At 36.0% G+C, this 72,089-nt stretch overlaps 2 protein-coding genes across 6 annotated transcripts; both read right to left on the bottom strand.

The window, feature by feature from the left end:
- Positions 1-23,301: 23,301 nt before the first annotated feature.
- On the bottom strand, positions 23,302-36,211 carry LOC132267108 (uncharacterized). 5 transcript variants are annotated; one of them, XR_009468863.1, is made up of 14 exons: positions 35,774-36,211; positions 34,805-34,886; positions 30,755-30,815; positions 30,037-30,097; positions 27,638-28,267; positions 27,271-27,555; positions 26,465-27,185; positions 25,994-26,077; positions 25,436-25,895; positions 25,077-25,283; positions 24,905-24,997; positions 24,235-24,342; positions 23,899-24,156; positions 23,302-23,767 (listed from the first exon to the last, which is right to left on the bottom strand). XR_009468863.1 is itself a non-coding variant. In XM_059768163.1 (7 exons), exon 1 carries the CDS (start codon positions 29,787-29,789, stop codon positions 28,668-28,670), a length of 1,122 nt encoding a protein of 373 aa, XP_059624146.1. In that variant the 5' UTR covers positions 29,790-30,023; the 3' UTR covers positions 24,905-24,997; positions 25,077-25,283; positions 25,436-25,895; positions 25,994-26,077; positions 26,465-27,185; positions 27,271-27,555; positions 27,638-28,667. The 5 variants fall into 5 exon arrangements, 1 of the variants encoding a protein (XP_059624146.1); XR_009468864.1 differs by lacking the exon at positions 30,037-30,097; XR_009468865.1 differs by lacking the exons at positions 27,638-28,267; positions 30,037-30,097 and having other exon boundaries at positions 35,774-36,209.
- A 1,185-nt stretch (positions 36,212-37,396) lies between these two features.
- Positions 37,397-39,094, bottom strand: LOC132316623 (G-type lectin S-receptor-like serine/threonine-protein kinase LECRK3). Its single transcript, XM_059815097.1, has 2 exons — positions 38,186-39,094; positions 37,397-38,041 (listed from the first exon to the last, which is right to left on the bottom strand). Exons 1-2 carry the CDS (start codon positions 39,092-39,094, stop codon positions 37,397-37,399), a joined length of 1,554 nt encoding a protein of 517 aa, XP_059671080.1.
- Positions 39,095-72,089: the final 32,995 nt, after the last annotated feature.

The raw sequence follows: 72,089 nt of genomic DNA, 5'->3' as shown, positions 1-72,089 counted from the left end.
CGTGTCAGGTCAATGAAATAGTTGGATGACATTTTATTAAAATAATAATTGGATAGTTTATTTTTGATGGTTAGATTAAGACGAATTTTTACATATATAATTATGCGCCATGATATGAGCTTGAGTCTCAGGATCAGTGGTTAGGGTGCGTATATTTTCCAGGGATGTGTAGCTAGATATAGTGTAGTTGTGTACCCTAGTAGGTCTAGGTACTCATGCCCACTATATGTGCGTTTTTGCATGTTGCCAACTATTCAGGTTGAGACAACTCTATAGTCTAGTGAGGTTCCTTTAATGTGTATATATCTATATATGGACTATTTTGTTATTGTTGAATTAATTAGGATGTGTATGTGTATCGGGTCTTTGTTTGGGATGTAGTAGATTAGAACTTGTATGTGGGCCTGACCCACCATTATTTTTCAGGTGTTCGTCAGTTCCAGTCTTAGAGATTGTTCGTGCCGATCAGAGACAGTCATTCACTCTTCCGACTCTACGTAGGACTCTTCTACATGGTTTAGTTATTAGTTTTTTTTTTCAGTTCAGTTATGTCAGTTGGGATATTATTAGGGGTCCACATTATTGATTCCCGAGTTATAGCTTAATTAACTATTGGTATCAGAGGATTGAAGGGTTCGATTATGGGATTTTTAATTATTATTTATTTGACGATATATAAAATAGGGATTTATTATTTAGTTTCATTCAGCTTATTATTTATTTATTTCTTTATTATTCTTTTTGTATTCAAATGCTTATTTAAATATTAATTGTTTGATATCCCTTGTATTCTGTGCTCGAACTTGATCACCCGAGGCTCTAGAATCGAGGGGTATCACAGTTGGTATCAGAGCACTCTAGGTTTAAGTGTCTCTAGGGATCTATCGTTTTAAGACTTCCGCGTAGCGTATTATTTTATTTAGAGCCTAAGATTAGGATTCATTGTATTCTTTGTGGTTCGGTTAAATCGTACTAATGTCTGTCTTTCTATGTTAACAGAATGGTTAACGCTAGAAGAAGACGGGACAATCAGAGAAACAGGCAACGAAGGGAGGCGGCTCGTAGGCAGCGTCAGGAGGATGAGGGTCAGTTCTATGAGGAGCATGAGGAAGTTCAGCAGACTCGGGATCAGGGAGGAGATCCAGAGTTTCCTCCTCACATCAATGACCTTATTGCTCGGGCTATAGAAGCAGGGGTAACCGCTGCACTTCGGAATCAGCCTCAAGTACAGCCGGCACCGTTACCAGCACCGGAAGTTCGGATTGATACTTGGGAGAAGGCTAGGAGTTCTTTCACAAAGGGAAGCCCACCTGAGTTCACAGGCTCCACCGATGCGAGAGCAGCTCATCAGTGGAAACAGGACATCGAGCGACATCTTCGCTTGGTTCAGTGCACGGAGGTTCAGAAGCAGATGCTTGCTACCTTCAAGCTAGTTGGGGATGCACTACAGTGGTGGGAGTCAGTTACCACCGCAGAGGAGAGGATAGCATTGACTTACGATCAGTTCAGTGCACGCTTTAATGAAAAGTATTTCCCTTATGCAATCAGGGCAGCCATGAAGACTGAGTTTCTTAATCTGCAGTAGGGGAACATGACAGTAACGGAGTATGAGCAGTAGTTCACACGCTTGTCTCTCTTTGCACCGGAGGAGGTGGATACAGAGGAGAAGAAGCGCAACAGTTTCGTCAAGGGACTGATGTGGTTTATCAAGAGAGCTATTACGGGTTGTTTAGCCTATACTACCTATGCTCAGGTGGTAGACGCAGCTCTACAGCAGTATCAGTTGACCGTGGATTTCAGACAGGCTAAGGGTGAGAAGCGGGGTGACAGAGACTCTGCTAATCAGTCAGCTGATAAAGGGAATGGGAACGAACACCGACAGAATGACAAGGGCAAGTTCCAAGGACAGTAGCCTTGGAAGAAGCATAAGGGTGGTTCAGATGCTCCCAGGGATGTGGCACCTGTTCAGCGACAGAAGAATGGGGGACCACAGGCAGGACAGGGTCAGCCACAGGCTAACCGACAGAGGAGGCCATTTGGTACTTTCTAGGGTAGTTGCTATACTTATGGAGAGTATGGTCACACTTCCAGGCAGTGTCCTACAGTAAGACAGGGACAGAGACAGGGACAACAGGTGCAACAGGGGCAGAGGGCACCAGTGCCTTTACCAGCTCCACAGGTTCCACGGATTCAAAGACAGACATATCCGGTTTTACCAGCGCCGCCGCAGCCTCAGGGACAGGCACTGCAGCAGTTGCACTATGGCAGGGTGTACAACCCCATGCCACAGGATGTTCGGGCACCTTAAGCTGTTGAGGGTAAGTTTCCTATTTATGGTTTACTTGGACGTGTTTTATTTGATATAGGTGCTACATACTCATTTGTAGCTAGGTCATTTGTTGCTTTGTCTGGGATGATGACTCGGGTATGCAGTAGACCACATGGAATTTCAACACCGTTAGGCAATACAGCCATTCTTCATGAGAGTGATGGGCCTGTGACATTAGATATTGGTAGACTCAGATTTCTAACCAATCTTTTGGTCCTGGACATGCACACTTATGATGTGATACTTGGGATGGATTGGTTATCGCATTACCATGCCCAAGTTGATTGTTATGTGACCGGTCCTTTACAAGGGTCGCGATACCAAGTCAAGCTTGAAGAGTTGTGAATTTAGGAGGTGGCCAAGTTTTACATTTATAGAAAGCCACTACTACCTTTCTCTATATAAAATATAGATAGGGCGAGTAGGGATCGTCCCAAGGGATTAGATGGTGTATCGAATTGTGAAACTATGGTAATTAGGGTTAGTAGGTCGAGTGATCACACAATTGATTGGTTGGTTGATTAAGCTAAATTGAATTCAACTAAATAAAATAATATGAAGTAAACAAGAGAGAGAGAGGTCTTGGGGTGTAGAGATCACCACCAAGCAATACTTTTCTATACTACTAACAAGTGATCAATTAAGGGTAATGGATGTGTTGCAATATGATAAGGGTGTGTGTGCATTAGGTTGATTCAATTGGCAAGGATGACAAATCAAGCAAGTATTGTCTAAACATCATGTGAAGAGCATAATATATCTAAACAATAGAGCATATATTGTCTAGACAACATGGGGATAGCACAATAGATCAAAACAAGTCATTAATCATTCATTAAGCTCACAATCCACATACAACACAATATTAGAGGAATATGCCATTTGGACTCACAAGCATGGAACATCAAATATCAAGAGTAAATTGTCCTCCCATCTAACATTACACTACCACTACACTACTAGCATGAAAATAAAACTATCTAGACTAGGGGAGAGGCACAAATCATCAAGAATAGGCATAAACCATCAAATGAACTAAAATAGCATTCATTAAGCATATCATCTTGATAATCTCTAGATCTATAGCATCAATACACATAGACATGCATCAAAAACACTAAATCTAGGGATAAACACATGAATATCCTACTCTAACATACATAGACATATGGATAGAATAGAATAGTCAATTGGAAGCATTAAACCATACAAACCATGAAATAATCAAGATTTATATATACATGAATATCAAGATGTATCATACAACACTAATCCCTCAATAATACACAAGATTAGAGTATAGAAAGCATGCTTGGGGCTAACTCTAGCCCCAAGAGGATGTCTAGCCACTTATGGTAGTGATGATCCAACCCTTAAGGGCTAACTCCATGGCTGCTCCTTGTTGGTGAAGATCTCCTCCAATGGTGCTCTAGTTTCCCTCCTTCCTCCTCTCCAAGAATAGCCTCTAAGATCAATTTTCAATGTGTGACAAGAGACTCCCTCAAAAATTGTATCATATTCCTTATATAGGTAGGTCAAATACACCCTATGATGAGCTGTGGTCGTGCAAGGCATATTCTCCAATGATTGGATGAAGGACGGAATAAATGAGCTGGACTTTAACTTTTTCTCGCTGGAGGAAGTTCGATCGATCGAACATTAACTTTGATCGATCGAACCTTAACTTTGATCGATCGAAAATGGGTTCGATCGATCGAACTGCATCTTGGATCGATCGAAGTGGTCTGACTCCTCTGGATAATGACAAGGCTGGGATATTTTCAAGATATTTATGGGGAAAAAGATAAAAGTGGTTGGTAGGCATACAGCTGTGGATAAGATCAATCATTTGAATAGGACAAAATAGGGTTCGATCGATCGAAGGTGATGTTCGATCGATCGAACTTGGAATTTCGACAAAGGCCAAGGTTGGATCTATCGAGAAGTACTGTGACCGATCATAGACGTTTGATCGATCGAACTCTAAGTTAGATCGATCGAACTTTTCAGCTGCACAACTTGATTCCTTTTTGCTCCTTTGTTTCTCCACTTTGTTCCCTCCTTTGGTTTATCTCAGGATTGCTTCAATTAAGCTCTTATTTGGCTGAGTTAGCTAAATTTTGGGATTAGTGCCTGAAAATATAAATAACACATAATAAATCTAAAACGGCAAAGTAAGATAGATAAAGGTACTAGAATGCTTAAGCTTAACGGGTTTAAATGCGCACTTTTCAGTGCTCATCACACCCCCAAACTTAAATATTGCTAGTCCCTAGCAATGAACTAAGAAGTAAATGAATGAAATAAACAACTATACAAGTATGAACTGGAAAGCAAGTAAAATGATAACACCATTTTCGTAGGGAACACGATTGCATTTAGCATATGCAACAAGCCTTTTAAACCCCTAGGTTACCCCTAGTGGACGAGTAAAGTCTCGTGAGGGTTTCCAGAAATGGTACCCACAAACATTAAGCTCATTCTTTCAAAAGAGGCACCAATATTGCAAACAAGCATTGGGAGAAAACCACCTCAAGTATGTAATTTTTCAACCGTTTCTAAGCAATCTCCCAAAATTTCAATATCAAGCAAGCAAGTATGGTCCTCCACATATCAAGAAAATGATCATGAAAATCGAAACAAGTCTAGAATCCATATGAGAGGTCCGGCATCAAGTGTGTTGCTATCTTAGCCAACTAGAGAAGTAATCACATCCTTACCCTCAAACTAGCACACAAATCTAGTACCGATCATCAAGATAAGAGAGTGGACCTTTTATTAAAGCTTTATTGTTCTAGGTGCGCTTATTCTTTGCACTCATTTTCTTCTCTTTTTTTTTTAATTTTTTTTATTGAGGATCAAAGATGAAAATATTGTGCAATGTGTTGATCTCTTAAGCTTTCTAGAAGATTCATGTAGTGAGCTTTAGGTCAATGACTCCCAAACCAGATGACTTTAGGGCATTAGGTGTTAAGACACCCCAACGGACTTACAAACTCAAATCAACTAGGTTACAAATCAAGACAACAACCATCTAATCATTTCCCACTTCTCGCCTTTTGGGAGAAGTCCTCACTTTTATTGCTTTTGCAACTTTTTTTTTTTTCAATTATTAACCTAGAGTTTGGGCCCTCCACCTTTTGGCGCGAGAAATTCACTGCTTAATGAGACAAGAATCCCGGCTACTCAATGAAAAGGGGTTGTTATCCACCTTTATCAAGATTGAAAGCTTTCAATGCACTACTAGCCCAATTGGGATATAACCAATTCAATAATCAACAAAGCATGTACCCCACAATTGAATGCTAGCGTGCGCCGGTACTAATGTAGAATCCTAGAATGAATCTCAAAATAATCACAGAATCAAGATGATGTGGACCACAAGTGCAAGCATGATATTAATTTTTTTTTTTTTTTTTTTTTTGAAAAATTTACTCCTAAATGGCATTCAAAAGGTATATAAGGAGTATTGGACTCTCAAGTCAAGCAATTTTTAAATTTTAAGCAATATAGTCCTCAAAAAATCAAAATCATAGCTAGAAATGGACCAAGTACAGAAATATCCCTCAAATACACAAGACATGCTCAAAATTTGAATTTTAAAGTAACACTGAAACATACACCAATACCCCCAAACTTAAACTGCACATTGTCCTCAATGTGTGAAGAGAACAAAGGAAAGAGTATACCAGTGCTTTAGACATGAATGATCGGGATAGAAGTATCCAAAGTGGGTGGCATGGCCCCCCCAAACTTGGGATAAACTGTGGTCCTGAAAATTTTGCACTCGGATAAACTCATTAGATAACAAGATAGGATAATCAGTACACAGTGGACATGCAAGTGTAAAATGGGATAAATAGAGAATAGAGAGAGGTGTAAGAGTGGTTCTGAAAAATTGGGCAGCACTCTCTCACTGAAGTCACTACGGTATACCTGATGGAGTCAAACATACAAATATGAGATACTAAGAGACATCCATAATCAAAAAGCAATATATAGAGAATATAAAGTGCAGGTACATCAATAAAATAATAAAGCCGACAAACCGGCCGCAAAGTATAATACAGTAACAGTGACAGTATAATACAGATCCAGAATAAAAGAAATGAAAGCATAGAACAACTGGAAGTGGTGTCTCTGGAGGCCTGATCGTGAGGATCTGCAGTGGCTGGAGGTGCAGGTGCGGGTGTAGGTGCAGGGAGTCGGCTCGAGAGATCGGCAAAACAAGCCATGACATCCGCCCTGAAAGAGGTGAACTCAGCTCGGTGGGCAGTGATGTCGGCTCGCATGGCTGCTACGTCCTCCTCCAGTGTCTGCAAGCGTGCTCCGAATCCGGGAGTGGGAACTGGAGACTCAGGCAGAGATGCCTCTGAAGAAGACTCCCGAACTCGCTCCTGAGCAGCGGCTCGATCACTGGTATCATCGGCATCAGTATCATCTGCAGCATCGGCATACTCCTCCGCAGGTCGCTCCAGGTCAATGTCCATGCGATCGGCAGCCGGACCTACTGGTGCGTCGTTCGCTGCGATATCTGCTGCTGCTGGAGGTGCCGGCTGTGCCTGGGCTGCCTCCTCCTCCTCTAGTTCAACTGCTGCCTCTACAGCTGGCTCCTGAAGACTCCGAATAAGAGCATTGTAGCTCTTCTTCCAGTCGCTCCTCCCATAGAAGCTGGACCGTGCAAGGGGCTCCTCATCTGGGGGCACTCTGTAGCGCTGGTCAAAAAGGATTTGTGTGATGAGGTGTCCGAAGGGCAGGACCTTGGACCGCTTAGGGTCCTCCCTGGAAATGAAAGAATCATACAGCAACCTCATCACGCTCCAGATGAGGACTGGGATAGATACCCAGCAGCCCGTGTAAAAAGCGTAAAGAGCTGTCAAGTAGTCATGACGCCTCTGGATCTTGTGGCCCGCCATGTAAATGTTTTGGAAGAGAACTGTGTCGATGAACCAGAGGTCGTCAGGCAAGAAGGTCCTGGTGGCGAATGTCTAACCACCGGCATGATGGCCTGTCAAGGAGACAGCCATGTCAGAAAATGAAGGCCTATGCAGCCTCGGGTATGTCTCTGCAAGCTCAGGTGGACACCGGTGCGGGCACCGGCAAGCACGGGCCAGATTGTCAACTGTGATGACAATCTCGTGGCCGTCCACTGTAGTAATCATCTCCGCGGTAGATCGTGGCGAGGGCCAGAGATGCTGAAAGAATAGCCGCACCAGTCGCGGGTATACAAGGCCGGTGACTGGGGCAAGAATAGCTGAGAGGCCCCGCTGCATGATATCCTGATAGCCAGACCGGGTCAGGATAGACTCGGAGAAGTACTCAGTATTGAAGTACGACTCCTGAGCCACGGTCATGGCTGCATATCTCGGCAGCAACTGGTCACGGCGCTGAGCCGGTAGAGGTGGCTGCGGTGATGGCATGGCGGCTGCATCTGCCTGATGGCGCGTGAGAAAAGGTGATGGTGTGAAGGCTGGAGGAGCCTGGGATGTAGATGGCACGTGGTCAGCTCCCTCCTCAGTCTCGTGGGATGGGGACTGAGGGGGAGTAGCCTGTGCGGGCTCCTCCTGAGCATGAGATGGCTCTGCAACCATCTATATCCTGGGCCGTATATATCTGCGGGGTCGCTGTGGCCCCGAAGATCGCCTGGCTACTGTCTTGAACCGCGGAGGCATGATCTGTAAAAAGACAAGAAAATTTCAATATATAAGTCAGTGCCAGATATATAAGAATTTAAATGCATAATAGAAACATGTATGTCAAATAAGATAAACAAAATATGGATGACATGAATCTATGATAATGATGAAATGTGAGTCATGCTAAGCAATGTAGGTATGAAATGCATCCAATGTGGAATATCACAGGCATTGTGCATATAAAGATAGCATGAAGACGACACAAGATTGGATCGATCGAAGGTAGTGAAATGAAGTTCACTACTTCGATCGATCGAAGCACAAGTTCGATCGATCGAACTGTGCGAATGCCGAATTTAAAAAGTCGCAGATCTGTGAGATCTAGAGTACGGGGCCCACACAAACGTGTTTGTGGGCCCATCTACACACCATTCATACAATCAACAACACCCAAACACTCCCCAACTTCAAATCAAATAAAAAACCCCCAATTTTGGTTTGTCCGAATGCATGTGTGTATGTATAGCATGTAATCATGAAATTAAAGCTTCGACAATGAATGATTCATACATATTGAACAGGATTTAACATAAACAATCAATAACATGCATCAATTTAAGCTTGGAATCAAGAAAATTGCATTCGGTTTACCTCTAAATCGAGAGAGATGAGATGAGAGAGAAGGGGCAAAGCCGCGATGAAAATGGAGCTTATCCTTGGCGGAATTGGCTCACCGGAGATGGGGAAGATGATTGGGATGGAGGTTGGCCGGATTGAGCTTGAGATTGAGAGAAAGGGAGACTTAGGGTTAGGGTTTGTTTTGAGGTTGGATCGATCCAAATGTATCGATCCAACTCGGTTTTATTTTAAAAACACGATATGCAGAGTTCGATCGATCGAACATTAAGTTCGATCGATCGAACCTAGGTCTCCACTTTAATTTTTTTTTTTTTGAATTTGAATTTTGAATTTTGAAAAATCAAAGGAAATTAAATTAATGAGATGCAAATTTCGATCGATCGAAGAGGATAAAGAATGTACAAGTTTAAGGGCTCAAGAGTTGACACGTGTTGGAACCTTGGATCGATCGAACTTGGAATTCGATCGACCGAACATGAAAAATTTTGAAAAGTCCCGAGAGCATACATTTTTGAAAAATGGATGAGGTCTGAAAATTTTTCTAAGTGTTGGGACTCATGATCGATCGAACCACATGTTGGATCGATCGAAAGGTAGTTCAATCGATCGAAATGGTTTACGATCGATCGAACTTTTGCAAATTTGGAGATCCCGAGAGCATGCATTTTGGAATTTGGATGCAGGTCCAAAATTTTTCTAAGTGTTGGGTGCAAAATGAGAGCTGGATCGATCGAGTCCATAGTTGGATCGATCGAACCAATGTTCGATCGATCGAACCAAAACTTGGATCGATCGAAATTATGCCTAATTGCTCAAAATGACTTGAATGCTCATGCAATCCCTTACTCAGTTCCTTCCAATGTATATGAACCACAAAAACAGTATCTAGACTTCGCAAGAATCAAAATGCAAGATAGAAATGAGGGAGGAATAGAGTTTTGACATCCAACGAATTTCGGTGCTAGTCTTTAACGTCTCTAGCAAGACCTAGGGTTCTTTTAACCCGGATCAAAGATCTTGCAATGCATCCCCTCCTTTTTGGGATGAGAGATGTTTCGAGTCACTCCCAACAAATGGTTCTTGGAAGAACTTGTTGGGGTAAACTCAAAAAACGTCTTGAGTTCCCTGTCAAAACTTTCCTTGGGTTTCCACGCCCTTTCACAACAAGAGTTCGAAATCACTTTTCTTGCATACAATGCTGAAGATAAAGATGAAGGCTTTGAAACATTGTTCATACATAAAAGCTCATTCCTTTCACAAGCAAGATCATGATATTCCTCTACCACATTAACCTCTTCCTCATATTTGTCAAATGGATTGGATGTGGGGTTAAAGATGTTCAACTTCACTCTCATGTGCCCAAAAGAAATCTTTATTATCCCCGTCCTACAATTTATGTTGGCATTTGAGGTTGCCAAGAAAGGACGGCCAAGGATAACCGGAATTTGGTTCTTTGGATTGGGCACCGGTTCCGTGTCAATGACGACAAAGTCAACCGGGAAGAAAAACTTATCAATCTTAATCAACACATCCTCAATTATCCCCCTAGGCTTCTTAATGGATCGGTCGGCAAGTTGTAAAACCACCGACGTCGGTTTCAATTCACTTAGGCCCAATTTGACATAAACCGAATAGGGAAGAAGGTTAACACTAGCCCCTAAGTCAAGAAGTGCCCGGTTGATGACATGTTCACCAATGATACAAGATGTTGTAAGTGCACCGGGGTCCTTAAACTTTGGCAAAGTGTTGTGTTGTAGAATGGAACTCACTTGTTCGGTTAAGACCACTTTCTTTGATGTTTGGCCCTTGTTCTTCCGCTTTTGGGTGCATAAATCCTTCAAGAATTTGGCATAAGCCAGAATTTGCTTAATTGCATTCAAAAGTGGAAGATTGACTTTGACTTGCCTAAACATATCCAATATCTCATTGTTCTTGGTCTTTTGCCTTTATTTTGAAATGGACCCTTTCAAGGCGTCCGGAAATGGAGCTTTTTCAAAAACTCTTTCAGCATTTTCTTTCAAAGAATTCTCAGCATTGGACTTGTTCAATTCATTGGATTTCAAATCACTTTTCAAAGAAGAATCATAAATAACATTTTTCAAAGAACTTTTCTCAAACACATTTTTCAACACTGTTTTCAATGAATCTCTTTGGAAATCATCTTTCAACTCACAATTTGAGGACTTCTCATTCTCAAGATCATGCACATGCAATGAAGGAGGAATAGTGTGTGGAACGGGACGGGTGACAACTTGAGGTTGTACTTGTTCACTCTCTTCATTAGGCATTCTAACTTGATTGTCTACTACCCTACCACTTCTCAAGGTTGTTACCGCATTGACATGCTCAACATTATACCCTTCCAATGAGGATTTGGGAAGAGTTTGAGCCCTCCCCTTGGTTTTTCCAAGAAAAATTAGGATGATTCCTCCAACCGGGATTGTAATGGTTACCATAAGGATTGTTCCCTTGGTTCACAAATGTTACATTAACTTACTCAATGGGTTTATTTTGAATTTGTCCATAAGGACAATTAGAAGTAGAATGGAGAACACTAGAACAAGTCATACATGATTCATTTTGAGCTCTAGGAGAATGGTTAGGAAAGGAAGACACTTGATTCGCCAAGTTTTGATTGATCAATTGATCAAACTTTTGAGATAAAGACTTCATCTCGGCGGTTATATCATTTGAGTGGTTAGCTTGATGCAAGCCAACACTCTTCCTACCTTGAGAATTTCTACCATTCCTAGATGACAATGTTCTATGCAAAGAGTTTTCACTCATGCTCTCATAAAGACGCCACACGTCTTCCTCTTGCCGGTCTATATAAGAACCTCCCATTGAAGCATCAACCATGCCTTTATAATTGTCCAATAAGCTTTCAAAGAAGAATTGGACCAATTGCCATTTAGGCATGTCATGGTGAGGACACTTCCTAAGCAATTCATTGAAGCGTTTCCATGCCTCGTGGAAAGTTTCTCCCTCCCCATGTGTGAATTCTCTAATGGCGGTTCTCATAGCATTGGTCTTAGAAACTGAATAGTACTTTTTCAAAAATTCTTGTTGCATTTCTGCCCAAGAAGTTATAGAAAAAGGCCTAAGGTTGTTAAACCAATACTTCGCCTTATCTTTAAGGGTGAATGGAAAAAGTTTCAGCCTTAAAACTTCTTCCGGCATGTCCGTGTATCGAACGGTAGAACAAACTTCAAGAAACTCATCCAAATGCTTGTAAGGTTCTTCACTAGGAAGTCCATGAAAGTTAGGTAGCATTTGGATAGTTTGTGCTTTAATCTCATAATGGTGTGCTCTAAATGGTGGCAATTGAATGCATGTGGGTGCATTATACTCATTAGGCACATAGTGATCTCTTAATGCGAGTGGTGGATTAGCAACTTGAGGTGCAACATGGACACCTTGGTTATATTGAGCTTGATTAATGATGGGGGGTTGTGGTGCATACATTGGCCTTGGAATTCCCATTGGAATTTGGCGTTGTTGTTGAGGAGGTTGATGAATGTATGGCCTAGGCATGCTATTATCATTTTGCACATTAGGATGAAGGATGCTTTGTTGGTCTATGTGACCAAGGTCTTCAACATGATCATCACTGAGAGCGTCCATTGGTAGATTGGTTCTATGTGAACTTCCTCTTCCCCTTGGATTCCTAATAGTGGATTCTAAATGCAAATCAAGAGGGACAAGAGTAGGTCTCAATGAACGACAACCATGCATGCACAATGCAACACGAATAAGCAACTTTCTCAACAATGCAATTAAACTTCACAACCACAATTTTCAAATGCAATGTATGTCAAATAAATGCCTCCACGTGGGCCCCCGATTTAACTAAGGAGATTGAGTAAGAAGGTCTCACAATAGTCCTTTAGCACTTCAACTCCAAAATTAAAAGCTTAGCTTAGCAATTTTACTTAACAATTTTTCATTTTAAGCATTTTTCCTTTGCTTTGCTTTGCTCCTTAGTTTGGAATTACTTTGTTAGCTCCTTGCTCAATGCACCTAGTCAATGGAGAACAAATTCAATAAGCAATCAAAAATAGAAAATAAAAAAAAAGTAAAGACACGATCAAAAGAGTACTAATCCTAATTGAATTTCACAATTCGACGTTGCCAATTTAAAATCCTCGGCAACGGCGCCAAAAACTGACCGGTCCTTTACAAGGGTCGCGATACCAAGTCAAGTTTGAAGAGTTGTGAATTTAGGAGGTGGCCAAGTTTTACATTTATAGAAAGCCACTACTACCTTTCTCTATATAAAATATAGATAGGGCGAGTAGGGATCGTCCCAAGGGATTAGATGGTGTATCGAATTGTGAAACTATGGTAATTAGGGTTAGTAGGTCGAGTGATCACACAATTGATTGGTTGGTTGATTAAGCTAAATTGAATTCAACTAAATAAAATAATATGAAGTAAACAAGAGAGAAAGAGGTCTTGGGGTGTAGAGATCACCACCAAGCAATACTTTTCTATACTACTAACAAGTGATCAATTGAGGGTAATGGATGTGTTGCAATATGATAAGGGTGTGTGTGCATTAGGTTGATTCAATTAGCAAGGATGACAAATAAAGCAAGTATTGTCTAAACATCATGTGAAGAGCACAATATATCTAAACAATAGAGCATATATTGTCTAGACAACATGGGGATAGCACAATAGATCAAAACAAGTCATTAATCATTCATTAAGCTCACAATCCACATACAACACAATATTAGAGGAATATGCCATTTGGACTCACAAGCATGAAACATCAAACATCAAGAGTAGATTGTCCTCCCATCTAACATTACACTACCACTACACTAAATCTACACTACTAGCATGAAAATAAAGCTATCTAGACTAGGGGAGAGGCACAAACCATCAAGAATAGGCATAAACCATCAAATGAACCAAAATAGCATTCATTAAGCATATCATCTTGATAATCTCTAGATCTATAGCATCAATACACATAGACATACATCAGAAACACTAAATCTAGGGATAAACACATGAATATCCTACTCTATCATACATAGACATATGGATAGAATAGAATAGTCAATTGGAAGCATTAAACCATACAAACCATGAAATAATCAAGATTTATATATACATGAATATCAAGATATATCATACAACACTAATCCCTCAATAATACACAAGATTAGAGTATAGAAAGCATGCTTGGGGCTAACTCTAGCCCCAAGAGGATGTCTAGCCACTCATGGTAGTGATGATCCAACCCTCAAGGGCTAACTCCATGGCTACTCCTTGTTGGTGAAGATCTCCTCCAATGGTGCTCTAGCTTCCCTCCTTCCTCCTCTCCAAGAATAGCCTCTAAGATCAATTTTCAATGTGTGACAAGAGACTCCCTCAAAAAGTGTATCATATTCCTTATATAGGTAAGTCAAATACACCCCATGATGAGCTGTGGTCGTGCAAGGCATATTCTCCAATGATTGGATGAAGGACGGAATAAATGAGCTGGACTTTAACTTTTTCTCACTGGAGGAAGTTCGATCGATCGAAAATGGGTTCGATCGATCGAACTGCATCTTGAATCGATCGAAGTGGTCTGACTCCTCCGGATAATGACAAGGCTGGGATATTTTCAAGATATTTATGGGGAAAAAGACAAAAGTGGTTGGTAGGCGTACAGCTGTAGATAAGATCAATCATTTGAATAGGACAAAATAGGGTTTGATCGATCGAAGGTGATGTTCGATCGATCGAACTTGGAATTTCGATAAAGACCAAGGTTGGATCTATCGAGAAGTACTGTGATCGATCATAGATGTTCGATCGATCGAACTCTAAGTTGGATCGATCGAACTTTTCAGCTGCACAACTTGATTCCTTTTTGCTCCTTTCTTTCTCCACTTTGCTCCCTCCTTTGGTTTATCTCAGGATTGCTTCAATTAAGCTCTTATTTGGCTGAGTTAGCTAAATTTTGGGATTAGTGCCTGAAAATATAAATAACACGTAATAAGTCCAAAACGGCCAAGTAAGATAGATAAAGGTACTAGAATGCTTAAGCTTAACGGGTTTAAATGCGCACTTTTCAGTACTCATCATTATGATAGGTCAGTTGTTTTCACCATACCTGATCAGGGCATGTACGTCGTTGCTATATCGCGTTCTAAAGGGGTCACTAGCACCTATTTATTTCATATGGAGGAGGAAACGGAGGAGGGGACTACTGTATTATTGGATAACATACCAATTGTACAGGATTACCCGGATGTATTTCAAAAGATTCCAGGGTTGCCGCCTAATCGTGATATCGACTTTGTGATAGACTTAGCTCCGGGCACTATGTCTATTGCTAGGGCACCGTATAGGATGGCACCAGTGGAGATGCGCGAGCTGAGGGATCAGATTCAGCAGCTACTCAGCCAGGGTTTCATTCGCAGGAGTACTTCACCCTGGGGAGCACCGGTTTTATTTTTGAAGAAGAATGATGGTTCGCTCCGCTTGTGTATAGATTACAGGGAGTTAAATAAGGTTACTATTCGTAACAAGTATCCTTTGCCCAGGATTGATGACTTGTTTGATCAGTTGAAGGGAGTTACTTATTTTTCTAAGATTAATCTGCGGTCTGGATATCATCAACTTCGGGTTCGGGAGCAGGATGTTCTGAGGACAGCGTTTCTCAGTAGATATGGATCTTATGAGTTTCGGGTGATGCCATTCGGGTTGACTAATGCACTAGCGGTTTTAATAGATTTAATGAACAGAGTCTTCAGGGCTTACTTGGATCAATTTGTCATTGTCTTCATAGATGACATTTTGATTTACTCGAGGTCAGAGGACGATCATGCTAGACATCTTCAGATAGTCTTACAGACGCTTCGTGAGCACCAGTTGTATGCCAAGTTTGAGAAATGTGAATTTTGGCAGCGGGAAGTGAAATTTCTGGGTCACGTGGTGTCAGAAAGGGGAATAGCGGTGGATCCAGCTAATGTTTCAGCAGTGGTTGAGTGGGGACAGCCTACATCACCTACCGAGATTCGGAGTTTTCTCGGTTTAGCCAGATATTACAGGAGGTTCATCTAGGGGTTTTCAAAGATAGCGGGACCACTCACTCATTTAACTAAAAAGGGTGTACGGTTCGTGTGGGATGAACATTGTCAGAAAGCTTTTGATAAGCTGAAGACTAAGTTGACTTCTACACCAGTTTTGTCTACCCCACAAAGTGGGATAGAGTATCTTGTGTACACAGATGCTTCGTTGCAGGGTCTTAGATGTGTTTTGATGCAGGAGGAGCGACCGATTTTGTATGGATCTCGGAAGCTTAAGCCGGAGCTGGTAGCTGTGGTTTTTGCTTTACGTATTTGGAGGCATTATCTGTTGGGTGAGTCCTTCAGATTATTCAGCGATCACAAGAGTCTACAGTATTTGTTCACTCAGCGGGAGCTGAATATGAGACAGCGCAGATGGTTGGAGCTTGTGAAAGACTATCATTTTTCTATACAGTATCATCCAGGGAAAACGAATGTGGTGGCGGATGCACTCAGTCGTCGACCTGTTGGTAGTCTTTCCGCTCTATTCACTACTGAGTGGAATGCGTTGAAGAGGGTGGATGAATTGTCGGATGCTTTCCTGGCTTGCATGGTAGTTACACCTTCTATCATTTACAAAGTTTTGAAGGCACAACTCACGGATTAGCAGTGCATTGATAAAGTTGCAGAGATAGCTTCCGAAAAGGTTCCATTTTACTATGTTGGGGCTGATGGAGGTTTGAGGTACAAGGGATGGTTAGTGGTACCTTCTGCTGATGAGTTGAGGAAGGATGTGATGACTGAGACTCACCACTCTGAGTTTTCGATTCATCAAGGAGGTGACAAAATGTATCAGGATATGAAGCGGCAGTTTTGGTGGGCAGGTATGAAGAAGGACATTACTTTATTTGTCTTACGATGTAGTACTTGTCAGATGGTCAAGATTGATCATCAGAGGCCGCCAGGAGCTCTACAACCACTGCCGATACCGGAGTAGAAATGGGAGAGCATTTCTATGGATTTTGTGGAGGGATTACCTAATTCGTTCAAGTATCACAATTCCATTTGGGTCATCGTTGATAGGTTGACCAAATCAGCTCATTTCTTGCCTATTCGCACTGATTACACTTCGGAACGGTTGGCGAGACTTTACATTACAGAGATTGTGAAGTTGCATGGCATTCCGTTATCTATTATATCGGATAGGGATTCGAGCTTTGTATCAGGGTTTTGGAAGAGTTTTCAGCAGACTTTGGGTACAGAGTTGTATCTTAGCATTGCTTATCATCCTCAGACTGATGGACAGACCGAGAGGGTTAATCAGATAATGGAAGATATGCTTCGTTCTTGTGTCCTTGACTTTAAGGACCATTGGGAGGCGTATTTGCCACTTATGGAGTTCGCATATAACAATAGCTTTCAGACGACTATTGGTATGGCACCGTTTGAGGCATTATATGGCCAACCATGTAGATCTCCTGTTTGTTGGATGGAGATTGGTGAGAGCAGATTTTTGGGTCCTGAGTTCATTAAGGATATTTCTGAGAAGATTACTCTTATTAGAGATCGCATGCGCACTGCCCAGAGTAGGCAGAAGAGTTATGCGGATCGTCGTACTCGTGCATTGGAGTTTCAGGTTGGGGATCAGGTTCTACTCAAAGTGTTTCCTATGAAAAGTGTAATGCGCTTTGGGAAGAAAGGGAAGTTATCACCACGGTTTGTGGGTTCATTCAAGATTACCGATCGCGTTGGAGCTGTAGCTTATCGGTTGGCACTTCCAGATCATTTGGATCGAGTGCACAATGTGTTTCATGTTTCCATGTTGCAAAAATTTCTGCGAGATGAAGATCGGTATCAGCATATCGATGTGGGAGAGATTGAGTTGCAGCCGGATGCAACATATGTGGAGCCACCGTGTCGCATTATTGACCGTAAGGATCATGTTCTTCGCAATAAAGTCATATCGTTAATACGTGTCCAGTGGAATCACCATAATGAGGCTGAGTCTACTTGGGAACAAGAGGATGTCATTCGCTCACAGTTTCCAGATATAATTGAAGAAGGTAAGGGCGAATTCCGAGGACGGAATTCCTTTTATTAGGGTGGAAGAATGTAAAACCCCTAATTTAAAAAGGATAGTCTCGATATTATTTTAATAGTTTTAATTGCATTTAATTATTTAGTTGTTTTCTTGGCTAATTGTTTACTTGTTTAATTGATTTAATTATTTGTTTAAATTGAATTGAATGTGATGATGTATATTTATTTAGGAATTTAATTATTTTATTTTTATTTTTATTTTATTTATTTTATTTTTATATTTTTAAGGAATTGGATATGGATAGTAGTAATTGACCAATCAATTGGACTGACATGGACTACTTGGATAAGGGGTTTAATGGGTACGGATAATTATCCATGTATATGTATATTTAATAAATAAATAAATATATATATATATATATATATATATATATATATATATATATAAGGAAAATCCTTTAATAATAATCTGATATATATTTATATATTATATATAAAAAGAAGTACAAATAGATTATACATAATATATATTTAAGTTACCTTTTTAGTATTAAAATTTTATTTTATTTTATTTTTATTTTATTTTAGTTTGTCTTGGAATGGGAAAAGGATTAGGGTTATTTTAGTTGCCTATAAATATATAACTATAGAGTTGTGAAAGAGGTTAGATAATATATCACGTACTATATTTTAGAGAGAGAAAGAAGGAAGAGGAAGGAAGAAGGAGGTTAGGGTTTTTATCAAATCCGTAAAGGCAAGTTTTAATTCTTCTCTTCTCCTTTGATTCATACCCTATGCATGCTAAATTAATTCTAGATTCTTTAAATAAATTAATCAGATTTAATTACATGAATTAATTTAGAAATTAAAGTTCATGTGTTTTAATAATGGGTTCGTGATTTTATATTTTAATAAATTAAGTTTTTTTTTTCTTTTTTTTTTAATGTGTTTTAATGTGTTAGGTGTTTTAATAATTGTGTTTAATTATTTTTTTTAAGTCAAAACTGTTTGGTGGCTTGCTTATTTTTTTAAGTCAAAACTATTTAGTGGCTTGCATATTATTATATATTGTTTTAAGCATACTTTTACATGATACAGTTTGTGATATAACTTATACGAAGTTTGTGATTTGTTTTGCTTACACGCTGAACGAGGAAAAAGAAAGAAAAAAAAAACAAATAATGGCTTATTGAAACAATCAGATCATCAATATTGCAACAGTACGTTTTGACCATGGAAACTAATGGCTCAAAGAAATTTAAATAGCACGTTTTTTTTTTATACATTATGCACGTTGAACGAAAAGAAATCCAATGGATTTAATAGGATAGGATTGATTATTTAAATCATTCTTTAAATTGTTCTATATATGGTTGTTGTTCTGTTTTGATTGGATAGTATTTTTTTGCATTAAATATTTTTAATAGTAATCTATTTAATGCTGGAATATTAAATTAATATTTATTTTATAATTATTTTTTTTCTTGATGGATCTGTATTAAATATTTATCTAATTTAAATAGATTCATTAAAGATTGGAATGCATGATTTAAATTTACATGCTAAGTATGGAATTTAATTAATTTTAAAAGGATAAATTAATTAAATATTGTTGGATTAAATTATTTTAATCAATTGTTAGATTTAAATTAATTTAATCAGAACATGGAGGTGTACAATTTAGTTTAGATGCATGTTAATGTCTTGTGATGTAAATTAAATGCATGCTACTTAGAATTGATATTTTTGCTCAAGTAAATACAAATGATGTGTATAAGATTTATATCATATTTATTTGGTTTATTAGACGTAAAAAAATATTTACATTATCCTTGGATTGGAAACTGTTATTTAGATATGTTATGGATTAATGCACCATTATGGGATGGGGGTATATTAGGGACGGATTAACTTATGAGTTAAGTCCTACCTATTTTTAATAAGGGAATGGATTAATCACAGTGTTAAGTCCTATTTATTCGTGTCAGGTCAACGGAATAGTTGGATGACATTTTATTAAAATAATAATTGGATAGTTTATGTTTGATGGTTGGATTAGGACGAATTTTTACATATATAATTATGCGCCACGATATGAGCTAAGTCTCAAGATCAGTGGTTAGGGTGCGTATATTGCTAGAGATGTGTAACTAGATATAGTGTAGTTTTGTACCCTAGTAGGTACTCATGCCCACTATATGTGCATTTTTGCATGTTACCTACTATTCAGGTTGAGACAACTCTATAGTCTAGTGAGATTCTTTTAGTGTGTATATATCTATATATGGACTATTTAGTTATTGTTGAATTAATTAGGATGTGTATGTGTATCGGGTCTCTGTTTGTGATGTAGTAGATTAGAACTTGTATGTGGGCCTGACCCACCATTATTTTTCAGGTGTTCGTCAGTTTCAGTCTTAGAGATTGTTCGTGCCGATCAGAGATAGTCATTCACTCTTCCAACTCTACGTAGGACTCTTCTACATGGTTTAGTTATTAGTTTTTTTTTTCAGTTCAGTTATGTCAGTTGGGATATTATTAGGGGTCCACATTATGGATTCCCGAGTTGTAGTTTAATTAACTATTGGTATCAAAGGATTGAAGGATTCTATTATGGGATTTTTAATTATCATTTATTTGAGGATATTTAAAATAGGGATTTATTATTTAGTTTCCTTCAGCTTATTATTTATTTATTTATTTATTATTCTTTTTGTATTCAAATGCTTATTTAAATATTAATTGTTTGATATCCCTTATATTCTGTGCTCGGACTTGATCACCCGTGGCTCTAGAATGGAGGGGTATCACACTTTGAGAAGCCAAAAACAATAATAAAAAAAAAACCCCAAAAAGAAATATGCAATCCACATTCCCATGCTTTGCTAGGGACTCAACTTCGTCATGCAATCGTCCAATTCCAGATAGAACAAAAACGTCAAAAAAAGGGTAAACACCCCGCAAGTGCAAGTTCCACATCTACAACTTGATTACCACGAATGTCAACTGCTAATAAATGTTTAAACATAGAATGTAAGAAACATAACTGTTATGTTCTTTAAATCTCTAAGGCATATTGATAGTTTGACATCAAAGAAAAAATAACTTTAAGATGGAACAAATATAGTTAATAGTTGTAAAACAACAACAAAGCTAAGCTCATGCTAATAATTAGTTCAAGAGGATATATTAAAGAACTCATTGGCTTCAACATAATATACTATAAGAAAAACATATTGGAGAAATTATTAGAATCATATCAACAAGTGAAAATAAAGAGAGATTTCACAAACACATATATATACACACACTGGAATTTCTGTGTGAACATTATTGCATACATGGGCTAGCTTATGATTGGCAGAGCTAGGGGAGCTTCAGAACTATTTTTATCTGTTTTTGTTATTGGTTATAGTGCTTGGTTGTGGTTTCCAATGGCTCCGCAGATGAGTATTGATTGCTAGAGTGTAAGCTAGCACAAAGGACTCTTTTCTATTGTCAGCAGGGAGGGGAGACATAGAGTGAGAGTGGACTCTTTGATCACTTGTGCACCAATCCCACTTCCTGAAGTACCTGAAGCACACCAATACAACCAGTGCTTTTGGTTCTAGATGTGTATAGTTGATAATGGTGAGTTAGGTTGTATTGATTTTCATTAATGATAGGTTGGTTTAATTGATTTTCTTTGTTGCGTTTTAGAAAATGTGTATATATTTTAATTGGTTTAAAATTTTAAGCATTTTGTGGTAGTAGTACTCTTTGGTTTGCTAATCTGGCAATATACCTTGAATGTGCTGTTCATGAATTTGCATACAAAGGATTGGCTCATTAAATTCTTCCTTTTATGTTTAAAAAATCTAAATCTCTAATTGCCATTAGGTCAATTTTGGCATATAATCTTTAATGTATATTGAGTATCAAGAAACATTAAGATTGAAATTTGTTGAATTTAATTATTAAATAAAAGGAAATTAATTTATTTGAAGGTTTTTGGGCAGGATTGGAGTGATTTTACCTTCTAAAGGGGATGTGTTCTTTCTTTGACGACATAAATCTTCATAGTTAAGGTGAGTGCTTAATCTAAATTTCTAACACACATATATATATACTGAACTTACAGGAAAAGGGACAGTCTTTGATATTCAACTAAGCTTGTCTAATTTTCAAAAATGGTTCTAAGCACATGATTTTACAATATATCAGTTCTAATTAATAATCTGTTCTAAATTCTTTGTATGTAATATTTCTCAGAACTGGACAATTCCAGGTCTTTGATATTCAACTAAGCTTGTTTGACTTTCAAAATTGGTTCTAAGCACATGATTTTACAATCTATAAGTTCTGATTAATAATCTATTCTAAATTCTTTGTACGTACTGTTTCTCATAACTGGACAATTCATGGTCTTTACTGGGGAAGCTATAAAATACATCAACCACGTGTACTAGAGAATCTTGGAATGAATTGCTACCTGGTTGACAGAGGGCTTAATCACCATCCACATTTCTCATACTTACAACCTGTCAGAGGTTAGCGGCTCCTACTTGTGCTTGTTTTTTTTTATTATTGAAGAGAGCTCTTTGTCAAATGAGATTTTGCAGTAGCAATAATTCCTATAACCTCTGTTATTTGCATTCTTTACTTTACCCTACATTATAAGTGTTGACATGACATGACATGACATGAGTTCTAAAATGGGATTTGAAATGCTGATTGATGATCTTTGGGAAATAAATGAACCTGAAACCTAACACTAACTTGACTTGTCATTTCTAGCGGAGTTCATTTAAGATAGACAATAATCCATTAGAATGAACTATGAATTCACAGGATTCTAGAACTGTGTTTCTTTCTTGGTCTTCCACTGTAAAGATTCACCTTAGCTACCTTATTCAGTATCCCGGCATATGGTTGTCGGGGCAGGCAGGTTTAAATATATATGTGTGTTTCTTTTTAAGTACCAGAATTTCATTTATTTTGGATCTTTTCTGCTATTACTAGCTGTTTAATTCGTTGTTGTGTTACTGATCTCATTCTTCCAACTCATTATCCCAAATGGCCACTTGTTTTACTGATAAAAGCAGTGCAGTATGCACAAGGTTTATCAGATACTAAGGCAAATGATCTATTATTTCTTCACAAGAAAGAAGACAAAAAATCCTGTGGACACTAGTGAATAGACCTTCCTCTTTTCCTTGTGGACTATTATTTTCTTCACAAAAAGGAAGACAAAAAATCCTTTGCAAGTAATACCTAACCTTTTTAGTAAACCCATAGGTTGCTCTATAATACCTAACTTTCTACCTCACATACACAACAACAACCAACAACTTCACAACAATCAACAACAAATACCAATCAACCACAACCTCCACATATGATGTTCCCATACTCCCATCTTATATCAATGCAATAAAGTAAGGGCCACGACAAGGACCCATGCTTTCAACATTAAAGTAATGGCCACGACAAGGACCCATGACTTCACATAGTGCTAATTGATAAATGAACTGCATTAGCTAGTAGAATTCAAAACAAACCTGCCAGAGATGAAGATTGAGAACCAGAACTATACTCCTAATCTTACTTCAAAAGTAATGGTTTTGTTATGCTCCTACTAAGCTGGTTAAAATAGATCATGTGAGGAAAAAAATTAAAAATGTAATGCCAACATATATAAAAAAAAATAAAAGAAAATAAAATCAGATCATATGTTAATTACTACTTTCCGAAAAAAAAAAAAAAAAAAAAAAAAAGAGAAGAAGTTAATGAATGACTAATTGACCTCTAGAACTTTTACATATTTGGTAGGCCATAAAACCATACTTGTGCGAGCATCACGAAGATAAAAAATTCCAGATTGGTTTGCTCGATACAAAGGACAATCCTTGTCGATGACATCATTAATCCAAACGTTCCAAACAATCTGGACCGACTGGAACATAATCATCTGATAGTGCATCGAGATCTGTTGATGCAATCTCAGCCTTGGCAACAACTACGCCTGATCCATTAAAGTGTAAAAGCTCACACATGTAACCTTGTAGATTAGTTGGAATAGGATTTGGAGTAGCATTGGACTGAGAAGCAACACAAGCATTTTGGGACTACAATTCAACCAAAACATAGATTAAACATAATTAGTTCTTCATATTCAAATGACATATTGACAGGGAATTATATGTATATAATTATGTTTAACTTCACTATAAATTGTAATACTAGTTATAAGATTTACCAACAAAGCTTTCATCTCAACCATCATTTCAGCTTTGATTTCATTCCTCATTTCATCTTTCATGTCATTCATCATTTCTTCCATTCTCTTTGTTTGCTCCTTCTGATAACCAATTGCTTGCATTTTTAAAATTGTAGCTTCAAAACCGAGGCCTCTAACCCGTCCTCGACGTTCGGCACCAAATACGTGAGTGACTCCATCATCTTGAAGAGAGCTTGTGCCTTCAGGTTGGGTTTGGGTGTAATCTCTCATTTTTTGCTGAAATTCCATAATTTATCAATGTTTGTAAACAAAATACATGAAAATAACAAAATACAGATGCGTAAGATGTATTACCACTGCCACTCCTATTACATCATTCAAAGGTTCCTTATTCTTCCTCAAGTGACCTGCAGTCCACATATTGACTCTTGATATAGAGTCGGGCGCATTACTTTATTTTTTCTACACAAGACAATAAATAATGCAAAAGACATGAGTTTATAACATCATAGCTATAGTTATTTGAAATAGCATAAATACTTATCAAAAAATTAAAGGGCTGAAAAACTATTCAAGATGCTCATTTGTTGATGAAACAAGTCTGTAAGTATCTCGAGCATGTCCAATCTCAAAAAAAATTACCAAGTTACCCCTCTGTCACAAGGTATACAGACTGTGTAAAAAGGGTTCTGCAGAAGCATTGCTAAAGTTGAGTTTTGAACTGATTTGTGTAATAAACTTGTTGTGCACTGTGTGTTGATGTTATGGGCAAGTTTAACATGCTGATACTATGCTGTTAGAACCTATCTTGAATCTCTATTTGACCTACATTGCTAAGTGAACTCTCAAACCTCACTCCTTTTTACTGAATACTAAGCTGAAGATTATAATTGAGTCTATAAATATAAGTTTTAGGACCATATGCTTTCTTAAGGCTGCTATTCTAATACATCAAAGCATAGGTGAAAAAAAATGAGAGAGCATAAATCAACCACAATAAACAATAAGAGTAAGTACCACTTACCATTTTATGCTCTAGACGAGCATACCCCCTACGACTTGTTGTGTGTGGTAACTTTTGCATACTTCGCAAGTCTTGAAATTTTTGTCTCTTTGCCTATAAATAAATAATATAATTAATATTTTTTAAAGAATAAAGTTACAAGAGAACATAATTCGATCAATATTGTACTTACTTTGTGGTTATCAGAGAGTCAATCACTGACGAACTATTGCCACTCTTCAATTGATTTTATATTGCCAGGTCTCAATGAGTTAATGACTTCTGTGTTACCTTCCGCTTCAATTATATCGTTGGTAAGGCATGATTTGTAATCACTCCAACTCTTTCCCATGCTTTGAAAAGTTGATTTTCTATGACAATCAAGCACTTCAAATAGTTTCTGCGTTGAGTGTAAGAATCAAACTATCAATAACAATATCATATACTTTTGAGTATATTTATGTTTTATTTTCTTTAAACTATAATCTGCAAACTCAACAATCAATAACAGTATTGTATACTTTTGGTGATTAGATGTTGAAAATAACATACCTTTATAGCTACCCATGGGAGACGTTGTTTATCTTTTAAAGCTTTTTTCTAGTCTTGACATGAGATTGGTACATTCTCTCATGCTAGTACTCCACAACTACTAGAAAAATTTTCGCTATTCGGACCAACTAGCTGCCCTCTTTCATTGAATTGAATAGGAAGTGGTGAATCAATGACTATTAATTTTGCCTGACCTCTACCTTTATGAGTACCCTTTGCCAGTAGAGGTATTTGTTGTAGCCTCATTTGTAGAGGAACTTCCACTATCATGATCGAGTGGAAGTCCAGGAGAACCTCCAGATTGTCCACCAGGAGAACCTCCAGATTGTCCACCCAACTGTGTGTGGGGAGAGTTTGAATCTCGCTCTGATATACTAATCCCCTCATTTCCTTGATTCCTTAATGTAATCACAGTAGCATTTTGCTCCCTTCCTCCTTTTTTTGGAGCCATTTTGGAGGACTTTATGGACAACACATGCAAAATAAGAAAAGAAAACAAACCATTACAAGTTAATATAAGGCATAAAAAAAAATTAAATAAATGTGTATTTTACTTACTTTTGTGGGACCACGCATGCTGAAATTTAGCTATCGTTTTCCCTCTTCAATTTCCTCCTCCCCTACTCTTATAATGAGAATGACCTATTTATAAAAACAAAAAGATAGTTATAAGAGATACACAAGATGCAATGAATCAATTAACATCATTATATATATATATATATATATATATATATATATATATATATATAAACAGACACATAATAAAGATGACAAATAAACAACTCATGTCCAATAGCTAAACAATCTGAATTGTGTCAACATACAAATCCAAACCTACAAAAATTAGAAAACCATGTTTAAATTGTTCAGATATGAAAAAAAAAATATATATATAGTTCTTTTGTTCAGAAAACCTAAATATTTGATAGGCAGGTTGAGGTCCGAAAAGCAGCTCTTTTGGGTATGCATCAATATGCATAGAAAAGCTAGGAAAAAGAGACAAACAAAAGAAACTGCAGACACTACCTGTGAATTACACGGTCATGCCTTCACAATCCAACAGCACATAATGTTCATCCCCATCATCATTGTTTGAGTCCAATCTTGATACATCTAATGGCATAGAAGATGTATAACTATTTTCTTCAAAAGACTCCAACTCATTAAAACCTTTTGGTGGTGCTTTAAGTACAACATACCAATTGGATGTTTCTTTGTCCCTTGAATAAAAAACTTGCTTAGCCTGTGAAGCAAGAATAAAGGGATCTTTTTGAAACTGACTTTGACCTTTATGAAGGTTAACCAATACAAATCCATCTTCAACTTTGAGGCCATTTCTAATGTTGCCCATTCACAATCAAATATTGGAACTTTAAATGTGTAGTAATCTAATAAAAGAATATCTTTTAAAACACCATAGTAAGATACTTTTCCAACAACTTGATTTGTGTCTCTTGCACTGAATTGACATATTGTTTCCGCTTCAATCGAAACACCACTGTCTTGTGTGCTTCTCTCCATATTCTTAGTGTGAAATCGTTGTCCATTAACAATATATCCAGAATGTGAAGTGACTTCTCTTCTAGGCGCATTTGCAAGACACATAATTGTATCAGACACATCATTACCAGCTGCATCAATTACTTTTGCAAACTATGAACAGAAAGTCTCCATATGTTTCTTTTGTAACGCACTTTCATTCTTTATGAGACGCCTGTCCATATGCTTAAGCTCTTCCAAATGTTTTCTGTAAGACAAATACTATAACTAAGTTTTTTTTATATATTAATATAATAAAATAAATTAATTAGTCGTGACATTATCCCACTTACTCTATATACGGCTCCACCTCGGCATAATTGAACAAGACATAACGGTGAGCAATCTCTAACATGTCATTTGACATCATTTTCGGGATCCCTTTCAAAATTGGATGGCCATCTACTGTTGTTTCGCCTTCAAAATCCTCATTTCGTGAATATCTCACCCCTATTTCAGAAGCTTGTTTGATGTGTTCACTACAAAACCGCACACACTCTTCAGCCAAATAGCCCTCAGCTATGCATCCTTCAACTCTCGCTTTATTTCTAACATATCCTTTATAAACCTTCATCATCCTAAAGCATGTAAATACAATAGACATATGTTATCAAATTACATATGTAACTACGTAAAAGAAAGAAAATTTGATAGAAGTACCTCTCAAATTGATACATCTAACGAAATTGTACTGGTCCACAAATACGAGCTTCGCGTGCAATATGAATAGTCAAATGAATCATAATGTCAAAAAAGGATGGAGGAAAATATCTTTCAAGCATACACAGAGTCTCAGCAATTTCCTTTTTCCTGTTTTTCCAATGAGTTCTTATCAATCACCCTTTGACATACTTTATTAAAATATGCACATAGTCGAAATATGGCATTCCTTGGACCCTTTGGTAGAATATCTCGTAACGCTACCGGTAGTAGTTGTTGCATTATGACATGATAATCATGAGACTTCAAGCCAGTAAACTTGCATTCATCCAATGATACATGTGTCCCAATATTTGAACTATAGCCATCCGGTAGTTTTAATTGTTGTAATCGCTTACAAAAAAGCTATTTTTCTTCCTTCTTTAGTGTATGAGGTGCTGGTGGCAAGTAATGTTTCCCTTTTGACTCTTGTGGGTGTAAATCTCCCCTGATGCCCATTTCCTTCAAATCCATTCGAGACTTGAGTCCATCCTTTGATTTTCCTTTTATGTTCAATAAGGTCCCAATAATACTCTCACAAACATTTTTTTCAATATGCATTACATCTAAATTATGACGAATGAGTAATACCTAAAAACAAATAAAGATAAATAAGTTTTTTTTAGGACATATTATGAACTGCAATATAAATTAAAATAATGAAACAAAGTACTATTACAATTACTTACCTCCCAATAAGGTAAGTAAAAAAATATAGATTTTTTCTTCCATGCCACAGTTCCCGTTTTTTTCTTTTGTTTTCTCTTTCCACCTATTTGCTTGACACCTAGTTTTATCTTTCTTTTTTGCCCCAATCATTTTAAATATTTTTCACAACATGAAAAATTTCAGTCCCAGACAATCTTTTAGGCCTCCACCTGTGTTCTTCACTCCCATCAAACTAACTCCTCTTTTTCCGAAACTGGTGAGTAGGAGATAGAAATCGGCAATGACCCAAGTAAACAGTCTTAGTACAACAATTCAATCTATTTCAGCATGTGTCATCACTACATATTGGACAAGCTTTTTTACCTTTTGTTACATGACTAGAAAGGTTACTATAAGCTGGAAGGTTACTTATTGTCCACATCAAGATTACCTTCAAATTAAATTTTGACTTTGCAAATGCATCATAAATTTCTACACCTTTATCCCATAGCTCTTTCAAATCATCTATAAGTGGCTCCAAATATACATCTATATCATTCCCCGGTTGCTTCGGCCCTGGGATTTGTAATGTCAACATCATATTTTCTTTAGACATGAGTACTAATGGTGGAAAATTATAAACCACCAACATCACTGGCCAACAACTATATGCTGAACTAAGGTTACCAAATGGATTAAATCCATCGGTTGAAAGGCCAAGTCTCAAATTTCGTGAATCTGATGCAAAAGAAGGCCATGCTTTATCTATCTCATGCCATGCAGGAGTGTCAACCAGATGTCGCATCTTCCTATCTCGACTTCTATGTGTTGAATGCCACATTACTTGTTCTACTATTTCAGGGGACCGAAACATTCTTCTAAATCTTGGTAATATTGGAAAGTACCGTAACACCTTAGTTGGGACACCATCTTGAACTTTCTTAGTGCGTTCATTCTCCTTCCACCGCGAAACACCACATTTTGGGCATTCATTAATGTGTTTATTCTCTTTTGTAAACAAAAAACAGTGGTTCTTACAGGCATCTATTTTCTCATATCCTAAATCAAATGTCTTCAAAATTTTCTTGGTTTCATAAAAGCTCTCAGGAAGTTTGTTATTATCAGGAAGCATATCCCCAAAAAATTTAAGAAGCCCGTCAAAACATGTATCCGATAAATTATGCGCTGCTTTGTGCTTATATAAGGCAACAATTGCAAACATAATTGTATACTTTGTGCATTCAGGATATAAAGGGGTCTCAGCATTTTCCAATGCCTTCTGAAACTCAGCCTCTCTTGTTTCATAGTTAAGATCCGAAACACCATCATTGTCATCCTCAAAGAAAACATCTCTATACATCTCATATGTCTCTGGCATTTCAACATCATTTCCATCATTTCCATGTTGGGGAGATTCACTCGGATATTCCCCATGAAAGTACCAAGTCATGTATGTTGGATCCATTCCATGTTCCACTACATGACCATATTCTGTGTCAAGGTGTTGGTGTACTGAATTTCGACATTTATTACAAGGGCATAGAATCTTATCTGGATGCCTCGCATTCTCTTGAGCCCAATTGGCAAACCTTCGTGCTCCTTCTATATACTTTGGATCAACTCTATAAAATTAAAGCTTTAACTTTTAATTAAATATAAAATTAGTGTAAAAGATTTAAGTTTTATAAAAACATTCCACTACATATAATAACCTGTAAGAGATGTGCATCCATTCTTTATCCATCACTATTTTCCTAATTATTCAATAGGAACCTGTCACAAAAAGTAAATTATGAAATATATGATTATTCCATGGTGTGTGTGTATATATATATATACGAACAATAAACACAATTTGTAAAGGTGCTAATTCCATGAATCATGTTTAAGCTAAATGGGTTTCATAAGCAATTTGTAATATTTTCAGTTTATTGGAAACTTCAAATTTCTCTATTAAGAAAAAACATAGAGATGGGAGCAAATTATTGGTCAATTCAATCTGCCTCGCTAGTTCAGCTTGCTAGTAAATTTAGGGATTAATTTTTTAAGTTCATGGATATGAGGATTTCTAATTCAAGAACCATACTCCTAAAACTATTTAGGCATTTGATGAATAAAGAAAACCATGGTAATTGTAGCAACAAGATCATGAGCTTAGTTTTTGTATTTGTAATTTGTCTTGGCATAATTGATCTAATAATGAAAATCTCTGCTTGCATCTCAAAAAAAAAAAAAAAAAAATTTGCAAAGGAAGAAAGAGATAAAGAAAAAAAAATAATAGAAAACTGCATACATCTAGTTCAGCAGATGGACATTAAGTTAAGATTATGAGAAATTACATTCTGGTAACAAGTAAATACAGGAGGATGAATGCATATAGACGCAACACCCAAATTGAATAGATAAAAATATGAAATTAAAAGAACTTACCAGCATAAAATCTTTGAGTCAGATACTTAATGGCGTTCGCAGCATGTTCTTCCTCTATAAACTGAAAATAAACAGTACCTATTTTTCATTAAAGCAAAAGTGATATTATACAACAAATCAAACAAGAAGCACAAGAAATTTTTGAACACCACCAAGCAAGCTGGGAGTGGGTACATAAAAGGGAGGTTTGGGGCTGATGTAATATTCTTCCAAATGTCACACGAGGTCTATAATTATGGGTAAAAGTGGCAAGAAACCACACATTTTTTACTGTTTTGTTGTGATTAAAAGTTGAACAACTTTTCATATTGTAAAAAGAAATTCAATATTATTGTGATTAAAAGTTTAACAACTATAGCAAGAAATTCAAATTGTAAAAAAAAAAAATTCATATGAAACTAAAACACTACATAGTAGAAGCTAATACAGAAACATTCCTGTCAAAACATAAATAAATAAATAAATTATAGAACATTCAAAACAAAAAAGGGTGGTTCTATTTATTTTCTTGCAATTGTAACTAATTAAATAGCATACCATCAATCCATATCGATATATATATATATATATATATATATATATATATAGAGATCAAATAGTATGTGTGTTTGCGAATGAACAAGTGAATAGAACACTCGATCATATTTCTTTCTAGTGGAGCCGAGACTTTTGACTTTATGCCAACCTAACTAATCCATGAGGATAAGTTCATATGTTCTGATTCTTATCTAAAATAAGTGTCAACTTCAAAAAAAAAATAAAAAATTCAACAGTTTATCTCTACTAAAAATAAAAATATTGTACAAAAATATAATTGATTAAAATGACTTTTTGAGTGACAAATCAAACCGATGGTTTAAATTGTTTTCTTCTCTCTAATTCTTCTAAACTGGGTGGATTTTATCCTTTTCTTTATCCTATGCAATAAGTGAATTATTAATATATTCTCTCTAATTCTTCTGAACTGGGTGGATTTTATCCTTTTCTCTATCCTATGCAATAAGTGAATTATATATATATATATATATAACAATGGTGTGGTAATTCGTGCAGCCATTGCTCGGTTGGAGCATGTATGTGAGGCATCGCTACTAGAGGTGAAAACATTGTTTTGGATTATGAACCTTCTTCGGCAGTGGTCTTCAATGGGCTGTGGAAATTGAATATGATGCTTAAGTGATTGTATCAATTTAATCCATGATATTGGTCTCTATCTTATTGGTGGTTTTTGTTGATTGTAATGCTCTTGTTTAATTTTAAGTAATATATTCTCTTTCCCAGGAAAAAAACAAAAGGGCAATATTTACTAAATATTAATTAACCTATATCAGTTACAAATTGAAACAATAATATCAGTCTTTTTCTATAAAAAAAAAATATTTTTGTAAATTATTATTTAAATTGGATAGTATTTTTTATACAAACATTTTATAAGCTTAAATTCAACTTGTAGGGGGACAAAAGTCAATATTGGTTTACCATGGAGGTGTTGGATTGCATCTCATAATTTATATTGTTCTATTTGTCATGCATAGGGAGTCATTTCGTTTTATTCTTGTTAGCATTTGAGCCTGAGCTTCTAGTGTCTAAAACGGAGTTCTCATTCAAACTGCAACTAGTGGCATATGTTGATTTGGAATAATTCGATCTAGTAGTACTATTTCTCATTATTTGCTCATTCGATACTTTCCAGTAATTTGTCAGAACATTTCAGAACACAAGATTTCTGTTTTAGGTCTTGTAAGAGTTTTGAGGTGCTTTTAGATATTCATTGTTGCATTTTTTTTTTTTTTTTTGTTTGTTTGTTCATTATACTTGTGGAATAGGCCTATATTTAGAGGCCTTAAAAGGTTTATGATGAAGGGTGGCAAACTTGAAGGTTAGTTTTACAAGGAACTGGGAATACGAGCTGATTTTATCCATATGTATTTGTACTATTTCTCTCAATCCTCCCAGTGAACCTTGGTTGTATTAGGCCTTGTTGTTTAGCCAAATTTATGATTTTAATTTTGTATAGATGGATAATCTGATCTCTTTTTTTTCAGCACTTTCTTGTAGGGATGTTTTGACATTGTCTCACTACATGGGTCATTCACCCCCACAGAGGTTGAGGGATCCAGATTTAGTAGGGCTGGTTCCTTGACCATATCTTTGGCAGGCCCTGACGGCCGTCTCTTAACGGGTGTACTTAGAGGACTACTTGTAGTTGCCAGTCCTGTCCAGGTAAGTTCTTTTTTCTTTCTAGAAAGGGAAAAGACAAGGCTACAAACCTGGCTGCTTCTCCCTCTTTCTATTTTTATAAATATAGATGTAGATATATTTTCTTTTTTCTTTTCCATTGGGGAGTTAGAATGGAGGGGTTGACTTTATTCTATTCAGATTATTTGGTTAATGAACGTGGCTATGGATTATATTCCTAACCAAATATTAGATAGCTGGATGTCTTCAAAATCATCTTTGGCGGCTGAATGATTTTACTCTCTTTAAGTACTCTCGAGTGACATTGGATGGAAATTCCTTACTTGTGTAATGAACCATGGTTCATCGCTTTACTGACCCTTTTCTTTTTATTTCAGTTGATCCTCTAATTCAGAAACTTACGCGCCTCTCTATGGGCAGTTTTTTGAAGTAAAATAATCTGGAGATAATGCATCCTTTTTCGCTATAGCTCCACCACAGAACCTTTTATTTCTACTTTCATTTTCGTTTTCAGATACGATGACAATTCAGCTCACATATATGGAAGAGGAGGGAAAAATAGTGCAGATGGTGGGAAATGGGGAACCATAATATAATCCACAATCCATAAACAATGGAACTCAATGATGTCCCCAAGGCCTTTTTGACAACTTGCACAAAAGTGCTTACTAAGAAAACATCTGAAACTGAAATGCAACAATTGTAGAAGGAAAAGTGAACATAATCATTTTCAATTGTTATGGTTTGGGAACAAAGACACAGCCAAAATCCACCAGGCCATTAGCCTAGGTGGTATAAGCATACCCTCTCCTCCCTAATATGGGGGTGTTTGACATGTGAGTTCTTACCTAACCAAAAGAAAAAAGAAAAAGAAAAAGTGCCACACATGCTTTATCAGATCTCAACAGGAAAAGGAGAAACATATAATTCAACCATTGTGCCTTGGCTCAAGTGGCGAAAGCATGGGTTACTAGTATAGATTAAGATACGCCCTAAGTTCAAAGATTGCTTAACCAAAGCCAACATAAAGAACATAAATTAGACGAAAAACACAAGAACAAATGTTTACTACTGAATAGCAAAATCATAAAGAAAACACCAGTTGTCAGTACATACTGTGAAGGAATTGCAAGTGCAACTAGAATTACTAGAGGGGGCGACTTCAAACAAATTCCAAGAGAGTTCTTCCACACCACAAGTATTTTTCCAATTATTTTTTAACATTTAGGTGTGTATGATTTAAATCAAGCAAAACTCCTCTAATTCAGAAACTTACGCGCCTCTTTATTGAAGCACACCTAGTGGGCTTTTTCTTAGGAAGCTAAGGGTTGAAATGTGTATAAAAAGGTGAGTATGCAGCACTCCAGTCAAATTTTCATCTGGGCGATCGAATTGGACCAGGTATTTTACTGATTTTATTTGTTACACATAGTGGGCAAAATTGTGGACATGTGGCCGACTACAAGACTGTCATGTGGATAACTAAGTTGCTATATTAGTGGAGTCAACCCTAACTCTAATGTGGAAGTTGGTTCAAGTGGGTTGTAAGTGATGGACTGTTACAAGGGACATATTTAAAACCCACCACTCCTAATGGTTCGGAAACTTGATCATCTAGGTAAGAGCCACATATATAAAACCCCAACATTCAATTTGCAGAACAAATGTATACGATATGAAACTTAAAAAAAAAAATTGAATATTCATTTTTCATTTTAATATGATGTTAAAGCTACATATAAAGTTATTAATATGATGTTAAAGCTACATATATAGTTGCTACAACCACCATAGTTTTACTTCAAAGAACAATTACATGTAGTAATTCACAATTAATTGCAGAAGCCTTACATCTCTTTCTATTCACTGTGGAGATAAGACTTCTCACAGTACTCAACAGCAGAATAAAGTTGAGGCCTTAAGTTCTTCAGTCCTGGAAGTTAAAAATTATGGTTCAGATTGGAATTAGTGCAACAATTCACCATCAAACTGCATACTTCTCATACAAGAGAAATATTAAGGAAAATGCAGGGCAACAAAACATATGTGAGCGCGAGCATTGTACAATCAAGAATAAGAATAGATTCCAACAACTTAATTGGTCAAATTGCAAAGGGTAGAGTTACATTGCATTGGAATAAAATACTGAAATTTGAAGATGCAAAATGATTTTTTTTTTCTTGCCATATATTTCAAAAAGATGCTTCATAATATTAATAATATCCAACTTTATAGATTGCACTAAAATTAGCAGCTTGTTATAGTACCTATCATGTGGTTTTGCTATTGTAACCTTTTCTCCTGGTTTATGCAAAAAAAGAGTGACAAACTCATTTTTTTTAAGTTAAAAGTTGGTGAATTTAACAAATATTATCATCCATGCAACATTAATATCTTAGAACCAAAATATCCAATTAACTATAGCTTTGTAAAGGAACTTGGGAATTGATAGCTAAAGGTCCAAAAAACCTAAGAACTTTTTTGTTCTCTTTGTGTCTATTTTTAAGCTCTAAGTTGGTTCAAGTGGTTGTAAGTGATGGACTGTTATAAAGGACACATGACCGACGACAGAATTGTCAGGTGCAGGAAATTTTCTGTTCTCTTTGAGTCTATTTTTAAGCTCTAAATCGGTCAATCAATGGAAAACAAAAAAAAAAAAAAAAAACCCAAATCTAGTCACAACCAAAACAAATCTAGCAAATAAAATCAACAATAAACCATAGAAAACAAAATATGCATGTGTTAGCCCTAAAAATTGTTTAAGAAATAGGAATTGAAGAAAACCCTTAAAATGTTTGAGAAAGAGGGATTGTAGATTACCTGAAGAATGAAGGTAACTCCGGATCCTCGGTTCTAGAGAGTAAAGAGAGGATTGAACAAATAGCTGTGTTGGTCTAGGTAAAAATTCAAGCGAACCAGAACTTTCCTTTCACTGTCAAACCAGAACTTCAAGCGGAGATGGAGATAGATAGGAGAGAGAACTTCAAGCGAGGCAAAGAACTTCAAGCGAGGCAGAGATTTGAGATAGAACTTCAAGCGAGGCAGAGATTCGAGATAGAACTTCAAGCGAGGCAGAGAAAGGAGAGAGAACTTTAAGCGAGGCAGAGATAGGAGAGAGAACTTCAAGCGGAGATAGGGTAAATGATCCGGCCTCCTCAACAGAAATAACGGAAGAAAGAAAACTAGGGCAAAGATGGAGCTGGGTGTTGTCGGCAGAGTAAGCAACAAAGTGGACTCGTGGGAAAGAAAGAAGGGCTTGTGGGAAATAAAGAAGGGATTGGCTTATGGTTGGTGACGTGGAAAAAAAAGGGTGGGCTATTCACTGTAGCTATTTTGTGCGCGCGGGAGACGAAAAGAGGGGGCGGGATTTTTATTTTTTATTTTTATTTTCATATTCACGGGAGGAAAATTGTCCCTTAAAAATATATTTATCTACGAGAGGCCTTTTTCCCCGTTAAGTGAGGGCGGGATTTTTTTTTTTTTAATTTTTATTTTCATATTCACGGGTGGAAATTACTCTCTTAAAAATATTTATCTACGAGAGGCTTTTTCCCCGTTAAGTGAGGGCGGGATTTATATTTTTTATTTTTATTTTCATATTCACGGGAGGAAAATACTCCCTTAAAAATATTTATCTAGGAGTGGCTTTTTCCCCGTTAAGTGAGGACGGGATTTTTATTTTTTATTTTTATTTTCATATTCACGGGAGAAAAATACTCCCTTAAAAAATACTTATTTACGAGTGGCTTTTTTCCCGTTAAGTGAGAGCGGGATTTTTATTTATTATTTTTATTTTCATATTCACGGGAGGAAAATACTCCCTTAAAAATATTTATCTACGAGAGGCTTTTTCCTCGTTAAGTGAGGCCGGGATTTGTATTTTTTATTTTTATTTTCATATTCACAGGAGGAAAATACTCCCTTAAAATATATTTAATCTACGAGTTGCTTTTTCATTCGTAAATATATGTAAACATTAACGGGCCTCTTTAAACTCCCGTGAAAACGGTTTTTAATGAGGATTTTATTAACATCCCGTGAAAACATGACCCTTTATGTGTAAAAAGGGGCTTCTACGAGAGAAAATAAAAGATCCCGTAAATACTACGTCGTAAAAGCCCATTTTTCTTGTAGTGCTTGCTTGCTTGATGTTGAAATTTTGGAAGATTGCTTGGAAATGGTTGAAACATTGCATACTTGAGGTAGTTTTCTCCCAATGCTTGTTTGCAATATTGGTATCTCTTTTGTGATAATGAGCTTAATGTTTGTGGGTATCATTTCTAGAAACGCTCACGAAACTTCACTCGTCCACTAGGGGTAACCTAGGGGTTTAAAAGGCTTGTTGCATATGCTAAGTGCAATCGTGTTCCCTACGAAAGTGGCGTTATCCATTTTTTACTTTCTAGTTCATAATTGTATAGTTATTCATTTCATTTCTTTACTTTATAGTTCATTGCTAAGGTCTGGATCCAGGCTTCTTCGATAACATATAATCTCCAGCAACAAGATCCCAAAGCTAAACACATCTACTTTCACCGTTACAGGCAAATTCATGTGCCATTCAGGCGCGACATAACCCCTCGTTCCTCTCACTCCAGTATTAGTCCTGGTTTGGTTGAGGTTCATCAGCTTTGACAACCTAAAATCCGCAATTTTTGCACAATGCCTTTCATCCAGTAGGATGTTTTGAGGTTTTCTATCGCAGTGGATGATCTGAGTCTCGCACTCCTCGTGCAGATACAGAATGCCCCTAGCCACATTCACCGCAATTCTAACTCTTTCCTCCCATCTTGGCTTTGTTTCAGACTTGAAAAGGACATCTGCAAGTGACCCATTGCTCATGAACTCATACACCAGAAGCCTATTAGTTCCATCGTTACAATAACCAAGCAACTTTTCTAGGTTCTTGTGATGGGTTCTTCCAATTACTTTCATCTCATTTCGGAATTCTCTTTCGCCTTCAGCCACCACTGTCTCTAGTCTCTTAACGGCAACAACTCTCTTGCCGTTTGATATAAGCCCTTTAAACACTGTCCCTGTAGCTCCTTTCCCCAATTCTTCCGCAAAGCCATTGGTTGCTTGCTCAAGCTCACCATAAGTAAAAGACCGAAGAATAACGTCCTCAATCAATTCTTCATTCCCACGATTCAATTACTTTTTGTATCCCTTGACACGGTATTTGTAAATCAGAACGCCAGATATCGCTAGCACAGTAAAAGCAACAATTAGTACCGCAACACTAGCAATAAGAACTTTGAATTGCTTTTCTTTTTTGAATTCTCTGCCTCCTACTTTGACTAGTGTAATTACTGGATCATTCTGCAGTCTTCCGAATTTTAGTGGAAGCCTTTGTTTCATGCACTGGTCATCTTTATGGAGCACAACTTCACAGTCGTCATCTTTCAAACACTCGTCTTCGCAAGCAGTTCTGCTCGTGTTGCTAAGTATGGAATACGAATCATTGAACCAAACAACATTGTCTAACTGATAAAAATGAGGTGAAACATTCCCATTCCTAACATAATTTCTGTTGCAGCCCGAGTCCTTCTGGCTCTCGTCGATCAAAACATAACCAGGAGGACATGTACAAACAGCTTCTTGATTCATCAAGGTACAATATTGATTCTGGCAACACACCCCTTTAGGATCACACTTGTCGACGGAATTAGGTGACCACTCAACTTTCCAATCATCATCACTCCGATTCAAGCCGTATGAGTAAACCTTGAATATTCCATCTACGTCGAGTGTCATGCGGTACATCAGTTTATCAGAGACATTTCCTCCATCATACAGATTCTTCATATTGCCACTGGTGTTGAGCAAGTATAATTGGCCATTGTCATCAAGATTTAGTGTCAAATTGTTTTCGGCTATGTATATTCCAAAATCCCAGTAACCATATTTTACTGAATTCGGGCTATCTGCTGGATATTGCGCTAGGTATCCGTCCTCCTGCATTAAGATCCGAAACTTCCCAGTGGAGTGATAGTCCTTAGAGACGCTAGAGAACAACTCTTTCGGTTCTTCAAATTGGCGAAGCTTCTGACTGGGTAAAAGGGTGTCTGTTGGAGCGTCAAAGCTTTGCCATATGATCTCTGAATGTGAATTATAGAGAACAAAGTTGCCGGTGTCCAGCATGGAAGCTTATGAACCAATCTGGGACCCACCGGCAATTGTTTTCTCAGGGTCCTCCCCCTGTTGCAATATAAACCTTCCATTATTACTCAGAAGCAATTTACTATCTCTGTGAAATGGTGGATCATCTCGGTTCGCTGTCCATATGACTGTTTTCGGGGCAATTGTTGCGTAGCAGATGCCTATGGAGAAGCCATCACCATTTGGGTAGAACCCAAATGCAAATTGGAGAAGCCATCACCATTTCGGGGCAATTGTTTCTAGTTCATAGTTATATAGTTGTTGCTGGAGATCATATGGAAATAAATATATGTTTTAGTGTTGTTTGTTTGTTTTATCTTTTTTGGTCCATTAATTAAAGGATATTTTTACGGACAATGCTGGTGAGTAGCTTCAACTTACTCATCTCTTATGTATCCAATAACAATATAACACATATTCTTTAATAACAAAGTTAGCAAAATAATAAAAAAGAAAAAAAAATCAACCCGTTTTAATTGGGTAACTCTTTTCTCTCTCCTCTTTCATCATTTTCAGAAAAAAAAAAAAAAAAAAAAAAAAAAAAAAAAAACTCTTTTCTCTCTCCATCGTTCTTCTTCATCACCCTTCCTCTTTTATTTCTCTTTTTCATCCCTTCCGAAACCCACGTCCTCACCACTCTTCTTCTTCTTCTCACCTGTATGGGACATCATCAATCAATGAGCAAACATATTTGATTCATGTTTGGGTTATTTTTTCTTTTTCCTCTCGTGCTCCATTGAACATCATCACTCAACAGGCAAGCAAGAATTGTGGGTTTTACTAGGTCTTGTAGTGTAGGTATGATTTAATTCTTTGTTTTGCACATTTATGATTTATTTTTTAGAAAGGGGCTTTCAATCATCAGTCAATAAATATTCCTAAATTTTTCACTTTCTTCATTTTTTTTTTTTTTTTTTTTTTTTTTGGGTTTTTAATTTCTGTTCTTAATGCCCAGGTTGAGTTTTGTAAGGCATGCCCTTGCGGCTTTCTGTACTATAATGTTCATATCAATATATTTAATTTCTACTTTACCTAAGAGAAAAAAAAAAAAAAAAAAAAAAAAAAATGAATTTTCTTTTAATTCAAGTACGGACAATGCTAATTGCCATTCATCTTATAAAACCACAAGGGCGTTGTTTTTTTATTGAGTCCTAAAATTTTTGTGAATATTGAGTACAACGTACATAGCAAAGGAGGGGTACCCCCTGTGAATACTCCGCCAGTATGAAAAGTTATTAATGTTAATTGAATACCCGGTTCTCCAATAGATTGACCCCCAATAATACCTACAGCTTCCCCCAATTCGACCAGGTCGCATCTAGAGGGAAGTACGTTCGGTGGAATAATTTCTTAGATGTATTACTGCATCCCCAAGGGTTAGAATCACTTTTTACAAGTCAGTGGAATCTTTATGCGCAAAACCCCGATTCAAGTAGTCATTTATTTGGTACCTCCCAAGGAGTAGGAACTGCCATTCTAACCCTTCTTGGGGGATTCCGTAAATGTACCAGAGCAGTTAGGAAATTGGGTAGATCAAGAAAACAGCAGTAGCAGCTGCAAGAGGAGCTGAATATGCAACAGCAATCCACGGGCGCATACCTAGACGGAAACTAAGTTCCCACTCACGAACTCATCTTCTTTCTTTTATCACTTAGGAGCCGTGTGAGATGAAAGTCTCATGCATGGTTTTGAATGAGAGAAAGAAGTGAGGAATCCTCTTTTCGACTCTAACTCTCCCACTCCAGTCATTGCTTTTCTTTCTGAATATTGAGTCCTAAAATTTTTGTGATCTTATCAATGCTCTGACAAATTGGTTATATGGAAACTCCACCTCCTTTAGACATATGGTTCTGGGAATCATAGTATAATACAATTCAGAGGTACCCATTGTTAGAAAATTTAAATTTTTAAGTCACACTCGATTTAATAGTTTAGACTTGTATAGTAATAGAATATAACATGGACAATATCCAATTTATCAAAAAATAAGTAAAAACATGGACAATATCCATTGTCCTTTGGAGAAAATGATACAGTGAGGTATACCGGTATGTTAAAAAAAAATTTAAAAAAAATGAGTAACCATCTTTAACGCTCAAACAAAATAACGGTGTCAATAATCTTTTTTCGGAGTGCCACTTTTAATTGAAAAAAAAAAAAAAAAAAAAAAAAAACACATATCTTTACAAGGAAGAGGAATCTCTCGATTTCAAGAGTTTTGGAAGGGATGAAAAAGAGAAATAAAACAGAAAGGGTGAAGAAGAAGAAGAACGGTGGAGAGAGAAAAGAGTTTTTTTTTTTTTTTTTTTTTTGGAGAAAAGAGTTACCCAATCGATGAAAAAGGAGAGAGAAAAGAGTTACCCAATTAAAACGGGTCGATCCTATTTTTTTTTTTTTTTCCTTTTTTATTATTTTGCTAATTTTGTTATTAAAGAGTACATGTTATATTGTTACTGGATACATAAGAAGTGAGTAGATTAAAGCTATTCACTACTGAGTAGCTAAGTATTATCCTATTTTTATAATATATATATATATATATATATATATATATATATATATATACATGTGTTGTTTGGAAAAGAAACAAATAATGGATGTTACAATTAATAAATTATTTCATCATTTAGGAGAAGAGGCCGACCAACAACGAATTGAAGAGCTTAGATCAGCTTTTACTCTTTAATTAATAAATTATTATTATTTTTCGAAAGTTACAATAAATTAAAATTTTGGCTTTGTCATAATCTTCATATTTATAAAATACTTGCACCAGGTACAACACTAGTGCTCACAACAGGTCACGTGACTAAATTTTTTTAAAAAATAGTAATAAAAATAATTATTGGTGAATACAGAGATGGCATGGATCAATTTTTATTTATTTATTTATTTTTTCGAAGTTCAAGCAAACACATTATTGAAAGTTCAAAATTTGGTGGAGGCATATATATATATATATATATATATATATATATATATATATATATATATATTGATAAATAATGATGAAATTATTGTTACGTCTATTCATACTTGATATTCACCTTTTAGAACAAAATTGGAAGTAGAATGAAATTTATAGATGATCTAATAGATGAAACATCACAAATATATAGATTTTACTTCCACCTGGCTTCTAAAAAAGCCTCACTAAAGCATCAGAAAATCAAACCAAGCACCATATTAACTTATATAGAAGGAAACTAAGGGTGAGCAAATAATCCGTCAATTCGGTCCAAACTAATCCGATCCGTGTGATTCGGTTCAGTTTTCAGATTTCATGATTTAGTGATGGTTTAAAAAATCTGTAATCCGGTATCCATGGTTAGGTTAACGGATTGGGCCTTGAAAAATTCGATCCGAACCGGTAACAAATCCGAACCGAACCGTTAGACAAACCGAACCGAACCGTTGCCAATCCGAACCGTTAGACAAACCGAACCGAACCGTTATTGAATAATATATTAATATTATATATATATATATATATATATATATATATATATATACACACACACACACACACACACAATATAATGGTATATCGTATTTCTTTTTTTTTCTCTTTATTCATTATTCTTTTTTACTCAACCTAACCCTAACTCCGCCTCTTCATTACGACATTTCTCCAATCTCATTTCAGCTGCGCCTCTCCCTCACTAACTCAGCCTCTTCTCTTTACCCTCTTCGCCTTTAATCTTCTCATCTCGCCTCTATGAGTCTATGACACTCTTCGCCTCTCCCAATCTCTCGTCTCTTAATCCAACACCTCTCAACCATTGTTCACCAGATTTGAAGCAACAGCCACCTCTTCGACTGGATCTACCTCTTTTCCGGTGAGTTCACAAGATTTTTGAATGGATCTTCTAATTCTCATCTTATCTGAAATCTTGCAAATCTCCATCACTCATCATAAGGTACACAATCTCTCTATACTTTCTCTCTCCACCACTCATCCCTTCCTAGGCCCCAATCTCTCTCTACTTTCTCTCTCTCTTCAAAATTCCAGCTTAAGAATCGCAAACCTTATAACTAGAAATTACTAGAAGCAGAGGAAAGGGTTTTGCAGATAAAAAAATGAAGACTCTCTGATACATATTTTATGTATTTTTCTTGTTTCTCCAGAATCTTCTGAGTTAATAAAGGTTTGGATTTTTTGCTTATTTATTTTTTCAATATTGTAATTTGTTGTAATCTGATCTGAATTCTATGATTCAAATAAATGAGCTTTAATTGTGTTTCTGTTGTATATGTATATCTGTTGTAATTTGCAGTGGATGGGAGGGGCAAAATGGAAAGAATGTTTGGGATTTGTTTCTGATCTGAAATGTGATGCGATGACCATTCATTTGGCTTTTGTAGTTGAATGCTTAGATCTGATTTACTTCTATTGAATGTTCGAATTGGTGTGTATAACCAATTTCTATGTTTTTTTTGTATTTTGTTCTTTGTTGTTCTTGTTCGCTTCATGATGCATTGTGTGACTGTTTTTTATTAGCCCAATTCGTGAAACTGAACCGAATCAATCCATTATTCCACGGATCGGTTTGGTTCGAATTGAGAGCTACTACGGATCGGTTCGGTTTCAAATTTAACCAATCCGTGAGGACCAGATTGGTTTGAATTTTACCCCCAAACCGAACTGATCCAAACCGTGATCAGCCTTAAGGAAAACCAGTTGAAAAGAAGAATGAGGAGAATATTTACTAATCAAGACTTTGGTTTCAATATTAATGGAATCCAGCATTAAATTTTGCCAAGGAAGGAAGCACGAGGACTTGAAGTTAATCCATTTTTTCCTCACACGTATCTCGTATTTTTTCCTCACACATATTTCAATTTATAATTCCAAAAAAAAAAAAAAGTTCACATGATTTTATACTAAAAAATTTATGATTTTATACTGAAAAAAGTGAACAAAAACTCCCAATAGAGAAATCCAACTTAAAATCACACATGTTATGCAAAGGAAGGGTGGCTAAAAAATATCATAGTACGTGTCTTATGTATCAGACAGTTGCCAAATGTACAATGTTGTAATTATTAATATTATTTTTAAAATATAACTCTCAATGAGCACGCGCGCACACACACACACACACACACACACACACACATATATATATATATATATATATATATATATATATATATATATTCTCAACTAAAAAGCATATTTTAGAGATTATTTATAAATCGAAAGTACTTTATCATCCTTTGAGAATGCGAAGAATAATGGAAATATTGGTTTTGTTTAAGTTTTTTTTGACATTTCTCTCAAAATTTGAGCTTCCAAAATGAAGGTATATGAAAACAAAATAGGGAGATAAAAGAAGAAGTGAAAAGCAGTAAAAAAAATAAAGGTATATTTGTAGATTTTGAAGGGGCACAAATAAAATATTTTTCATACTTTGAAACGAATTCTACATACAGTACCAAAGGCCCAAATCCATTTCCAACTATGTTTTTATGTATGTTTTGTTTTGCAAGTACATTCTATGGAATCTTCTTTGCTATGGCTAAAAAAATATTGCGGCCAAACTTATCGCTTTTCAACCAACCCCACGACAGCCTAAGACGACTCATAGCTCCGGCGAATCAGCTCCAAAGTTCACCCTTTCTGTTCATGCCTAGTCAGGCATTATGAAGTCTGCTCTTAACCTAGATCTCTTCTGGTTGACAACACACTTATTTTATTTTATTGGACCGTTACACCAACAGTTTTTCAAAGTTAAGCCTTGACTGAGTCCTTTACAAGGGTCGCGATACCAAGTCAAGCTTGAAGAGTTGTGAATTTAGGAGGTGGCCAAGTTTTACATTTATAGAAAGCCACTACTACCTTTCTCTATATAAAATATAGATAGGGCGAGTAGGGATCGTCCCAAGGGATTTGATGGTGTATCGAATTGTGAAACTATGGTAATTAGGGTTAGTAGGTCGAGTGATCACACAATTGATTGGTTGGTTGATTATACTAAATGAACTAAACTATAATAAAGCAATACAATAAGATAAAGAGTAAGTAAGAAGGAAAGGTCTTGGGGTGTAGAGATCACCACCAAACAATACTATTCCAAACCATAATCAAGTGACTAATGAGGGAAATGAATGTGTAGCAACAATGTTGTGTGTGTAAAAGACATTCAATTGGTAAGGGTGACTCAACAAGTGCAAATTGTCTCAATCAACACGTGTGAGGCCACAATACATCTATTGGTAGAGGAATATATTGTCTAAACATAATACACATAGACATGCATCAATAACATTAAATCTAGAGGTGAGCATCTACTCTAGCATACATAGACATATAGATAGAGAAAATGATCAATTAGAAGCATTAATCCATAGAACTCAATGAATAATCAAGATCTTCATAAGTTCAAGAGTCAAAATATGCAATACAACACAAATCCCTCAAAATTACACAAGATTAGGTAAAGAAAGCATGTTTGGGGCTAACTCTAGCCCCAAAAGGATGTCTAGTCACTCATGATGATGAAGCTCCAACCCTCAAGGGCTAAATCCATGGTGAAAATCTGCTCCTTGATGATGAAGGTCTCCTCCAAAGGTTGCTCTAGCTTCCTCCCTTCTTCCTCTCCAAGAATAGCCTCCAAGATGATTTTCAATGTGTGACAAGAGACTCCCTTAAAAAGTGTATCATATTCCTTATATAGGTAGGTCAAATACACCCCATGATGAGCTGTGGTCGTGCAAGGCATATTCTCTAATCATTGGATGAAGGACGGAATAGATGAGCTGGACTTTAACTTTTTCTTGTTGGAGGAAGTTCGATCGATCGAACCTTAACTTGGATCGATTGAAAATGGGTTCGATCGATCGAACTGCATCTTGGATCGATCGAAGTGGTCTGACTCCTCCGGATAATGACAAGGCTGGGATATTTTCAAGATATTTATGGGGAAAAAGACAAAAGTGGTTGGTAGGCGTACAGCTGTGGATAAGATCAATCATTTGAATAGGACAAAATAGGGTTCGATCGATCGAAGGTGATGTTCGATAGATCGAACTTGGAATTTCAGCAAAGGCCAAGGTTGGATCTATCGAGAAGTACTGTGATCGATCATAGATGTTCGATCGATCAAACTCTAAGTTGGATCGATCGAACTTTTCAGCTGCACAACTTGATTCCTTTTTACTCCTTTCTTTCTCCACTTGCTCCCTCCTTTGGTTTATCTCATGATTGCTTCAATTAAGCTCTTATTTGGCTGAGTTAGCTCAATTTTGGGATTAGTGCCTGAAAATATAAATAACACGTAATAAGTCTAAAATGGCAAAGTAAGATAGATAAAGGTACTAGAATGCTTAAACTTAACGGGTTTAAATGCGCACTTTTCAGTGCTCATCAAGCCTTTTGGGCTGCTTCTGGCTGTGAGTGCTTCTTAGGTTTTTTTTTGGATCTTTTGTTTTAGTTTTTTTATATGTATTCTTGTGGGTTTATAACTAAGGCCTTTTTCTTTTCCATTTGTATTGTTCTGGGTCCAGTTCGTTCTTGTTTAATTGTTCATTTACCCCCAAAAAATTACTTATTAGGGATTATTTTTTTTTATTTTTTATTTTTCTTCCTTCCCTGATTTTGGGAAGGCCATGGCCAAGTAAAAGCCCTTTGTGTACCCACACAAATTATGAAAATAAATAAATTATTACATGATCTCATGACCTAAGTCACATAAAGCGGGAGTGAGAGCGAGAGCGAGAGCGAATTCGAAAGCAGGAACGTGAGAGCAATAGAATTAAGTCATAAACAGTGAGAATTTGAGCGAGAGCAAGCATGGAGCATAAGAGTGGGAGCGTGCTCGGAGCGTGAGAGCAACACATATTGAGAAGAATTATCTGACTTAGCTCATGTAAACAAAAGTAATACTCATATAAAAAAGGATAAAGTGCAATAAAATCCCCTCAACTATGCCCCAAGTGTAACTAACCCCCTCCAACTATGCAATTCGTTAAGTTTTAGGACATAAGGTATTTTCAGTCCACTTTCACCACCGAAAATTAGTAAAGACTTTTTTACCCTTTGCATAAAAGGTCACTATTTAATATTGAGGTATTGTTATAAAATTGACTAAATAATGTGGGACTAGTGTAATAAAAAAGTCACTAAAATTTTGACACCTATACAACCTTATTACAACAAACTAATGAGATTGGTCAACACAAGTCACCTCCACCACTCTCATCAATTTCTTGACCAAAAAAAAAAAGTAAAAAAATAAATGAAAAAAAAAAAAAAATTGGAGAAAAAAGAATTCAGAAAAATGTACTATATATAGAGGGAGGGAGAGAGGTGTAATACCCCTAATTTTAAAAGGATAGTCTCGGTATTTTATTAATTGTTTTAATTGTGCTCTTAATTTTTATTTAATTTCTTGGTTATTTGAATTAATTATGTGTTTAATTGAAACACGTATTTAGTTGATTATGTGTTTATTTAAATTACTTGTTTAGTTGAATTTTGTATTAGGTTTTCTTGTTATTAATAGTTAGGAATTAAATGTGTTAAATGGTTGTTTTATTTTATTTTATTTCATTTCATTTTTTTTAATGGTTATGGATAGTAGTCATGGGCCAACCACTTGGGTTCCATGGACTATTTGGATAAGGTGTTTAATAGGTACGGATAATTACTTATGAATAGGTACAGATATATATATATATAAGGAAAGTCCTTTGGAAATAATCTAATGAATTTATTTTATTTAGATAAAAAAATAATATGCATAGATTATACGTAACTTATATTTTTAGTTACCTTTTTAGTATTTTAATTTTATTATTATTTTCTTTAATAATTGGATGTAGATTGGGAAAAAAAAAAGGGTTAATATGTAGTTTATAAATATATCTCTATAGGGTTGGAAAAATGGGTTAGAAAATATATCACGTATTATTTTAGAGAGAGAAAGAGAAAGAAGGAGGAACGAGGAAGATGAAGAAGAAGAAGGAGGCTAAGGTTTTATCAAATCCTAAAGACAAGTTTTTTGTTCTACGCTTCTCTCTTAGACCTGTAATCTATATATCTCTAGTATAGCTTTAGGGATGTTTAGAGGATAATTAAAATTGGAATCCATGTTTTAATTAATCTAGAACTAGGTTTTATAAATTATTTTATTCATGTTTGTTCTTGTATATAAATTAATAAATTTATGATTTGATTGGATTACTTTATGTTTTGTTACATGTTGTACATAATGTATTTTCATATCTGTATACTTTGATTAAACGTAGAAACATGCCTAGGACATCTGAAACAAATAAAGAATGAATACACAGTGAAATTCTGGGTTGATTCGCGTAACAATGCTCAGACCGCTGTTACAGTGGGAGCAAAGCTCGAGCCTTAGATGAAAAGCTTGAGCTTGTAAGGAAAAGCTCAAGCAATTAGTTATAAAGCTCGAGCTTGAGAAGGAAAGCTAGAGCAATTGGGTGAAAAGCTCGAGGCTGAAGTAGGATGCTCGAGCCTGAAGCAAGGTGCTCGAGCAATTAGGACAAAAGCTCGAGCCTTACCTGATGAAGTTTCGGAAACAATGTTGTATTACTTGTTATTGAAATTGAGGAGTCCTAAACATCAAATAAGGACTAGAAATGAGATTAAATAAATGTTAAACAAATTTAAATCTATTAACACATGCTATTTGATTCTTTGAGGAATAAATGGACTTAATCTTTAATTGGTTTTAACAATTAAGATTAAATGTATAGCATGAATGGTATATGGAGAATGCTTAAGTGATTATGTAGTAAAATATCAATATATTTAAGATTCAGTATGTGTAGGATGTGTGATGTAGAAAGCTTAAATAAATCATAAGCTGTTCGTATTTTGTGATAGCATGATATAATATTATTATGTTTAACTTTGGATTATTTGATGTACCTTTGAAATTGTTACATCAATTGTTAGATTGTGTGGATTTAGTGTAACAGTATGAGATAGTGGCACTCTAGGGATGAATTAACTTATCAATTAAGTCCTACCTATTTTATAAGGGAACGGATTAACTAAAATGTTAAGTCCTACTTATATTTGTGTCAGGTCAACTGAATCAGTTGAATGATACATAGTGGATTAATTTAGATTGGATATATATATAGACATATGCAATGATATGAGCTTGAGTCTTATGATCATAATTAGGGTGCGTATATTGCCAAGGATGTGTAGCTAAATATAGTGTAGTTGTTTCCTTAGTAGGTCTAGGTACTCATACCCATTATATGTGCATTTTGCATATTGCCTACTATTCAGGTTGAGACAACCTTATAGTCTAGTGAGGTTCCTTAAGTGTGTATCTATATATTTATACGGATTACTTAGCTATTGCATGGGTTAGCTATAGATATATAGTTTATCTGGTCTCTGTTTGGGTTGTCATAGAAAGAACTTGTTCGTGGGCCTGACCTACTATTATTATTTTTCAGGTGCTTGTCAGTTCCAGACATAGAGTTTATTCGTGCTGAGCAGAGACAATCCACATCATTCTTCCGGTTCTATGTAGGACTCTCTTTATGTTTTAGATTCGGATTATATTGTTTTTTGGTTATTTTAGTTGGATTATCATTAGGGGTCCACTAGATGGATTCCCGAGTTGTAATGATATTAAATGTTTTTGATGTTTCATTTGGAGGATTAATTATTAAGTTAAGGATTTAATATTTAGTTTCTTTTCAACGGTATTATTTATTTCTTATTATGTTTTTTGTATTCTGTGTTCATTTACATACTTAATTGTTTGGTATCACTCGGATCTGTACTCGGACTTGATCACCCATGGCTCTTGAATCGAGGGGTTTCATAGTTGGTATCAGAGCACTCCATGTTCAAGTGTCTCTAGGGATCTATTGTTTTAAGACTTCCGCGTAGCGTATTCTCTTGTGCAGAGCTGAAGTTTAAGATTCGTTGTATTCCTTTACGATCCGCTTAAATTGTGCTGATGTCTGCCTTCTGTATTAGTAGAATGGTTAACACTAGAAGAAGACGGGACAATCAGAGAACAGACAGCGAGGAGGAGCAGCACGTAGGCAGCAGGATTTCCTACGGCGTCAGCAAATGGAGGAAGAACAACAACTGCCTGGGTTTCAGGAGGAAGATGGTTAGTTGCACAATGAGCATGAGGAAGTACAACAGACTACTCAAGAGTCTCAGGATCGGGGTTACAATCAGGGCAAGGATCCAGAGTTTCCTCCCCATGTAAATGACCTCATTGCTTGGGCTATAGAAGTAGGAGTAATAGCTGCACTTCAGAATCAGCCATAAGTTCAACAGGCACGTATACCAGCACCAGTGGTTCAGACTGATCCTTAGGAAAAGGCTAGGAGTTTTTTCATAAAGGGGAGCCCACCTGAGTTTACAGGCTCCACTGATGCAAAAGTAGCTCACTAGTGGAAGAAGGACATTGAGCGACATCTTCGCATGGTTAAGTGCACAGAGGTTCAGAAGTAGATGCTTGCTGATAAGTGCACAAAACTTGTTTATTTTATACGTAATAATAAATGATTAATTAATATTTTTCATTAAATAAATATGCTTATATTTGCTTTTCATGTTTTGTAGGGGCTGATTTCAGAATAAGAAGAAAAGAGACAAAAATAGCAGAAATGTGGGATTATACGATCAATCAAAGCCAAATTGAAAATATATCAAGACAGATTGGAAAGCACGTCAAGTCAAAGATATCAAGCCAAATTGGAAAGCAGCAAAATTTTAGGAAGATTTTATTTTATTTCACTTCTGTAATTAGAATTTTTTCCTCCCGATCGTTGCATTCTAAACTCTATAAATATGGACATATGTAGAGGAGGAGAGATGTACATTGTGAGTGATAGAAAATAATAAAAGTTAGAGAATTTTCGTGTTCAATTTATTTCTTATAATTTTTGTTATGAAGATTATTTTTATTTCTTTATTTTGTTTTCTTATTATGCTAACTTAAACACCCCTTCTCAAGAGAGTGATGAAGCCACCATGGCTGAAATATAAGTAAATTTAGTTTAATTCTTTTATGAAATTTTCTCTTTAGAGCATTATTTTACTCTTCTATTATGTGTTCTTATTTTGATAAAAAAAAATTGGAAAGAGGATTCTTCGTGTTTGCCAATTAATGGTAATTCGGAGAATGCCTATTTCTATTTACCAGAGATATATCAGATTAAGTAAAATATGTTCTCAAGCAATTATTATTTCATGCTATTATTTTCCTTCATCTTTCCAAGTTGTAATTGAACTGGTGGAGTGATTTGCTTAGAGCCTATTTGGGGGATGCTCCATCTTGTTCTATGCCCTTCCCTACAGTGCAAATGGACACTATTGAGGACACCAACTTGTTTGGTATGGGCTATATTGTGTCCAACAGTGCTAGAACAAATTCTGTTTTTGGGCCAATTTCTGAAACAAAAAAATCATGTTCCAAAGTGTTCCCAAATTTTACAAGGCCCACTATTCACTATAGAATGGAGAACAACAACCCAGAAACAAGGAATTCTGAGAACACAATTTAAAGAATCGGTCCATCTTGTTCTAGGGTTCTCTCTAGACAACTGAGGTGATTCACAGTGGTCTTCTTGTCACTATAGTGGGGTTGAAATCGACGACACTAAACCAGAACTGAAGGTCGTCTTCTTGGAACGAAAGAGTTCCTCTGCTTCTTCTTCTTATTTTCGTCGTGCTCTGTCTAACATTTTTGACGTTGTTTGAAGATCAGGCTTCAAATCGACCATGTTTGTATGAAGATCTGACCTCCCTCTGTCTCACCTCTGCATTTTCCGACGAACCCAAGCTTCGTCGCTTCTCTCTGCACTCTCGGTTTACCCCAAGCTCTCTCTCTATTTCCTCATCTCTCTCATCTCGGTATGTTAAGATTTCTTACAAATCTTTTAACCCCTCGTTCTCCAAAATCTATCCCCACTTCATTCGTGCTAATATTTACTGGTAGGTGCCCCAACACTTTAAAAGTTTCTCCAACAATTTTCTGGATAAGCTCTAGTTTGATTGTTGACTATCTATCAGAATCCCTCTATTCTGATTTTGGATGAAACAACTTCTGCTTTAGACAGCAGGTTCGAGTTTTTGGTGAGACAAGCATGATACAATATTAATTAATTGAAAAAAACTGAAAAAAAAAAAAAAAAATCATTCACTGCAAAAGAGTTCTTGAAGAAAAATATTTAATAAAAAGAATGAACCAGAGGATTTATGATAGAATTTAAATATCAAAATGTCAATTCACGCAAAAACATACATAAAATTTACTAATAAGAGAAATAAAATTGTACTAAGATAAATTTTACAATTTAGAATTTATGATTTATTTTATTGGTTTTTATAGTAGCCTAAGATAAAATTTTAAAACTATATATATATATATATATAAAGTTATATCAATTGTATATTAAAATTATACAATAATTAATTTTAACTTTATACTTAATAAAGTTAGAAAAAATGTATTCAAGAAAACATTATTTAAAAACATTCTAAATCCAACATATTTAATTATTTTATTTTTCTACATCTGCGTTTTTTTAACTGAATTTTTGTTTGATCCAAATTCTCAAATCTCTTACAATTTTTTCACCTGCTATATATATATATATATTATCTGAAATTTTAAAAAAATTGTTAGATAATATAATATATGACTTATTATTATATAATATAATATATGATAAAATTTGTTTTTCTATATATATATATATATATATATATATATCAAAATAGCTTGAATCCTCATTTTTTATATTTGTCTATCTGAAATTTAAAAAATTTAAATTTAAATGGAGAAAGAAAATAATTGTGACTTATTATTTAGATAATATAATATATGATTAAATTTGTTTTTCTATTTTTAGTAAAAAAGTACTGAAGAAGCAAATTTTTTATTTACAGGTTTTTATTGGTAATTTTTTAATAAAAAAACCCAACACTCGTACTAATTTCATGCAATGAAATTTATTAGTAATATTTACAAGTTTTTATTGGTAATTTTTTAACAAAGGAAACCCAACAATTTTTTTTGGTAACTTATAGTTTTGGAATTTGTCACTTAAAAAAATATATATAATGATTTTGGTTACACTTTTATTCTTCCAAACATGTTTTGTTCTCATATTTCTTATAGCAATATACATTACCAAACATGTTCTACCATATTTTTGTTCTAAAATTCTCAGAGCAAATTTGGAACACCAAACATGTTTTCTTCTCATTTCAGAACATCACACTACAAAACACTTGTTCCGTTCTAGACTAGAGCAGTACACTACATCATACTACACTTCCTAAACGGGCCCTTATAATAGGAAAATTTACATACAGAGAAATAAGCAAATTTATTTATAGTAAGTTGTGGTGGTAGATTCTTTTCTTGAGATTTTTCTTATTATTTGATCAGAATTTATTTTGTCTTATTTATTTATTTTGTTTTTAGTTTATTAGTAATAAATCAATAAATTGTTTTAAAAGTTATTCTTCCTTAAATTTTGGTTTTAATTTTGATTCACGAGTTTAAATCTTGTATGGTTCAACCCTGCTTATTCTATACCATATTTAATTTAGTTTTTGTAGTTTTTTCTTATTTTTGCATGAAGTGTAGAAAAACAACAACAGAATCCATAATTCTATTTGTCAAATGGCGCCGTTGCCGCATCAAGATTGAGAATTCTAAGATCAATTCAGAATTGAAATTTTTGGAAACCCACCCAAATTTTCTATCCACCCTTTCATTCTTTTTAATTCTTATTTTTATTTTTCTTTCCTTTAGGTTTGTTGGCTTTTTGATTTAAAAAAATATATATATAATAATAATAATAAAAACTTGCTTCATTTATTAATCCGTTCACCAGTTTACTGGTATTTGATTTTTTATTTGTTTTATTTTTTCTTTCCTTAATTTTCTTTTACTTTTCTTCCTCTTTCTAGATATTGACCTTTTGCAAAAAATAAAATAAAATAAAATAAAAAATTATTACAAAGTCAAACTGCCTTATACAAATTCAAACTGCCTTGTTCTTCATTTTTTGCTTATTGCTTAGTATTTTATTCTAAATATTGAAGCTTCCCTCGTGATGAAGCCTTTTTTCTCAGTGGGTGTTGCAGCTAAGCCTTTTTTACGATGGCTGAACGAAAAACGAAGAAGAAGAGAACGGGGCCTGTTTGTACTCCATTGCAGTCCCATATTTGTCGCCGGAATCACTCCGCAAGCATCGCCGTTCAGCCATCGTAGCTTCCTCGTCGTCCGAATCCTCTTTGGTTGCCAATCTAATCACGGCCATTACCGTCTTGAAGCTTTCTTCCTCGCCGACGTGGAGGCGCCTCTGTCATCGCAAGGAGTTTCTCTGGTCATTGCTGGGTATTTAGCGGCAATTTGTGTTGCTATAATTGGGTATATATATATATATATCTATATATATATATATATATATAGTACCATATTTGGCTTGTTTGCTTACGGACACAGCACTATCCCAATTCTGGAATCCGTACAGAACTAACCCAGTTGTGCATAACCTGGTTCATTCAATAAACTAGTTTGAAAAAAGAAAAAAAATAATTAAAGAATAATAAATAAAAAAAAATACAGATTGTTGATTCAGAGGACTAATTTGGGAGCATTCAACACTTGGATATTCTTATTGGAGCGCGTGGAAACAGGACAAACCATTGCTTTGTCTTCCAAGTAAGTATCTCATGCAACTCCATTGCTTTGTCTTCCAGGTAAGTATCTCATGCAACTTCTGTAAGCGGTTTCTTTTATTTCTTTTAATTTTTTATTTTTTAGATTAGGAAAATATAGTTTTTTTTAGGTTATTAATTTTTGCATGCGAACTCTAGGATATAATAACTTAGAAATAACCCTAATTTCACATTTTCTTCCATTTAATTTTTTATTTTTACTTTTATTTTATTTATTTATTTTTTATCTTAAAAAAAAAAAAGGAAGAAACTTCACACACTCCACTCCCTTTTTCTTTTTATTGGTTGTTTTGCCTATGCATATTTTATTTAGCATTTGCATAAGCTACTTAAGGGCAGAACCCCAACAAGATACGGTCGGGATTTTATCTCCCGTTTCCGTGGCCCACAAATCACATAATCTGAGCATTTGTCATACCTTGAGCTGAATTTAATTAAAATTCATTTAGATATCAGCCATTTCTAGGGTTACGAGCTCATAGGCCCTCTGGGAAGGATGCGGTTGTTAGTAACTCCAGTGAGTAATTATCAAATTGATAAACGGTAGGCGAGTTCTGACTAGGAGTGTGGACGAACCGTCATTAAGCAGGCCAAGAGCCTCTCCACTCTTTCTTGAGAACTACTCTGTTGTTAGTTTGATGGTCTTTAACTGGTGATCTCTCAACTTAAATCTGGAAAGGAGTAGGAGCTCTCTAATTAGGGAGAATTAATTTGGATACCATCCTATTAATTCTTTTTACGATTAGATTAAAAAATTCATCATCAAGATAAACATACAATTTTTTTTTTTTTTGTGTGCTTCGTGTGTTCTGTCCCGTGTTTAGCCTTCTTTTAGGATTTAACTTACTTGACTCATTCTCTAATATATATATATATAACTGAATTGTCTATGTGTTTATGCCCAAGTGGTTGAGGGCTAACAAACGTTTAATCCGTTATTCTAGTGACCATTTACTCTTTGAGTTAGAGAAATCCTCTTGCTCTCTTCAACCACTCATCAATTTCTAATGGCTGAATCTAAGACTTTGAATGATTACTTTGCACCCATCACAACCAACCCACCTAATTGCATAGTTCTCCTTGCAGCTGAAGCACCCCAATTTGAGATTAGACTTGCTACGATCCACCTTTTACCCAAATTTCATGGCTTTGAAAATGAGTAACCCTATATCCATTTAGGAAAGTTCTTAACTGTTTGCAATACTTTCAAAAACTAGCATTTGAATGAAGAGGGTGTCAAATTACGTCTCTTTCCTCTATCCCTAGAAGATAAGGCTACCTCATGGTTAAACTCCATTTCTCCAAATTCTATTAGTTCATGGGATGAACTTGCAAAGAAATTCATGAACAAATTTTACCCCATGCAAATGACAGAGTTAATGAGAGATTCCATAAGCAATTTTAGAGGAAAAAATGAGGAACAATTTCACCAAACTTGGGAGCGTTTTCATAATTTAATTCTTAAATGCCCATACCATGGCTTTGATAAAGCCCAGCTAGTTTAATTTTTCTATAAAGGGCTTTCACCCATGAACCGAACCATGATCGAGTCTATACACCAAGGTAAATTCAAGGCCCAAACCCCTAACCAAGCCTACACATTCTTAGAGGAACTAGCTGAGAATGCCCAAAATTGGAATTTGAATACTGATGAATTTTCTAGGAATGACCAAACCAATAAAACATCTTCTTGGTATGAGATCAAACCTGAAAATGAATTAAAATATGTGATGCACAGTCTAACTGAAGGAGTAAAAGACTTGACCAAAAAATTCGATGCTTTTGCACTCATGTCCACAAATGTGTAATGCAATGTGTGTTCTAGTTCATCTTATCCTACTGAAGCATGTCCTGTCTATTCTACCTCTGAACCTTCCGATGCTTTGGTGTGTGCCTTTAATACCTATAGGAGACCGACGGCTAATACCTTTAGCCAAGCTTACCATCCTGATACTAGAAACCATCCTAATTTTTCTTGGCGATAAAATTTGCCTCCCCAAAACTTAGGTGGTCAACCCAGTTTCCAAGGTAATTCCAATAGGTAACCTCAATCTCAAGGGTTGCTCGTTCCTCAAAGTTAGTTCCCATCGAACACCCATTTGAGTAACAATCGTGATCTCGCACTTGATCCAATGACCAACTATGTTCCTCCTGTCCTACAGAACCAACATATTTCCAATTATAAGGATTCTCTGAAGATGTTTACCCTTAATCTCGACCATTCAAATAAGCAATCTAATCAGAGAATTCAAAAGATAGAAAGTCACTTTGACATTTTGACTCAGAACCAACTGCAATTCCAACAGTCCATGCAAAATCAGTTAAGTCAACTCACTTCAGTTTTGTCTGAACGACAAAGAGTTACCTTGCCTAGCCAACCTAAAATCAACCCTCAAGCCAAAGGGGTTCATCACATTAAAACTTCCTCTCCCACTGACCAATCAAATGGCCATATGAATTCCATCATCACGCTTAGGTCAGGGAAACAAATTGATAATAAGGTTGAGCTACCCACTTAATATGAACCTGAACCATCAGAGTCTCGTCCATCAAACCCTCCAAAAGCCAAAAAGAACCAAGATTCTTAAATTGATAATCCTACTTTTCTGCCATATATTCCATCTGCACCTTTCCCTTCCAGACTGGTTAACAATAAAAAAGATTCACAATACAGTGAGATCTCAGAAATTTTTCAAAATCTTCAGATTAATAATCCATTTCTCACTGCTATTAAGCAAATTCCTTCTTATGTAAAGTTCATCAAAGACTTAGTTAAGTGAAAAACCAACTTTCTGAATGAAGCCTTCATAGCCTAACATTGTTCCTCATTCCTCCAAAACCAAGCTGTGGTCAAACATAAAGACCCTGGTAGTCCGACTATCACTTGTAGGGTTGGCGAAACTTTTGCTGACCAGGCCCTGTTAGATTTAGGTGTTAGTGTGAACTTGTTACCTTATTCTGTGTACCAAGAGTTAGGATTAAATAATTTGAGGAAAACCGATGTTAGAATCTAATTAGCTGATCGATCAGTTAAGATTCCAAGGGGTATCGTTGAGGATGTGATTGTCAAAGTGGCAGATTTTTAGTATCCAGTTGACTTCATTATTCTATACACCCAACCTACTCAAGGTAAACAGATTCCCATCATTTTAGGTCGACCATTCTTAGCTACCACCAATGCATTGATCAATTGTAGAAATGGGAACATGACCTTAACCTTTGGAAATATGAAAGTGGAAGTGAATGTGTTTAGTTTGATGAAATAACCCCCCGACTCAGATTCTATTGAAAAAGTTTGTCTCGTTGAGTCGTTAACAACTAAAACCTTTAAACAATCCTACCCTGAGGATCCACTCCACCAGTGTCTAGCACATTTTGGTACTGATTTTGATGAGGATAATTATATTGGCGAGGTTAATGCCGTATCAGATTCCACTCCAATCTTTGACACACCCAAGTACTGAGTCTACTTTGAATCATTGTCTTCACCAAATAACCCTAAATCTAAAATAGTGAAAGGGTCCCCTAAGGTCGAATTAAAGCCTCTCCCTAAGACTTTAAAATACTCTTACCTAGGTGAATCTGATACTTTTCCTGTGGTGATAGCCTCTGACCTAACCCATAACCAGGAGACCCAGCTACTTGAGGTGCTTAGGGCGAATGAAGAAGCCATAGGTTGGTCTATTGATGATATCAAAGGCATTAGTCCTTTAGTGGTGCAACATCGTATTCATTTGGAGAACGATACTAAAACCTGTAGGCAACCCAAGAAGAGACTGAATCCTAACTTGAAGTAAGTTGTCCGTACAGAAGTTATTAAACTCTTTGATGCCAGTATCATATATCCAATCTCTGATAGTCGGTGGGTAAGTCCAGTCCAAGTGGTTCCTAAGAAGTCTGGCATTACTGTCGTTCCCAATGATTGTAATGAGTTAGTTCCTACTCATGTCCAAACAGGGTGGCGAGTTTGCATTGACTATCGCAAGCTCAATAGTGTAACTAGGAAGGATCATTTTCCTCTACCATTTATTGACCAAATATTGGAAAAATTGGCCGGTCAGTCATTTTATTGCTTCTTAGATGGTTATTCTGGCTATAATCAAATCCCTGTCCACCCTGATGACCAACACAAGACCACTTTCACTTGCCCATTTGGTACATTTGCTTATCGTTGTATGCCATTTGGTTTATGCAATGCACCCGCTACATTCTAGTGATGCATGAAGAGTATCTTTAGTGACATGGTTGATAAGTTTTTAGAAATTTTCATAGATGATTTCACTGTCTTTGGCTCGTCATTTGAACAATGTCTGCACCATCTTACTCTCGTGCTTTAGTGTTGTTGTGATATTAACCTTGTTCTTAATTGAGAAAAATGTCATTTCATGGTCCCAAAAGGAATTGTCCAAGGTCATACCGTCTTTAGTGCCGGAATCGAGGTAGATAAAGCAAAAATTGATCTTATCTCCAATTTACCCATTCCTAAAACTGTCCACGACATTCGAGCTTTCCTAGGTCATGCTGGTTTTTATAGGCGTTTCATCAAAGACTTAGTTAAATCGGACAATCTTTGACCCATCTTCTAGCTAATGATGCCCTATTTGAGTTTACCGATGCTTGTCACTCTGCTTTTGAGCAATTAAAATCCGCCCTCACTACTGCACCTATAATCTGGTCACCTGATTGGAACCTACCTTTTGAGATCATGTGTGATGCGTCAGATTATGCAGTCGGGGCTGTTTTAGGGCAAAGAGTTGATAAAGCACCCTATGTCATCTACTATGCTAGTAAGACCCTGAATGATGCCCAATTCAACTACTCAACCACCGAGAAAGAATTGTTGGCGGTAGTGTTCTCCTTTGACAAATTTCGCTCTTATTTGATAGGATCTAAGGTCATCATTTATACCGATCATACTGCGTTGAGACATCTTCTCTCCAAGAAAGATGCCAAACCTAGGTTGATCCGATAGATCTTACTCCTTCAGGAATTTGACCTTGAAATCTATGATAAGAAAGGCTCTACGAATGTAGTCACTGATCATTTGTCTCATTTAGTTATTGATTCGATTAGCAATTCTCTTCCCATCTCTGATTATTTCCCTAATGAGCAACTTTTTGCGGTATCTCCTGCACCATGGTATGCCGATATTGTCAATTATATTGTCACAAGTCAAACCCCTTCTACTTGGTCCAAGCAAGAGAGAGATAAATTTCTAGCTAAGGTTAAGGAATATTTTTGGGATGACCCCTACCTATTTAAGTATTGTCAAGATCAAATCATCCGTAGGTGTGTCCCTGAGGTAGACCATGAGCCCATCATTTCATTCTGTCATGATCAGGCCTGTGGTGGCCATTTTAGCTCTAAATGGACCTCTGCAAAAATCTTATAATCAGGCTTTCATTGGCCCACCCTTTTTAAGGATACCCATACCTACTGTGTCGCATGTCCTAGATGCCAACTCTTAGGTAAGATTACCAAAAGGAATGAATGGTCCCAACAATCCATACTAGTGGTTAAAATCTTTGATGTTTGGGGTATTGACTTCATGGGACCCTTTATCTCTTCAAATGGGTATACCTACATCCTTCTAGCCATTGAATATGTGTCCTGATGAACACTAAAAAGTGCGTATTTAAACCCCTTAAGCTTAGGCATTCTAGTACCTTTATCTATCTTACTTTACCGTTTTAGATTGATTTCTTATTATTTTCATTTTCAGGCACTTATCCCGAAAATAAGCTAACTCAGCCAAATACGAGCTTAATTGAAGCAACTCTGGGATTAATCAAAGAAAAGAGCAAAGTGGAGAAAGAAGGAAGCAAATGAAGCCAAAGGTGGCAAACAGCAAAGTTCGATCGATCCAAGTTCAAGGTTCGATCGATCGAACAATGATCGATCTCAGCACTTCAAGATAGATCCAAGCCTTGACCCAAAAGCATAAAGTTCTAAAAGTTTGATCGATCCAACACCATCCTTCGATCGATCGAATACTTTTGTCCTTATTCAAATAATTGATCCTATCCACAGCTGTACCACCCACTAACTACTTTTGTCCTTTTCTTATAAATATCTCGGATTTGTCTTTTTCCAAAAAGCTCAGCCAGTTGGATCGATCTAGCTTAAGTTCGATCGATCTTATTTACTTTCGATCGATCGAACTTCCTTCAGTGTGAAAAAGTTAAAATTCCATCTCATTGAAAGTTATCTTTTATCCAATTATTAGGGAATATTGTGTGCACGACCCCAGCTCATTTTGGGTGTCATTTTGACCTACCTATATAAGGATAAGGATTGCTTTTTCAAGGGGAGCCAACATTATTTTCATATCATTTCTTGGAGAGGAAGCTTAGAGGAGGAGGAGGCTAGGACACCATTGAAGACTCTTCATCAACAAGGAGCATATTTCAACTATGGAGTTAGCCCTTGAGGGTTGGAGCATCATCACCATGAGTGGCTAGACATCCTATTGGGGCTAGAGTTAGCCCCAAGCATGCTTTCTATATCTTAATCTTGTGTATTATTGAGGGATTACTGTTGTAATTAATGTTTTGACACTTTTATATATATAGATCTTGTTTATTCAATGATTTATGTGGTTTAATGCTTCCAATCAATCATTTCATTCTATCCATATGTCTATGTATGCTAGAATAGATGTCTATGTGTTTACCTCTATTTCTTGTGTAATTGATGTATGTTTATGTGTACCAATGTTATGGATTTAGGGATTGTCAAAACATTGTGCTTAAAAGAATGCTCTTGTGATTTTCTAGATGGTCCATGCTCACTTCTTGATGGATTATGCCTCTCCCTTAGCTTAGTTAGTTTAATTTCATGCCACTAGTTTAATTGTAGTGTAGTGACAGCATAATTGTTAGATGAGAGGACAATCCATGCTAGTTGTTTGATATTTCATACTTTTGAATGCAAGTAGCATATGTCTCTAACCTTGTGGTGTGTTTGGCTTGTGAACTTAATGAAATGATTAATGACTTGCTAGATATGTTGTGCTTCTCACATGCTATTTAGATAATATATACTTAATTGTTAGATATATTGTGCTTTTCACATGTTGATTAGACAATGTATGCTTAAATTGGTCACCCTTGCTAATTGAATCAACCAAGCACATATACACAAATATTGCAACACACTTTACCCTCATTAGTCACTAGTTGGAAGTGTAGAAAAATATTGCTTGGTGGTAACCTTTAAACCCCAAGATCTCTCTCTCTCTCTTGCTTACTCTTGTTACATTCAATCACTTAGTTTGATTTAGTTGCTCTCTAGTTTACTTAACCAACCAACCATTTGTTGATCACTCGACCTACTGACCCTAGTTGCATTTTCACATTCAAGTACGACTCAAATACCTTGGGACGACCCCTTCTCACTCATACTACATAGTATAGCTGTTAAGTGATTTATAAATTTAACTATGATGCCTACTTGACACTAATTTCCAAACTCAAGGTGTTGTGCGTTATTTTGTGCACACCTAGGGGAGAGCATCACTATGTCCAAATGGGTAGAAGCTTTAGCCACCAAGATAGCTGACCATAGGGTTGTGGTGAACTTCTTGAAAGAATTAATTTTGTCTTGCTTCGGTACACCTCGAGCCATAATCAATGATAATGGTTCACATTTCTGCAACAAAGTCTTTGCTAGCCTAATGTCCACATATGGGATCACCCATAAGGTAGCCCTATCTTACCACCCACAAACCAATGGTCAGGCTGAGGTATCCAATAAGGAGATTAAGCATATCTTAGAGAAAATGATTAAACCCATAAGAAAGGACTGGAGTCTCCACCTTCATGATGCTTTATGGGCTTATCGTACTGCTTATAAGACCCCTATAGGAATGTCTCCATACCGATTGGTCTATGGTAAAACATATCACTTGCCTGTCGAACTGGAACATCGTGTTTATGGGGCCATCAAGGCCATGAACTTTGATTATGATCAAGCCGGTGAGCGTAGGACACTTCAACTCAATGAGTTGGAAGAAATCCGAAATGATGCCTATGAGAATTCAAGGATTTATAAAGCTAAGACTAAATTGGAACATGACAAACAAATTTTAAGAAAGGAGTTTTTCCAAGGCCAAAAGGTTCTTTTATATAACTCCCATCTTGTATTATATCCTGGGAAGTTGAGGTTACGATGGTCTGGTCCAAATTATGTACACCATGTTACTAGTTATAGTGCCATTGAAGTACAAGATCCTAAAACTGGAAAGCTGTTTAAAGTCAATGCTTATCGTTTAAAACCTTTCCTTGAGTTTGAGGCTCATGTCATTGAGGAAATTTTCCTCGTCGATCCGGTCTATTCGGACTAATCTCTTTTGGGTGAACTTCACCCATTGCATCTGGCTGAAGATGTTAAACTTAGTGCTCCTGGGAGGTAACCCAGTCGGTTGTGTCTATTCAGTTACCTTAGATTGATTTTTGAGTCTTAACTAGTTGTATCTCACTCCTACTCATTAGCTTCGTAACTGTTTAGTATTTGAATATGGTTATATTTTCTTTGGAGGTGCTATATTTATCTGATATGGTTTTCGATTGTTTTCCATAACCTCTTTTGCAGAAATTGCACTCCACATCAAAACCAGTGAGGTAATATGTTCCAATGTTTCCCTATATGTCTCCACCTATACTTGTCCATTTAATTTCCATATTCTTTGGTGCCAACACTAGGGACAGTGTTGTATTTTGTTTGGGGGTGGGGCAATGCTCTTATTTCTATGGAAATTATAAGTTGAATTGCATATCATGTCCAATTTGGGTGAATTATTGTTCATGTATGATTGGGAATTGGTATTTTAGGGCAATTTTGAATCTTTAATTCATGTTTTGGTATATGTGGTCTACATCATTGTCCAGTTTGACTATTGTAATGACCCGGTTAATTTCCTTCCATTCCCTTTTCCTTAAATTTTACGGATATTTTTTTTTTTCCGTTATCTTTTCTTTTTTGAGTTCGATTTTTTGTTTCTTGGTGTCGTCTCGAGTGCTCGAGAATGGTTTCTGAGACTTTTTCCTTTGGATTGACAACTTTCTTGTGAGGACCAAGTCATTTCCTCATTTTCATTTTTTGGCACTATTCACTTTTCGTCTTTTTCCCGTATGTCACTTTGTTGGCACAACCTCATCTTTCATGTTCGGATTTGATTTCGGTTTTGCATGCATCCACGATATTTAAATTCCATGCTATGTGTATTTTTACTTTTGTAGAAAAGCATGCTAGTTGTGTATTTTCTTCCTTAGGGGTGTGGATGCACACTTCTTTGGAATTTCTCTTTCTTTTGGGGTCATTTGTGTAATTACTGTAAAGTAATTATTTTTCGTCTTTGGGACCATTTTGCAATTTAATTTGGATGACATTTTCATAAAAGACCTTTTTGTAATTTTTAGAAAGTGTGACAAGTGTCACACTCTCATTGGTCCACTTGTTGACATTTGTGTGTAAACACTTTGATGCCTTGGATAATGACATGTGGAGGTTGGAGATTCACCTACTTGTTGACCTAGGATAGGTGCACTTGTTGGCTTGGATGGTTGACAAGTGTAGGCTTAGGATTAAGCCTATAATGGATGCTTAGATGAGTGACAAGTGTATGCTCCAAATTAAGTCTTGTAATTATTTTTGGGTCACTTTGGGATTATAGTTTTAAAGAGGGGTTTTTGTGCAATTGACCATAGATATGTGTGTTGAACATGGTGTAGGATCACATAGTGAATGGAGGATTTCTATTTCCTTCACTCACCCATTTTCACATTATGTCATTTTATTCCTTACAAGGAAACCCTAGCCTCCATGGATGGAGCTTGAAGCCTTAAGCCTTGACTTTGATTTTTAAGAGCCTTCTATTGATTTCCAAGCTAAACCTTGGGAATACTTTTTGTTCCTCTCACTCTCCTCTACATAAACCTTGAAGGTTTTGCCATTTTGGGTTGGTTTGCCTTGGATTCTAGAGAGACTTTTCTCTAGTGAGGTAGGGGGTGTTATAATTTATTTTCCAAGTGATTTTACTTACTTTTGTATGAGATATAAGTTATATGCATGTCTTATGTTAATTTGAGAAGTTAATGATGTATTATAGTATATTTATAAGTTATTTTAGACTTGATATATGGCATGGCCATGACTTGATCTTTGTTGTGTATTAAATTAGGATGATTTAAATGAGTTTTCAAATCTAGAGATTATATGGATTTAATTTGATTTAAATTCTAGTTAATTGTGTTTTGCTTGTATTCCATTTTAGACTTGAGATATGGTATGACCATGACTTATTGCTTGCTATATATTAAATTGGGATCATTTGAACAACTTTTGTAAGTTAGAGATTTAATTAATTTAAATTATTTAAATTCTACATGATGATGTCTTACTCATTTTGCTTTTTTGATTTACTATATGTAATGAGCATGCTATGTTGTTTAACATATAATAATTTGGGGTTATTTGAAAGTGATTTGAAATATAAATTATTTTAATTATTTTGTTTAATGAAATTCTATCTAATGGCTTCATGGATCTAATTGTGTTTTAGAAGTCGTTTCTATATTCAAATTATAGACTTGGACTTGTTGTATATTCATTTGGTTATGTTTTGAGCATAGAATAACATTGTTGTTATAATTATATTCATGAGAGCATGTTTTCTATATGGGATATATTATTGCCTTGTGTAATGAGTAGCACACCTTGCATTTGACATCTTTCATGCCATAGTAGTTGTGGACTTAGAGCATGTATTGTATGTGTTTCCAAATTCGGTTGTGCATGGTAGATAGTTGATATATTGTATATACATGTCGATATATATGTGTTTGCATAACTTGTTGATTTTGGAAACTTAGGAATGTCGTTGTTTGGCTACAGCTAGGACTTGGTTCTAGTACGGGGGATTGTCCCTCTATAGTCTGGTTGGCACATAGGAAGGTTACCCATGGGCTAGTAACCCTAAAGTAACTATGGTGTCAGTTTGATCTGGTGTGATGTCCAAGTATCCACCTTGTTTGATTTCGCATTTCATTTCAAGTTGATAACTATATGATGTTGAAATTTGTTATTCCTTATTTGATTTCCAATTTTAAGTTACAAGATGTTAACTTTGAGAATTCATACTATATGCATTGTATTGGAAGTTCCAATGTTGGTTAAATTGCATGATATTGTGAATTATGCTAGAAATGAACTAAGGTAGCTTAGGATGCTCCCTGAGTCTCACCATTGACATAGACGTTAGGTGGCATGATCCTTTTGAATTGTTTCAAGTTAATGTAAAAATCTTTAAAGAAATTGAATCTACGCATGCTCATTCTCTACGAGTAAACTTGTTTACTCACCCCGAAGTTACTGGGGATTTTGTTCAGGTACGAAGACTTGGTTCGTGATGTTCATCATTGCTTGGATGATTGTAGACCTGAAAGTTTTAATTCTAGTAAAGGTTGGCTTGGAATGCCACTTGTAGCCTTTTATGTCAAAATGTGTATATTTGATTCCATATATGTAATGTGTATATAAGAACGCCTTTGTATTGTATTTGACATGTATGAGATGAGGCCGGAGGCCAATGACCTGTATTTTGTATCCAAATGTAAAATTTGACTTCATGAAATAATATGAGAATATTGAAAAATGTTAAGTTATTGTTTCACCATAGGTGCATCGGGTGTGGGAATTTCATTTTTATTCTTTCATAAGGTCTCATTAATCATGTATGAAGTGTGGCCAAGGGCCAAACAGTCATTTGACTCCATTTTATAATTTTGGTTTTCAAAATTTCCATTTCAAGCTCATTTTAGCCTTTTTGGCTGTCGGGGGGTCAGATTTTGAATCGGCCATTTCGGGGAGTCGCAAGCCATTCCCACGCGCTTAAAATCACCATTTACGTTTGTGTGCATGATCATTTTCATGAAATACCCTTTCGTTTGTATTTTGAGCTTCCTATGGACTTATTTCACCTTTTTGTTGAAAAATTCGACTTAAGGACATTTTGGGATTTTCACATGAAAAATAAAGTTTTCTTTTGGCATGGTTAGCTCGAAAACATGATTTTGGGGGGGAAGGGGGGGGGGGGGTTTCTTCTTTGTTTTTTTTTTCAAAAAGGCCTAGAAAGTCCTCAAAATCACATTTCAAACTCAGAAATCTACTAAGCTTGTTGCAGAACGAGCGCTTAAACATGGGGCACGAGTGCTCGTAAGTGGGGCAGTGGGTTTTAGCCCTAGGCGTGCTCATCTACAAGCACTCATAGCCCTTGCACGAGCACTCGTCCGTACTGTTCATGTGTGTGTGGATGTGTGTGTCTTGGTTTAGCAATGCACTTCCAACTTCGGGTCATCGTATCTTCCTTGTTTTAACTCCAAATTGGTCCGTTCTTGAGTCTAAACTGACCACGTCGAAATAATATTTCCAATGGTACCAACTAGATCTTTAGATTCCATTTGTATCTTGAGATATTCAAGTTTTAGTAGAGTAGTGTTAGGATTTGGTTCGAACCGGGATAAGGTTTCCCTTCCTTCGACTTTAGGACTTGTTATATTTGTCATCCGGACTCCGAATCAAGTGATTCTTGAGTCCATCTTTGTTAATTTTTTGTTTTCTATCCAATGGTGTACACGGGGGTACCCATTTCAGTTTGAAATTACCATTTTACCCTTTTAGCCTTAAATGCTCATTTTTCTTCGTCTTGCCATTTCTCCTTCGTCCGGACTCCAAATCGTGCGATTCTTGAGTCCATCTTAATTAGTTTTTTGTTGTCTTTCTAGCAGTGTACTCAGTGGCCACCCAAATCCATATTTTTAGAAATAACTAATTTACCCCTAGGGGCTTAATTGTTATTTTTTCGATTTCTTGCCTCTGCACTTATTCCTTTGGGTTCTATGACCTCATAGATGGTTATCTTAGGGTCTTAGAGGTGTTGTGCTCTCGGAGACCGTTGTCTTGTCTTTACTTCCGCATTCTGGATCCGCTTCGGGTCATCATAGGACACACTAGGTTGAAAAATCCAGGGTCGTCACAACTATTGTTAATGATAATTAGTCCTTAGTGTACTTCACTTCTCACAGATGCACACTAGTATCTTTTTATGGGGTATAGGCCTAACCTTATATGATATAGTACATGTGTTGGATACGAGTTAGTAAACCTTAAAAAAATAGATGTCCTTGGCATGATGATAGAGAAATATGCATGATTAGTTAATACCTTTCACGAAGTAACCGGGCCTCTTACCTCAATAAGTAGTGAGTGTTCGCGCCAAAAAGTGAAGGGTTAGGAAAAAATGAATGTGTTGGTTTAGGTTCGAAGCCTAGTTGACTTGAGTTAATAAGCTCTTTGGGGTGTCTTTACACCTAATACCCTAAAACCGTCTAGTTGGGAGTCATTAGCCTAAAGCTCGTTACATGGGTCATCTAGAAAGCTTAAGGAACTTAAACATTGCACAGCTTGCCATCTTCAAAAAAAAAAAAAAAAAAAAAAAAAAAAAAAATGAAAAAAAAGAAAAAAAAAATGGAAGAAAGAAAGATGAAAAATTCGCATGCATAAGTAAAGTCATGAATTCATGCCTTGGGTACTCTAACTTGGAAGGGAATATTAATAAGTTGAAGCTATTGTGATGTGTTATATAAGGACAAAAGGGTAAAACACATAATTGGATGCTAGTTCACTTCAAAAGGAAACTAGGGATTGATTGCTATTAGAAATATGTTGAATTAAACTTTGTGTGGGGAATAAAGTATTATTGCATGTAATTAGAGGTTTGTGATTGCTTGAGAATATTAATCTTTTTTATACTTGACATATTAGCTACCTTGATGATGATTTGTATGCAATCATTTCTGATTCCATGGAAGTAATTGAGCTAAGTGCAAAGTGTGCACAATTTTGGATGTTTGTGGGTATCATCTTTGGAAACCCTCATGAGGTTATAACTTATCCACTTGGGTAACCTAGGGGTTTAAAGCCTTATTGCATATGGTAAATGCAATCGAAAGTAACCTGCGAAAGTGGCACATTTTTAGTTAGGAGTCAGTTGAAGTAATAATTTTGTAAACTTGTCTATTTTTGCCTTTAATTGCTAGAGGACTAGCAAAAGCTTGTTTGGGGGTAATTTGATAAGTGCACAAAACTTGTTATTTTATACGTAATAATAAATGATTAATTAATATTTTTCATTAAATAAATATGCTTATATCTGCTTTTCATGTTTTGTAGGGGCTGATTTCGAAATAAGAAGAAAAGAGACAAAAATAGCAAAAATATGGGATTATTTGATCAATCAAAGCCAAATTGAAAATATATCAAGACAGATTGGAAGGCACGTCAAGTCAAAGATATCAAGCCAAATTGGAAAGCAACAAGATTTTAGGAAGATTTTATTTTATTTTATTTTATTTTCACTTCTGTAATTAGAATTTTTTCCTCCTGATCATTGCATTCTAAACTCTATAAATAGGGACATATGTAGAGGAGGAGAGATGTACATTGTGAGTGATAAAAAATAATAAAAGTTAGAAAATTTTCGTGTTCACTTTATTTCTTATAATTTTTGTTATGAAGATTATTTTTATTTATTTATTTTGTTTTCTTATTATGCTAGCTTAAACACCCCTTCTCAAGGGAGTGATGAAGCCACCATGGCTGAAATATAAGTAAATTTAGTTTAATTTTTTTATGAAATTTTCACTTTAGAGCATTATTTTACTCTTCTATTATGTGTTCTTATTTTGATAAAAAAAAAATTAGAAAGAGCATTCTTCGTGTTTGACAATTAATGGTAATTCGGAGAATGCCTATTTCTATTTACCAAAGATATATCAAATTAAGTAAAATATGTTCTCAAGCAATTATTATTTCACGCTATTACTGTCCTTCATCTTTCTAAGTTATAATTGGACTGGTGGAGTGATTTGCTTATAATAGAAAAATTTACATACAGAGAAATAAACAAATTTATTTAAAGTAAGCTGTGGTGGTGGATTCTTTCCTTGAGATTTTTCTTATTATTTGATTAGAATTTATTTTGTCTTAGTTATTTATTTTATTTTTAGTTTATTAGTAATAAATTAATAAATTGTTTTAAAAGTTATTCTTCCTTAAATTTTGGTTTTAATTTTGATTCACGAGTTTAAATCTTGTATAGCTAGACCCTGCTTATTCTATACCATCTTTAATTTAGTTTTTCCAGGTTTTTCTTATTTTTGCACGAAGTGTAGAAAAACAACGACATAATTCATAATTCTACACTCGTCACTTGCTACTTTTAAGCTTGTCGAAGATGCACTCCAGTGGTGGGAGTCAGTTACCACCGCAGAGGAGAGGACTTCATTGACTTATGATCAGTTCAGTGCTCGCTTCGATGATAAATACTTTCCATATGCAGTCAGGACAGCTATGAAAACAGAGTTCCTTAACCTAGAGTAGGGGCAGGGGAACATGACAGCGGCAGAGTATGAGCAGCAGTTCACGCGTTTATTTCTTTTTTCTCTAGGGGAGATGGATATAGAGGAGAAAAAACGTAATAGTTTTGTTAAGGGACTTATGTGGTTTATTAAGAGATCTATTGCAGGTAGTCCGGCCTACACTACTTATACTCAAGTGGTAAATGCTGCTCTACAGCAGTATCAATTGACTGCGGACTTCAGATAGGTTAGGGGTGAGAAGCGGGGTGACAGCGACTCTACTAATCAGCCAGTTGAGAAAGGGAATGGCAATGGAAACCGACACAATGATAAGGGCAAATTCCAAGGATAGCAGTCTTGGAAGAATCACAAGGGTGGTTTAGATGCTTACAGAGATGGGGCATCGATTCAGAAGCAGCAGAGTGGGAGACCACAGGCAGGACAGGGTCAACCACAGGCTAACCAACAGAGGAGGAAATTTGGCACTTTTCAGGGGAGTTGCTACACTTGTGTAGAGTTTGGTCATACTTCCAGGCAGTATCCTAGAGTAGGACAGGGATAGGCACAACATATGTAGCAGGGACAGAGGGCACCATTACCTTTACCCTCTCCACAAATTCCACGAATTCAGGCACAGACGTATCCGGTTTTACCAGCATTGCCACAGCCTCAGGGACAGGCACCGCAGCAGTTGCATTATGGCAGGGTGTATAAACCCATGCCACAGGATGTTCAGGCGCCTCAGGCTGTTAAGGGTATGTTTCTTATTTATGGTAGATCTGGTTATATTTTATTTGATATGGGTGTTACGCATTCATTTGCGTCTAGTACTTTTATTGCATTATCTAGGATGACGACGCGAGTATGTGATAGACCTCATGGTATTTCTACATGTATGGGCGATACAACTATTTTACATGAAAGTGATGGGCCTGTGACACTAGATATTGGTAGACTTCAATTTCTAGCCAATCTATTGGTCCTGGACATGCACACTTATAATGTGATACTCGGGATGGATTGGTTATCTCATTACCATGCCCAAGTTAATTGTTATGATAGGTCTATTATTTTCACTATACCTGGTCAGGATATGTATGTCGCTGCTATGCCACGTTCTAATGGGTTTTCTAGCACTTATTTGTTTCATATGGAGGAGGAGACCGAGGAGGAGATTACTGTGTCACTAGATAGCATACTAGTTGTGCAGGAATTTCCAGATTTTTTCAAGAGATTCTAGGGTTGCCACCTAGTCAAGAGATAAACTTTGTTATTGATTTTGCTCCAGGCACTAGTGGAGATGCGTGAACTGAGAGATCAGATTTAGCAATTGCTCAGTCAGGGTTTTATTCATCGGAGTACTTCACCTTGGGGAGCTTCAGTTTTGTTTGTGAAGAAGAAGGATGGTTCACTTCACCTGTGTATAGATTACAGGTAGTTGAACAAGGTTACTATTCATAACAAGTATCCTTTGCCCAGGATCGATGATCTTTTCAATCAATTGAAGGGAGCTACATATTTCTCTAAAATTGATTTGCGTTCTAGATATCATCAACTTCGGGTTAGGGAGCAGGATGTTCCTAGGACACCGTTTTTCACTAGATATGGTTCTTATGAATTTCATGTCATGCCTTTCGGATTGACTAATGCACCAACAGTCTTCATAGATCTAATGAACAGAGTCTTCAGGGCTTACTTAGATCAGCTTATCATCGTGTTCATTGATAATATTTTGGTCTATTCTAAGATAGAGGATGATCATGCTAGACATCTTTGTATAGTGTTGCAGATGCTTTATGAACACCAGTTATATGCCAAATTCGAGAAGTGTGAATTTTGGCAGTGA

The sequence above is a fragment of the Cornus florida genome, unplaced genomic scaffold, assembly GCF_030987335.1.
Source record: "Cornus florida cultivar Cherokee Brave unplaced genomic scaffold, ASM3098733v1 CherokeeBrave_3.0.0_Hap2_Chr07, whole genome shotgun sequence".
Lineage (NCBI taxonomy): Eukaryota > Viridiplantae > Streptophyta > Magnoliopsida > Cornales > Cornaceae > Cornus > Cornus florida.
The sequence above is the reverse complement of the archived record's forward strand: the minus strand, read 5'-3'. Positions and strand labels throughout refer to the sequence as shown.

What these genes read in the sequence shown, in the direction of transcription:
- LOC132267108 (XM_059768163.1), bottom strand. Translation starts at nt 29,789, where the DNA reads ATGGATCCAACATACATGACTTGGTACTTTCATGGGGAATATCCGAGT.
- LOC132316623 (XM_059815097.1), bottom strand. Translation starts at nt 39,094, where the DNA reads ATGCTGGACACCGGCAACTTTGTTCTCTATAATTCACATTCAGAGATC. An exon ending in TTCTTATTGCTAGTGTTGCG is followed by an intron (nt 38,042 to 38,185) that starts GTACTAATTGTT and finishes ACTTATGGTGAG; the next exon opens with CTTGAGCAAGCAACCAATGG.